Source organism: Xyrauchen texanus, chromosome 16, assembly GCF_025860055.1.
Source record: "Xyrauchen texanus isolate HMW12.3.18 chromosome 16, RBS_HiC_50CHRs, whole genome shotgun sequence".
In the NCBI taxonomy this organism is placed as follows: domain Eukaryota; kingdom Metazoa; phylum Chordata; class Actinopteri; order Cypriniformes; family Catostomidae; genus Xyrauchen; species Xyrauchen texanus.
Window position 1 is genome coordinate 7,398,418 of NC_068291.1, and position 72,089 is coordinate 7,470,506.

At 41.9% G+C, this 72,089-nt stretch overlaps 1 protein-coding gene across 2 annotated transcripts; it reads right to left on the reverse strand.

Annotated features, from left to right (window-relative positions):
* Positions 1-18,659: 18,659 nt before the first annotated feature.
* On the reverse strand, positions 18,660-49,134 carry LOC127656894 (fos-related antigen 2-like). Of its 2 annotated transcripts, XM_052145426.1 has the most exons (5): positions 48,991-49,134; positions 48,604-48,696; positions 44,247-44,501; positions 43,654-43,761; positions 18,660-21,778 (listed from the first exon to the last, which is right to left on the reverse strand). In XM_052145426.1, exons 3-5 carry the CDS (start codon positions 44,484-44,486, stop codon positions 21,236-21,238), a joined length of 891 nt encoding a protein of 296 aa, XP_052001386.1. In that variant the 5' UTR covers positions 44,487-44,501; positions 48,604-48,696; positions 48,991-49,134; the 3' UTR covers positions 18,660-21,235. The 2 variants fall into 2 exon arrangements, with proteins under 2 accessions (XP_052001386.1, XP_052001385.1); XM_052145425.1 differs by having other exon boundaries at positions 48,604-49,134.
* Between the last annotated feature and the right edge of the window lie 22,955 nt (positions 49,135-72,089).

Here is a 72,089-nt window from a genome sequence, read left to right on the forward strand (position 1 = left end):
GATTTTCGCGGTATTTCTACTCCTGATGACATCATAGTTGAGGTGCGTTCTTTTGAGTGCCTTATCCAATAGGAGTTGAGAGTTCGAGCCTTTGGAATTTCACACAGTTGTAAAGTAAGCAAGGCTTCTTGGGAGTTGTAGTCTGTTTTGTACTCCCTTTGTTTGATTTTGGCGTGGTTTTTATCAGTAAGATTTATGACTTTGTTTTTGTGGGCCTCAGTCAGGCTTTACGACTGTGTTAGGCCTGCCTTTGTCTTGTATCTGAATACCTGTGATCATTAATTTCATTGCTTTAGCCAGCTTATCTGCTTAGTGGTAGCAAACAGGGTGAAAACTTGACGTTTGTTATCCTCCACTTTTGCAGCAAGATCAGCAATCTGGCTCTTGTGGTGAGATTTAGTATCTTTCACTTCCTGGGTAAGTTCATTTACCATTTTCCCTTGTTTTTTCATTATGTCAAACAATGTATCCCAATTCCCTTGAATCAGAGTAGTGAATTGTTGAATTTCCCTTCCAGGAGTTGGTAAAATGCTGGGCAGGTTATGTTGTGCCACTGAAGGAGTTTCACCTTCAAATGAAGTGCAAAGTTGCATGTTATCCACTTGTGGTGCCCAGGTGAGAGTTTGCACAGGAGGGCTGCCAGCCAGAGCAGGAGAAGACATAAGCACAGGGGTTCCAGGATGAACAGGGCTGAGTGTAGTGGGGGTATTGTAGAAGACTGGGGCACATGAAGGAGGTGGTGCCAGAGGCATCAGAGGTCGCAGTACAGGCGGCCATATTGGAGTTGAGATATTTGGTGGAGGCTCAATTTCCACATAATTAGATCGGGATGGGGGGGTTGGGGGGTATACGCCATGTTTTTTTTGGTGTTTGTTTGAGTGCAAGAATGTTGGATGTGAAAAATACAAAATATCAGTAAATGAGATGGATAAATGACCGTGCGAGTGTCAGTATTTGTCCACAAGGTTTTTTTTTTTTTTTTGGTCAATGCATACTTTAGCTCAAAACCAATAATTAAATAAAAAACAATAAGTATTCAAAGTAGGTTACTAATAATATTAGAATAAGGTTCTAATAATTCAAGTAGTATTCACACACAGTTTGTACAACAATAAAAAATTTACAATCACAGTGTTTATAGATTTTTATTAAAAACAAAATTCACTTTTTCAACATGTCACAAGAATTTTTCAAAACTTTCAAGATCAAATGTTCAATTGAAATTCAGGCCCTGTTTGGGTGCCACTCTGTAACGGTGGTGGCCGCCCTAACATAAATACATTATTTTAAAGAGCTCTTCAGGTGCCAGACAGGATTATTCCTGTCAAAAATTTGATTAACCCAGGATTGCAAAAACAAAGAACCACCTGTTACACAATAAATCACAATAGGGGGTCACGTGATGCTTTGAGAGCGGCAAGACGTGTTTGACCGAGCTCCTCGCCGTCTAGCTTAATTTTTTTTTTAAACAGTCGTCCCACTCGTTTCAAACATTTATAGAATTGATGATTAAATGATCAGGATGTCCCTTGACACTTTTTGGTCGCAATCAGACTCGACAAACAAACAAGCTACAAGAAACACACGCCAAAATAAGAGCATGGTCGCTGAGCAAGATGGCAAAAACTCAGGCCCAGTTCAAGCTGCCTCTAGTGAGACCACGATATCGGGAGATGCAGTGAACTGTATTGTCGAAAAAGTGTCGATGGTTCTTGAAAATAAGCTGCAGGCGATACGGGATCCAATTTCTGAAATATCAGGCAAGTTGGACAACATGATCAAAAGAGTCGTGGAGGCCGAACAGAGAATATCTGACCTCGAGGATAACCAAGTTAATAGCTCAACGCGCTTTACATCTATAGAGTCATCCCTGCAAAAAACACTTGAACATGTAGAGGACCTTGAAAACAGAAGTTGGCGGCAGAATATCAGAATTGTTGGTCTCAAGGAAGGCACTGAGGGGAGCGACCCGATAGCTGTCTTTGAATCATGGATCCCGGCCACACTAAATCCGAGAGCGAGACCTGTGATCGTGCGACTACACAATTACAAAGACAAAAGAATGATTTTAGAAACAGCGAGACGTTTGAGCGACCTAAATATTGAGGGGAAGAAAGTGTCGTTTTTTCGAGATTTCTCAGCTGGCGTGCAGAAGAAGAGAACGGAGACGGCAGAAGCCTGGAGGCGACTGCGGGAAGCAGGATTCAAATATGCCTTCATCTACCCTGCCACTATAAGAGTGTTCAACGCAGCTGGTAAAGACACATACCTGTCTACGACCGCGGAGGTGAACACCTTCTTGGAATCGACTCCGCAAATATAATATCCCCCTCAGGTACATATGACGTACATAACGTGAAAAGTACTATCGCATTTTGTCTGTAAGTTATAGGACGACTGTGATAAACATTATAACCTGTTTGGCTTGGAGCAAAGTTGACACGAATATATGTTTCATGTTTCAAGCAGTTGTGGTTTACCCTCTTACTTTGTTATGCTTTTTATTTCCTCTTTGCAGTGTAAATGAGTAGTACCTATAATTCAAGCATAAGGATACGTACTTGGAATGTAAAGGGTGTCAATAATGTTGTTAAACGGAAAAAGATCCTAAATATTTTGAAAAGAGACAAAATTCATATTGCTCTACTACAATAAACCCATTTGAATGATCCGGAACACCAAAAATTTGGCAGAGACTGGGTTGGACAACTTTATTATTCATCTTACTCCTCCAAAAAGCGTGGTGTAATAATACTGATCCACAAAAATTTGCCATTTCAACTACAAACAAGGTATTCTGATAAATAAGGTAGAATGGTCATAATAAAGGGCCTATTGTATGGAGAGGAGTTTGTGATAGCAAATATATATGCCCCAAATATATATGACGAAGAGTACTTTGCTCGGGTTTATAATAATATAGCGAATCTAGACTGTAACAATGTAATCCTTGGGGGTGACTTTAACTGTTATCTTAACCCAGATTTGGATAAATCACCAGCAGTTGACACAGCCCCTAAAATTGCTAATATTATTAAAACCTCATGTCAGGAGCTTGGACTGATTGCTATATGGAGATTTTTATACCCTACTGTTAAGGCTTATACATTTTATTCCTACCCACATAAAACTGCTTCACACATTGATTACATATTCTTCTCAAATCAGATTATAAGACTGGCTGAGAAATCAAACATAGGCCCGATGACTCTATCAGACCATGCACCTGTAACCGTTACCATGTTACCACGTTACCACCTGAACCTAATTATCAATCCTGGATATGGAAACTCAGTCTCTTCCATCTCCTTGATGAGAAATTAGTTGATTATTTAAAAGAACAGACAGATTTTCAATGTAATGATACAGATGGAACGGACCCTAGAACAATATGGGATGCTTAAAAGGCTTTTCTTAGAGGAATGATAATTGCCTACATCTGTAAAAAGAAAAGGGACGCATTATCTGAGCAAATGAAACTATAAAATATAATTACCACAATAGAAAAACAGATTCACTCCTCTAAAGCTTCTTGTTGAACTTAAATCTCTGAGAGCTCAATTAAACCAATTGCTCACTAGGAAGGCAGATAGGGATATATTATTTGCAAGACAAAGATTTTTTGAAATGGGTAATAAACCTAACCGCCTACTCGCTAGGATAGTTAAAAAGATATCCATAAAAGGATATATCCCAGTGATTAAAGGTCCCTCATTTCCCTCAATTACAGAAAACAAAAAAATAAATGGGATGTTTAGACAATATTATGAAAAACTATATAGCTCAGATATAGATACACAAACTTTGCATCCCTAAAATAAACAATAAACAACAAGAACTCTTAGAAGCCCCCATTTCCCTTTTAGAAATTAAAAGTGCAATAAACTCTTTACAGTCAGGGAAATCTCCAGGGCCTGATGGGTACCCAGTGGAATTTTTTAAGGTTATGAATGATAAATTAAGTCCCTACCTCCTGAAGGCTATCAATACCTCGTTTCATGCATCTAAACTTCCTAATTATATGAATGTAGCTAATATTACTGTAATACACAAAAAGGGAAAGGATCCAGAGGAATGCAGCTCTTACAGGCCAATAAGTTTGTTAAATGTAGATTTAAAGGTTCTGGCTAAAATCTTGGCTAAACGTCTTGAGCATGTAATTCTGGACATTATAGACCCAGACCAAACAGGGTTTATAAAAGGCCGCCACTCCTATTGTAACACTAGAAGATTATTTAATATAATATGCCACCTTGACCAAAACTCCATACCTGGAATCTTACTAGCGATGGACGCCGAAAAGGCATTCGATAGGGTGGAGTGGAGGTATATGTTTGATGTTATGGCCAGATTTGGAATTGGTGAAAACTTTATAAAATGGGTCAGATTACTCTATACATCACCAAAAGCTGCCGTATTAACTAATGGCATTCTCTCGGACTCATTTGTGCTTCATAGGGGAACACATCAGGGTTGCCCTTTGTCCCCTTTATTATTCGCCACAGCGATGGATCCCTTGGCAATTTATATTCGAAATAATCAAAACTTTTCCGTTGTTAGTATCGGTAACAGAGAACAAAAGATACTGCTCTATGCAGATGTTATTTTGTTAACTATAACCAACCCACAAACATCATTACCTGAATTAACTGACTGTATTAAGCAATTTGGAGTCATTTCTGGATATAAAGTTAATTTTCACAAGTCAGAGATTATGCCATTAGGACCACTAAACATATCTGAGCCCAATTTCGTTAAGCCATTTAAATGGTCCCCTAAAGGTATTACATATTTAGGTATCCGTATTACATGCAAACTTTCACAACTTTATGACGCTAATATCAAAACATCAATACTCCAATATCAAGGAAGACCTCACAAGATGGTCAAAACTTCCAGTCTCTTTCTCAGGAAGGATAAACCTTATAAAAATGATAATCTTCCCAAAGAGTCTATACCCGCTATCCATGACTTTTTTAAATTTGACAAATGCTGATATAAAAGATATTAACAAAGCCATGTCTAAATGTATCTGGGCCGGTAAGCGATCTAAAGTTAAACTACAAACATTACAATTACCAACTGACACAGGTGGATGGTCACTTCCAAATTTTAAATATTATGGATGGGCAATACAGGCTAGGATTCTCCTAGATTGGATACACAAACCTGAAGATGCTCTGTGGGTAGATGTAGAACAACAGATTTGTAATCCAGTTTCTCTGATTAATTTATTAGACCAAAAAACCCAAATCCCTGACAAGGTAAAAGAAAACCCACTCATTATCAGAGTTGTCAAAACATGGTCACAGATTAGAAGGTCTCTCAAGTATAATCAGAGCTTGCTATCCTATCCACACTGACTGGTAACACAAATTTTCACCATACACATGGGCTCTCAATTTGGTAACTGGATTCATTTGGGAATATACAGGATATATGATCTATTCCATAAGGGTGTTTTTATGTCATTTGATGAGTTACATTTAAAGCATAATATCCCCAAAAAGGATTTCTTTAAATACTTGCTGATAAGACATTTTGTCCAGACCAGGCATGTTAGTCTTACTCTGAATAGCTCTGATTTCATTTTGGATAGATTTTTTCTTAAGGATACTGAAGTCAGACACTTCATATCCAAATTGTACTCCATGATAAGCCATCACAAAGCAGACAACCTTATTTTGTTGCAGAGGGCATGGAGTAAGAACTTGAAATTTGACATTGATGAAAATGTCTTGGAAGATATTGTCAAACTACCATTGAATGTCTCTGTATGCAACAGATTTAAAGAGATGCAATTTAATATAGTACATAGAGCTTACATATCTCCAAATAAATATAGCAAAATAAATAAAACTGTATCTCCCCAATGTCCTAAATGCAACAACAACATTGGAACATTCTTTCATTGTCTCTGGGAATGTCCATTGGCTGTTAATTTTTGGAATGGTATTTGTGATAAACTATCTATAATATGTAAACAGAAGGTTACAGCCTCCCCACTCATGTGATTGCTGGGTGTATTACCCCCCTCCTTTCTGGAATACGCAGATGTCTTTAGAACTTTACTGATGTTGGGGCGGAAATCAATTATGAATAAATGGGTTGGCACTGACCCACCCCTTATTAAGGACTGGATAATCCTGATTAAAGAAACTGTACTTGTGGAAAAGATTGGATGTATGTTAAAAAGTAAATCCAAATCATTTCAGAAGTTGTGGAAAATTCCTTTGAACTGTCTAGGCATTGATTATAAGTCTACCATGTATCCTTAAATGCTCACATGAGGATATTGTAATTCTGTATTTGACCACGCTGCCTTTTTTATTTTTTATTTTTTTTATTTTTTTGTTTTTCTTTCTCTTGAAACTGGTTATTGTTAATGCTCCACATATGTTGTTTACTCTGAAAAAACTAATACAAAAATAAATACAAAAAATAAATAAATCACAATAATAGTCTCAGAATATTTCAGTTAACAGGGGGAATTTATTCCATAATGTCCAAAACAATAGTAAAAATAACTGGGTTATAATCCAAGCAGAAAACGCATCACATTAATCCACGCTTGCAGATTCGTGTCCACTTTCATTCATAAATTGCTCAAAACAACAAAAAAAGGGGGAAAAGAGAAACAAAATCAAACATTGGATAAACACTTCGTTGGAAAAAATAGTAATAGAAAAAACACCATCCAACAACAATCTTAAGGAGCAGCAATAACCACGACAATACCCTAAGTGCACTGAATGTGCAAATGTAGAAGTTAAGTGAGTGGGTGCGAGTGTAATGGCGGCGTAGAGGTACTGACCAATTTGCTGTCATGAAGGCAGCTAAAGAGAGTGTAGAGGGTCATCGTCAGACATCAAGATATGTGGATAAGCAGCATTGACTTGTCTTCAGGACAGCTCTCCTAGAAAAACAGTCGATCTGGAAGTGCAACGCTTGAGTCAAACCTCGCGCTGCACCAGACATCACATACCGGAAGCATCTGATTGACAAGCTGCCGTCTTTTCATAAACACCTAACCTCTCTCTACTGGCAAACCTTGCATCCAAACCAACTGATGACCCCCCCTTCCAGGTGTGTCACACTTCCTTATACATTTTTCCCTCCACCTTTAATTGAATTACTCCACCCATTCACGGCAATGGAAAGTGAAAGTAAAAACGTAACCGCTGATAGTGGCACAGATTTTCTGCACTGCCACAGCATACTTCCACGTCTCCATTCTGCCTCTACATCTGACCCTTCTTACGGTTCGTGTTCGTCGGCCAGGCATATAAGTACAAGGTCCTCCCCTTTGGACTGTCCCTGTCCCCTCGCGTCTTCACGAAGATCGCAGAGGCAGCTCTTGCCACGCTAAGGGAAGTGGGCATCTACATACTCAACTACCTCGACGACTGGCTCATCCTGTCTTACTCTCGAGAGTAACTGTGCGCTCACAGGGACCAGGTGCTCAGGCACCTCAACCGTCTAGGGCTTCAGGTCAACTGGGAAAAGAGCAAGCTCGTCCCGGTTCAGAGTATCTCTTTTCTCGGCATGGAGTTAGACTCAGTCTCAATGTCGAGTGAGTGACAGAAGGGGAACGTCATGGTTACTATTGTAACCTCCATTCCCCGAGGGAAGGAATGAGACGTTGTGTCCCTCCAGCCACAGCACAAGACCTACCACTGTAAACAGCCGTACCTTATTTTCGGTTCCTCAGTGCAAAGTCCTGACTGGCACTCGCTGCCCCGCTGCCCTTTATACCCGTATGTCCGGGGCGGGGCCTACAAATTCTGTCTGCCAACTTGCATTGGCCTTTTCTCAGATTCAGAGGTACATTTGGCGTCCCAGGAAGACCCCTTGTGTCACTTAATTCGACACAACCTCTCGTTCCTTCCCTCAGGGAACGGAGGTTACAACAGTAACCATGATGTTTTAAATTTGAATTGTTCTATTTAAAAGTAGATATTTTAAGATTTCTTAAGACATATGTTTCATGTTTGTGTGATAAGTATTCACAGAGTTTCAGTTCATTTTTGTGACGTGTTTCAGAAATATGCTCACGAACACAGAGACAGCTGAAAGCTTTTTTTCCAAAATCACAAGGTTTTGTTGTTATTGTGAGTTTACACAAATAAACGTAGACCCGTTATAGTCTCTAATGATGTCTTACACTCATCTGTATGCCCCAAAATGACAGAGTATTTTCACAGAGTGAAAGTATAATACAGAGTATAATAATCCATCAAGGATTATTATAAATGGTATAAATCCAGTACCAATTCAGAAGAAAGTAAAGCCAAATAGTTTCAATAAAGCATATGTGACTATGAGAAAAGGACTCACAGCAGAGGATACATTTCTCAGTGAGGGAAATGTGGAGGTAATTATGCCTACATCCAAAAGAGTCAGGACATCCTTCAGGACTTGCCTACGACCAGCTGGATGCACAAGCTCTTGGACCTCCAGAGAAAAACACAGAGAATGGATCACCATGACAAATCACGACCCAATAAATTTATTCGCAGTTACCTGTACATTACATAATAAATGTCGAACAAATAGCCAGTAATTAATACCTAATTAATTATTAATTATTTACTTAAAGAAAAATTAAGAAGACAATATGTGTTGCAGGCTAATACTATTTCTCCAAGACTTTCTGCTATTTTACAGACTATCAGTTTACAGTAAGGCACCAGACATAATAAGACAAAAAAGTCTTTTTAAAAAACAAAACAATTGTTTTATTATTTTACAACCAAATTTAAAATTCTTAAAACCTAACAACCCTTTTGCAACTTCTTGCGTTTTGCTTAAAAAGTGTGCTTGTGGACTCTTTATTTTTATTAAATGCCACTTGTGGGTGTTTAAAGGGTAACTAAACACCTGCTCAGAGTCTGACTCCACCCACTAGAAATATTTGAAAATGCTGGAAAAGTGGGCAGACCCCGGCGGGGATAGAGGGAACGAACCGAGTGCGGGGCTGAGCAGGGGGGGGGCACCTGAGACTCGTAGTGACGGATTAATTGACAGCTGCTGTCAGACTCTATGTTATTATTATTCCTCACACGGTCGCAAGATGACATGTACATGAATCTGGCATGGTGAGCTGGAACCTGCTTACGTCAGCTGTCACCGCTTACGTCACGAAGTACCGCAACAGCCAATAGGACAATTCAACTGCAGTAGCCACCGTTCAACCTGAAGAGGGCAGCACTCAGACGTTTTTACACCATATATTGTAGAATTAAAACACTTTATACACAAATGTCAAAAAAATTACTTGAATCAATGACCAGTACTAATAAAGCCCCATGCTTACAGATCATTAACTAAAAAAAGTTGGTTTAGGGTTTAGTTACCCTTTAAGACTTTAAGGCATGATTTTCTGTAAAGCTAATTTAAAACAACATAGAGTATATATGGTGAACAGTGCTATAGAAATAAAACTGACTTGACTTTGTTTGATATTTTGTCATCTAATGAAGTGATATAGGCTAAACAAGAAACATATATGCTATAAGCATATTTAGATTTCACCCTAAATGATCAACAAACTGAGAGTTGCTGCACCTGAACACTTAATTTAGTACATCAGGCCACAATTATATATCAACAAAACAAATTATGTTACATAAAATCAGACACAAGCTTTGGACATTCCAAACAGGAAATCAGAATTTGTGAAGTCAACGCAACAGTTTACACTTTACAAACCACACGCATACCACATTTAAGTGTCTGTAGATGTTTCAAATGCCTCACCTGTGCAGATGTGGCAGGTGTGACGGTAGAGTCTGACACACACACCTGCTCCAGTCTCTTCTCTTCATGAGTGACACTACAATACCATCAACCCACTGTATATCTCCCACACAACTGTTGAACTGCCGCTTTGAGCAGGCCTCGATCGCAGTGTGTACTCCAAAGATAAGGCGGCCGAGTCTGCTGCAGTTTAAGGCCATCATAACTGCACAAATGTCAGGCTGTGCTGAATTAGAAACATTATCTGCTTGTGTTGTGGCTGTTAAACTTAACCTGCAAGCCTGGAGCAACCACGATGAAAACAGTTATAAAAAATAAAAAAACACTGTAGCTGAAAAAGTCTATTGGTGATGCTTGACTCATGCACCTGTATTTTTTTTTAATCAAAATCAGCAGATTTCGAGTGTTCTTGTCACTCAAAAGTATCAAAAACAAAACAACAAGGAGGCAAGAAATAGAGGGTAATTAGATTGGCACAAAAAAGTTATTGAATTTAAAGGAAAGTAAAAAAACTAGACGCAACACTCACTCTGAGCGAGGCGCGAATACATTCACAGTGCGGCTGTGAATGTATGCAATTAGGTGTGTGCGTGTTTGTAAATCACTGACCATGGATGGCAGGGAGAACTATTCCCGAGGGGCTTAAGGTTGCAGAGAAGCTGACACAAGTCGATTACCTGAACTGGTTACTTGACAACGGCCTACAGCTTTAGAAGATGACAACACTCTGCAGCCGGCATTAGGAAGTGCGGCGCGGAACCTCTTCACTCCAGCCAGTTAAAACTGGCCAAACACAGAGCGCGTCCCGCTCAAGTTTAGGAACGGATCTCATACACACTCAGGTAATCCGTGCACCTCTCTTTTTCCTAGATCCTCTCCACTCTCCCTGTCTCCATCTTTACCTTCCTTTTTATAATTTTCCTTAATTGTTTTTGTTTCATATATGGGCATGAATGGGGCGGATTTTATCATGCACCGCCACAAATGTGAGGAGACTTAATGATCAAAATCAAGTTTTAAGTTAAAAGAAGTAATCTGACTATACATTTTCTTTACATAAAGACTTTACTTAATTTTAGACCTACACTAAAGTTTAAAAGAAGACTCTTCTGCTCACCAAGACTGCATTTATTTGATCCAAAATACTAAAAACAGTAATATTGTGAACTCTTTTTAGAATTTAAAAGAACAGTTTTCTATTTGAATATATTGTAAAATGCATTTGTGATCAAAGTTGAATTTTCAGCATCATTACTGCAGTCTTCAGTGTCACATGATACTTCAGAAATCATTATAAGCTGCTGATTTTCAAATATGGGCATATTTAAAGTGCATTTTACTCATTTAACCTGAACACATATTTGCAAGCACAAGCTTTGTTGATGATAATGAGGCAGCATAAACACTAGTTAAAATAAAATCTAAATAATCATATTATTTTATATCATATTACATATCATATTTATATCATACAGCATACAATTTAGTTACAGAATTTAAATGTAACTAAAACTTGCTTATTAGGACATATTTCAAATTTCAATACTCTGAATCCTGGCTGGCAAGTTTGGAAACAGTCCCACTAGTAAAATATGTATATGTTTATATAAAATAGCATGTCAACTTATTAAAACTAAATGACTTACTCGTCTGATATTTTATCCTCGGCTGGATCAAGGCTCTCTTCAAAATACAAACGTTCATTAGAGTCCCGATCTTCTTCTGAGGAAAATGTTAACTCTTTGTCACTATCCAGGAGCTTTCTCACTTGTGTATCATGCTGTCTTTCAAACGTGCAGAAAAGTGAATGAACTTTGTTTTTACGGCACAGTCAGGGGGCGTTTACCATTTGCATTGATCGCCTCAGCACATTACCGTATGAATAGCGCCCTCTGCCCGTGGGTGTGATCACATTAGGGATAATTAGCTGAGCCAGGGGAAATTGTACATCCTCAGATAGCAAAAAATATCTGCACGGCTTCTTTTTGCCACCGTCCCTAAGCTGTTGTCTATAGGTGCGTCCCACTGGCGGGGATGAAACGTTTGCCGCTGAATTCGTCACTCCCATTTCTTGCGATATGCCGCCCGCGAAAAGCTGGCGGCAAGCCATTTGAACTCACGAACTCCAGGGGTGCTAGTCAGCCTCTTTACTCGCTGAGCTACCCAGGACCCGCAACGTGAATTTTTGACTTCATAACTGTCCAATCTGTAGAAGTAGCAGTGGTTTAGAATAAAGTTTAAAAGAAAAACTGTCAGTGTTTCTCACTTCATGCTCATAGTTTTGAATGAATACATCACATTCAGTCAGATACTCACAAACGGTCTAGTCACACATTTATTTCAACATATCCGAAGCTCAAATCAGGTCCGAAATTCCACCTCTGCAGATGGTCGGAACGCCACACAGCTTCTGTGCGACACTCCATTTGAAATGCATGACCTCTGGTCTGTCATCTGTCATTTGTCGGATGCAGTGAAAAGATGGCTTCAGTCCAGTAGAACGAAAGAAAATGATTGCAAAAATGAAGAGAATTTTTCAAGTTTAATTAAAATTGTGAAGAGTAAAAAGTTAAAATTTTCTTTGGAAATATAATTAAATAAAAGTTTCAGTTTAAATTGCACTCAAGAAAAGTACAAATCCCCCAAAATAATACTTAAGTATAATACTTAAGTATTTCTACTCAATTACTTTACACCCCTGTGTTCAGAATTTATGTTGGGGAAAAATTTTAAATCATGTGTTTTGAATGAGGTATTCTTCCATGGATGATCTGTCAGTCCCTAGTAATCTTTATTATGTTTTTATTTAGTTATTTATTTATTTTTTCTCGTGGTCAACATAAATCTGCAGCCCAGTAGTTCTTCTGATAGTCATAACCAACATTCCCCTTCTGTCGCACTCTCCATGTTGTGTCGGAGAAGCGACACTAGGGGTCTCTCTTGAGCGCCGATATATGCCTCTGTTCTATGAAAACAGGCCAATGAGAAGTTCGCAGACGGTATTTGCATATCCCGCCCCCGGACATACAGGCATTTAAGCTGGGCAAATACGGAAGTTCATTCTGAAAATTTCATCGGAGCAGATGGTCGTGTATGCAGTTTGCTGCGAGTTACACACCAGTTCCTGCTAATCCTCTGATGCTCTGTTGGATTTGACGGCGCACAACAGCGGCTTTCTCCTTCCTGCATGGCTGTGCATTCTTGCCCCTGAGTGCTTCGACAGCGCAGACAAACTCAGAAAGAGTTTCTTCAAAAAGAGTGATTTTTTTTTAAGAGTAATTTCCTCTAAAAAAGCAAAAAACAGTGGTGTTGAACATCCTTTTCAGGACGCATCTTTCTCAAGATGCCTTTCCGCCCCTGTGTTGTTTCTGGATGCAGTAGAGTGCTCTCTGTTTCAGACGGCCACAGGCGTTGTCTTGTGTGTTTGGGCAGCGATCACACCGAGGCTGCGCTTGTGGATGGTTCATGTTCTCACTGCGAGAACATGACCATGACAACGTTGCGGTCGCGGCTTGCTTTCAACAGAAAGCAAGCCACACCAGCCGCCCCCCACATTGCTCCTTCTTCCCATGGGATTGAGGATGATGCGGTTGGCAATGGAGGCGATTTGGGGATGGCAGCGGGTGTAGTTCTGCCGGGTACACCCCCTCGGACTACCTGCACCCCGGCACGCTCGTTGACTCCAGTCCGTGCTCGAGGTAACAGCGGCTCGCCTCACAGCCAGTCTGCCTGTCCTCTTGAGCCCGAAGTGGATGAGCTCGCCGCTGCATCGGAGAGCGCGGTGTCTGATGCGGAGGACTCCCCTGGGCTGCCGCTTTCAGGCCTGCACACGCAGATGACTGACATGCTTTCCCGGGCCGCCGCTAGCGTGGGCTTGGATTGGAACCCTCCATCCTCCCCACAGCCATCACGGCACTGCTTTCGTCCTGCATGCCATGGCCCTCCTGCAAGTCCACCAGGCCAAGGCACTCAGAAATATGCACGGGGGTGGCCCTCATCACGACACGCTGCAGGAACTGTGCTTAGCGACCGACCTCGCCCTGAGAGCGACGAAGGTCACAGCGCAGTCGCCCGGGCAGGTGATGGCCACACAAGTCTCGCTTCCTCAATGCCCCTGTCTCCCAGTTCGGCCTCTTCGGCGACACTGTCGAGGACTTCGCCCAACAGTTCTCCACGGTGAAGAAGCAGACGGAGGCCATCTCTTACATCATGCCTGGCGCAAACCTTCCGCCCCGGGCCATGCCCCATCTGCTCGCTGAGGGCGTCCCCCTGCAGCTAAGAAACACTCTGCTCCGCCTCAACCCGGCCCAGCTATAAGCCCCAGCGGGAGCACTCCGCGGGAAGCGCATGCCCCCTGTCTCACGGACACCCTTGAGGAACCGGAAGGCTCCCAGTCGCTCCGGAGACAGCCGACCCAGAGTCCAAGACGTTAGCTCCGGAGGTGGTAAGACTGCTTTGTCCCCCGGTGGAGGGCCGGGAGGAGAATCTTGTGTTTTTTCTTTTGCTGCACCCCCTAACAAGGGCTGCGGTACCCAAATTCTCAATAACAGAGCTATTTCCTTTGTCTCTGGGTCACCTGACCTGCAAATGCCGTTCTCACGGCACTTTGCTTCCAGATCTCAACAGTCCTGGCTTCCTGAACGCGTTACCCCCACCCTCAGCCCCATGACTGTTCCATGGCCGGCCGGTTCAGACGAGTCCAGAGGACGCCAACATTGGACCTCCCCTGCCGGGTGCGCGGAGCAAGGTAAATGCTTCGAGTTTGTTCTCAGCACCAAAGCCTCGGGACACACCACTGCCTCCCGACGCCATATTACCTGTTCCGCCCTGCTGCAAAGCCCCACCAGGTATGTCCAAAATACTCGCCCCCTTGGTGCCCCTAGCACGGGGTTTAGAGGCGTGCCTTTCACTGCCCAACCCGTCACGCTGGCTGCACTGGACCATTCGACTCGGTTACGCAATTCAGTTTGCCAGGCCTTCGCCCCCCTTCACGGGCGTCCGTTTTTCCGCAGTATAAGGTGAACATGCCATATCCCTGTGCAAGGAAATCGCCTCTCTTTTACTCAAAGATGCGATAGAGCCCGTCCCTCCAACTGAAATGAAGAAGGGTTTCTACAGCCCTTACTTCATTGTACCCAAGAAAGGCGGCGGCTTACGACCGATCTTGGACCTGCGAGTTTTCAACCGGGCTCTGTCCAAACTCCCGATCAAAATGCTCACCCAGAAACAGATTCTGTCTGGCGTCCGGCATCTAAAGTGGTTCACAGCAGTAGACCTGAAGGACGCGTACTTTCACGTCTCGATTCTGCCACGACACCGACCCTTTCTACGGTTCGCGTTCGATGGCCAGATATCAGTACAAAGTCCTCCCCTTCGGCCTGTCTCTGTCCCCTTGCGTCTTCACGAAAGTCGCAGAGGCAGCCCTTGCCCCGCTCCGAGAAGCCGGCATACGCATACTCTATTACCTCGATGACTGGCTCATCCTGGCCCCATCGCGAGAGTTACTATGCGGGGAAAAGAGCAAGCTCGCCCCAGTTCAGAGCATCTCTTTCACCTGCAAGCGTTCTCTGTCAGCGACACTTGCCTGGAGTTCGGTCTGGCAGACACATACGTGATCCTAAGACCGCGACCGGGCTACGTGCCCAAAGTTCCTACCACACCCTTCAGAGATCAGGTAGTGAACCTGCAAGCCCTGCCCCGGGAGGAGGCAGACCCAGCCCTTTCGTTGCTGTGTCCGGTATGTGCTTTGCATATCTATCTGGACCGCACGCAGAGCTCTAGACGTTCTGAGCAGCTCTTTGTCTGCTTCGGGGGACAGCAGAAAGGGAACGCTGTCTCCAAACAGAGGCTCGCCCACTGGGTTGTCGATGCCATTTTATTGGCTTATCACACCCAGGCCGTGTCCCCCCCTTGCGGGTTCGAGCACACTCAACCAGAAGTGTTGCGTCCTTGTGGGCACTGGCCAGGGGCACCTCCCTAGCAGACATCTGTAGAGCAGCAGGGTGGGCAACACCTAACACTTTTGCGAGATTCTACAATCTCCGAGGTGAGGCAGTATCGTCCCATGTTTTCTCAGGTCCGAGCCCGTAGAACTCGGTAACACTCTGACGAACTGGCCGGGTGAATCGCTTGCGCCTAGCACCCTTTCCCTCAACCGAGGTAAAATAGTGCGCCTTTGTTCCCAGGAGACCCCATCTCTCGGTTCCCTGTTTGATCCCTGCCATATGGCCCACATGGGTCCGCAGTTCAGCGGAGGAACTCGCCGACCCAAGCCACTACGGGTACTCAATCTACCCTGTACTGGAATAGGTGCTCCACAGGTTAAGGCCTCCTGTTCGGACTCCCCCTGTGTGTAATCTCCGCAGTACTGTCCCCTCACGAGCGGACTCCCGTGTCTCCCTTAGGCAGTTCCAGCTGCCTCGGTTGCCGTGCCCCCCTCTATGAGGCTGGATCTACCACCGCGTCAACTTTCTCACATAGGACCTAAGCGGCCATATGATGTATTCGCCACTTTTACCTCCCCTGCAGGGTATGTGTCGTCTCCGCAGGGTCTTCTCCCCCTGAAAGAATAGGAAACGTGGTAAGACCCCTTTCCCTTAATGCATGTAAGGGACCCGGCCGTAATTGCTCAATGCGAGAAACATAGAGAGAAAAGAGGCCCAGCCAGGCTTGGCTCATTCCAAGGTTGGCAAGCATCAACTTGTCCCCCTCACTAGGGTAACCAGAAGGATTCTGATGACTTTAATGGGGCATTGGGGAAGGGTACATGCAGCCTGATACAGCTGGTCACATTTGCACGTAAGAATACCTGCCCGCTCCTGTATCAGCAGTTCACGTACACGGCTCACTGCATGGCATGACTGAAGTGGGACCTCTAGTGTTGCTTCTCCGACACAACGTGGAGAGAGCGACAGAAGGGGAATGTCTAGGTTACGTATGTAACCTCCGTTCCCCGATGGAGGGAACGAGACGTTGTGTCTTCCCCGCCATGTCGCTGAGCCGAGCCACTGTTGTGGCCGGACCATTTCCGGCTCCTCAGAAAATCCTGAATGAACTCCCGTATTTGCCCCGCTGAAATGCCCGTATGTCCGGGGGCGGAATATGCAAATACAGTCTGCCAACTTCTCATTAGCCTGTTTTCATAGAACAGAGGCATATATCGGCACTCAAGAGAGACCCCTGGTGTCGCTTCTCCGACACAACGTCTCGTTCCCTGCATCGGGGAACGGAGGTTACATACGTAACCTAGACGTTTTATGTTGTTGCTCATTCCAGCTCTAAATACTGTATATTAATTCAGCAGATGTTCTAGGAGTGGATCGCTATTTACCACATAATGTGGCCACATTACTCTATGTGGTATATGTATAGAAGTATACTGAATAATAATTATCGTGGTCCATGGTTAATTTATGGTACCCCGAGTAAGGTGAAAGGCTAAACCCGTTCCTGCCCTTTTTATTGCCTTTTGCTTTTTATGCAGGGTAGTTAAGAGCAAACAAAAAAAGCAAACTATTATTATTTCTGTAACACTATACAATATCTTTACATTTGTTAAGACAATAGTTACCATGAACAAACAATGAACAATATGTTTACAGTATTTTTTAATTTCTATGTTTATTTCTACAGTTATATATGTTAATAAAATTATATAACTGTATTAAACTTATAACTAAGATTATTAAATACTGTGGTTAATGCTTTATGTATCATTTACTATGAAAATATTTTTATATTTTAATGTTAATGAACACAACCATATTGTAATGTTATAATTTTATAAAAAAGTAAAAAAAACATTCCGAGGGCAGTTTTCAGAAAATGTTTGCTTGGATATCAGATTCAGTTTTGAAACACATACATATTCCTTTTTTAATGAAGATAATTATAATTATAATTTATTGGAATGTTTTTTATAATACAATTAATACATTAATTAAACAGCATTTTATTTTAAAAATCAATCTTGGAAAAGTAAAATATTAAATATTTTGTCATTAGAACCAATTTGTAGCACTGTTTAACCACTAGGTGAAAGTATAGCTTCAGATTTGAAATCGTTTTGTTGACAGCAATTTTTGCAAGTTACTGTTGAAGTCTACACATCAAATATGCATCCACGAGACCTTTATGCAAACTCATAATTAATAAATATTCAGATCTGATCCAAAGGTCACTTGCACAGCCAATTTATAAGGTTAATTCTGTTTTAACATTTAATTTCAGTCTTACCATGTGGTTAGGACTTTCATATACTTGTTCCAACCAATCAGCATCTACTAATTGCAAGAAACTGCAGGGGCAGGTTACTCCAGTGTTTGAATTAATAATTGAGATCATACAACATAAATGTATACCTGAAACCCACTAATACAGAGTAATTTCCAGTTTTAAAAATTAAAAGTTTGTGTCTTTTACACATGGAATTGATTAAACGACTACCATAACAAAGGATAAAACCAAACCGAAGTGAAATCTTACAAATGTTGGATTGTTTAAAATGCCTCAGGGAGGGATTATCATTATTTTTAGTAGCTACATGATGAAAAAGCATATATGTCTGACTTCCCAATTACATAAATCAGCGCAGTCCTAATTTAATCTGTATATACAAACTTTTCTTCTGCTTTCATTTATTTTATTTTGTTTTCTGTGCAAGCAGTTCTACAAATTAACACCCAGCCATGGAGCTGAGAATTATTGCAACCATCATCTTTAAAGTGATTTGAGGCCACATCAATTCTGTGGATATACTCTATCTGTGGGTTGCAAGGGTGAGCATTTCTTAACTCATCATAATATGCCTTGTTTATGAGGTGCAGTAATACTGGATGTAGAAAACACATTTTAGAATTTAAAACTGAAATGTTTATTTAAAAATAAGACATTTCCACACAGACACATGAATTTGGTCAACAGCTCAATACACAACTGCAAAACAACTATTAATGTTTTAAGGATTGATTAAACTTTTACCAAAAGCTAAATCTGGCCAATGATTTTCAACCAGTACATAATCAACACAATACTTGATCAGGTAACGTGAGACAGCGGACCATCCATTCATAATAATAATTATTATTATTATGTAAAATAATGAATGCACCTTTCACCAAAATATCAGCTTTTTCATTTGAAATGTTTAGGGATATTCTTCAAGTGACAATAATTCATTGAAACTGCATAATGATCATATAGTATATTGTTAGATACAAGCATGCGTATCTAATTTGCCAAATGGGTACTGTCTCAGTTTGTCACGTCTCTCTTCAATATTTGTTTTCATGTGTCTAGAACCTATGGGTAAATTAGTCAATGTAAAAGTTGAATAATGAACAATTTTATAAATTTTGAATTCACATAAAGTGCAGCTTGCCAGTCACACAGTCTTGATACTTACAATTTAAGCAGAATTGTAGTTTTATGGGCACAGATTAACTTTTGAACAGAAAACATTTTACTGTTACTGAATATATATATATACATTCTTATTTTCCTTCATGGGTCCTATTTTTTATCAGTCCATTTTCAACAATTATTTTATGTATTTTGCAAAATTTGTGTTTTCAATATTAGCATTAACATTAACAGTTGCCATGATGGATAAAGCAAATATCAAAATTAAATGACAGCTTTAGGTCCAACATTAGGATGAATAATCTGCATCTTTGATGAAATGCAGAAATTATACAGAATGAATAACTGACATATACATCAGGTGCATTTAACCAATGTTGTGTTTTTTCTGTTGTTTTTTTTACTTAGAAGCACCACAGTGTAACAATCTAAACATACCAAAACAACTGTGCACAAGCAAAGTACAATTACCCAAAATTACCATTTTGGAATATTTTTTGTTAATTATTATTATTATAACAAGAAATTTAAATGACCAAACACTGCCTTACATATTGCTGTTTTTGTTGGTCATTTTCTGTCTATCAAAAAAAATACAGACCCATAAGCAGGACATGTGCAAAAAGCTGTAAAGACGGCTTACTCAAAATACACAGGGTTCAAAGACCGACAGTGAACAGTTTACAATACACAGTCCTCAAACTTTTTTTTTTTTTGGTATTACATTGGTTTTTCGTAACGAAAATCTCTCATACTTGATTTAACAAACTTTGGAATTGTCTCTCAGATCCTTCAACATTCCCAACATTTAAAAAGCAACAATGTCCTTCAAATAGAAGCCAGTTAAGCAGCATTTGTTTTGCTTCAATTTGCTGCATCCAGTACAACAAAATCCTACCATTCAACCTCAGTCATTAATCTCAGTTCAGTCTTATTTTCCTTAGAATGTTTTTAAAGAGTTTATTGGGAAATATTGCAATCAGTATCTTTTTTTCAGTGTTCTATGCACAACAGACTCACATTTGCATCAAACATTTAAAAATAATTTATGTTCCATCTTTAATCCAACTTTGTAAGGAATGGAATTTTATTTGATTGTAAGGTTGCTAAAAAAGTGCATATGTTCCCAAGTGCAGCAATTAAGCCAATCAGTGTTTCAGGGACAAGAGCTCTTATGGCTGGTATATGTTTCAGTTCAAACTGTACCCGGCAAAAAGGGCATATCAAGACATTTTATGTATATATTATAAAAGCAATTCATACTCATCATATTTTTTATTATTATTATTATTTGAAAACCACAGTGTTTGCCAATACAAAAGTGGTATTGCCATGTCAGGGTTAGAGGTAGAGCCTAATATGGCTAGTGTTTCCCTCATGAACATGTTTTTTATTGTCATTTGCTTTGTATTCTGTGTGCAATTGCTTCTAATAATGCTTGTATGGCTCACTTTCAAAGACAAAATTCCCTGACATTAGATTCACTCATTACTTTACATAGCAAAAGCTATGTAAATTTGACAAATAATTTTTGTGCTTGTGCCACACATATCAACAAAGTTCAGCTTTTAATTATACAATATAATTAGGGTTGTTTCAGGCTCATCCAGTGAACCATAAATAGTTTAAACAGCAGGACACAAAATACAATGGGACAATATTTACATCACAAATACAAACTTAATGATGTTTTGAGGGCATTATATACCATTGTGTCCAATGTTGGATTCTGTACCTATCAGGAATTTGATCTTTCAAGCAATTCCACCCTGTTTAGACAGATGGCCAGCAGGAAATAGTAACCAGTTGCTCTTCCTAACTAGCGACTGATGGCTTTAATACATGTTGACGGCAAAATACTTTGAGTGATATTAAAGGTAACAAATGCAATCTTTTGCTTTCATTTGTTGACTTTCGGTTTTCAGGATTTCAGTACAAAACCTCCCCAGTATTCATAGCTGAAATAGTGGGTGGAATTCAAACAAACATTAAAACAACAACACAAACTCTCTTCTGTAACATTTAAATAAAATAAAGTTAGCCCTTTGCAGAGGTGTGATCCTAACTCAAATCCCAGCTGAGTGTTCTCCGTTTCAAAACAAAGTAAAATTTTTCTTCAAAGCGCCAGCAGGGTTGGAGAATTGAGGGAATCCGAGGACTGATCGCCACTGCTACTGCTGCGCCGGTGGGCTTTGGAGCAGGACTCTGATGAGGGTGAAGGGCTCTCAGGCTCCAGCATGCTGGGGTAAGTGAAGATAAGGCTGGGGTTGCTAGGGGTGGACACTGGGGTGGAGGCAGCGACCACAGGTGTGTTGAGACTGTCTCCATCCGAACAAAATATTCCACCCATGCAGATCGGCTTAGTGACGGAATGCTGGACTTTTCCCTCCTCTTCTTCGTCATCTTCTTCCAAAGGCTCCTGCTTCACCACCACTGGGTGGAGGGTGTTCATATGGCCCCGGTGCCCCAGGCTGGGGCGCATGGTCAGAGGAAGGGGTGCGCAGTGCTGGGTGTGAGAGCTCTGGTGGTGTTCCTCAGGAGGCAGCTTGCAGACTGGATTGTGGGCCACCAACATAAACTCCAACTTGTCCTTTTCCTTCTGCAGTGTCTCGATTTCTTTTTGCAGGTCAGCCTTCTCCTCCTCTAACTTCTCAGTCTCCTACATTAAAAAAAAAAATCATAATACATTAGTCTAATATTCAGCAATCTTTTGGCAGGTGAAATGATACAAATAATGCCTATAAACAAAATAATACAAATATGCAAAATAATTATTCTGATTATAGCTTTAACATATTGAAGCATTTTTACAGTAATATTTGTGAAATACATTTGAAAAGGTTCAGAGGAAAATGTGAGCCGTGCTTGCCCATGCAAAACTTGCTGCCATAGTTTAAGGGAGTTGTGGGTGTTTGCCAGGGCATTGCTTTGTGGTTGCTAGGATGTTCATAGTGATTTTAGTGAGTTGCTATGTGCTTCCTCGGGTGTTCTGGGTAGTTGCTTACAGGCTAAACTTTTACTGTAGGGTTGAAATCTCTAACCCTACAGTAATATTGATGCTTAGTGATGTCTTAGCAAGCACCACTAGAAATGCATTAGTGAGCCTTTCTCCAAACATATGTGATTTGATTACACCTCATGAGTAATTAATTGAATGAGAAATGACAGGGTTGGCTTATAAAAGGGCTGGAATACTTTGTTCTTATTGGTTAATCATGGCATTCTGTGGTCAAATGTTTTTAATGACTGCTAAACTCTATAATTGAATTTTGCCCCATATCTCTTGTGTCACTCACATAATGAATAATTTCTAATTAAATCAACATTTTATGTCAATTTATTCATTTATTTTTTATTTGGTAAACTGTGTAATAAGCAGGATAATTCCTCAATAAATATGGAACTCAAATCAAATCACTTTATTGTCACACTACCATGTACAAAAGTGCAACAGTAACAGTGCAGCTTATTCTCAAACGTTCAACGTTCTAGTCATTGTTCATAGTTATATCCTTTGTCATTTTACCGCATTTCAGGTTTTTCCGCTTTTCTCCTGTTTCATCTGCGTGTATTTTACCGGTTGCTGCTGGCACCTAGCTAGAGTCTGTGTTTGTAGCCTGCTAGTTTTTTTGCATCGCTTATATATCTGTTTTCAGCCTTTAATCCTTAAACATCTGCCATTTTTAAGCAGGCATCGGGTCTTCCCATATTATTCTCATATTCCACCTGCATCTGCGTTCTATTTTTATCGCGATTAAACTGCGTGCATTTTTTCAGCGCGCACCCATTTTTTATCCTCTGCGGTACACAGATTATTGCATCGATCTCAAAGCACCGCTTATCAAGAACAACCACCACCACCAACAACAAACAATTTTGTTGGGGGGGTCCCTCTGTCAAGCTCCTGAATTTTGCAGACGACACCACTGTTATCGGCCTCATCCGAGATGATGATGAGTCTGCATATAGAAAGGAGGTTGAACGGCTGGCTGTCTGGTGCAGTCAAAACAACCTGGAGCTGAACACGCTCAAAATGGTGGAGATGATTGTGGACTTTAGAAGGAACACCACAACATTGTCCCCCCTCACCATTCTAAACAGCACAGTGGCAGCAGTGGAGTAATTCAGGTTCCTGGGCACTACCATCTCACAGGACCTGAAGTGGGAGATACACATTGACTCAATTGTGAAAAAGGCCCAGCAGATGTTGTACTTCCTTCGCCAGCTGAGGAAGTTCAACCTGCCACAGGTGCTGCTGAAACAGTTCTACTCAGCAGTCATTTTTGTCCTGTGCACTTCAATAACTGTCTGGTTTGGTGCAGCTACAAAATCAGACATCAGAAGGCTACAAAGGACAGTTTGTCTGCTGAGAGGATTATTGGTTGCCCCCTATAGTTCTTGAAGGGGGGCTTCAAGAACTATACACTTCCAGGATGAAGAAAAAGACTGGGAAAATCACTCTGGATCCCACTCACCCAGCCCACTACCTTTTTGAACTGTTGCCTTCTGGCCGGCGCTTCAGAGCTCTGAGCACCAGAACTGTCAGACACAGGAACAGTTTTTCCATCAGGCTATCATCTAATGAACAATTAAATTGCCCCATTGAGCAATAATTATGTGCAACACACAGTTTAAGTCTGTTTATATAATCCAACATATCCACTTCTGCCATTACTTACATTGCTCTGTACATAATATACTGTATTTTTGTTCTTTATATAACAGATTGTTATAGATTTGCACTACGTGTGTGTGTGTGTGGGGGTATGTATGATGGTGAGTGTATGTACGTATATGTATAATTATTTATTTTTATTCTTTTTTGTTTTTAATTACCTATGTCTTGCTGCTGTTTTTGGTATTGTTTGTATTGTTGTACACTGGAAGCTCCTGTCACCAAGACAAATTCCTTGTACGTGTAAGCATACTTGGCAATAAAGCTGATTCTGATTCTGATGCTGCGATACCTCCTGCCTGATGGTAGCAGTGAGAGCAGCCCATGACTCGGGTGGCTGGAGTCTCTGATGATCCTCCGAGCTTTTTTCACACACCGCCTGTTATATATGTCCTGGAGGGAAGGAAGCTCTCCTCCGATTATGTGTCTGGCAGTTCGCACCACCCTTTGCAGGGCTTTGCGGTTGTGGGCGGTGCTATTGCCGTACCAGGTGGTGATGCAGCCAGTCAGGATGCTCTCTACAGTACTGGTGTAGAACCGTGTGAGGATGTGGTGGTTCATTCCAAACTTCCTCAGCCGTCTCAGGAAGAAATGGCCCTAGTGTGGATGGACCATGTGAGTTCCTCAGAAATGTGGACACTGAGGAACTTGAAACTGCTGACTCTCTCCACCGGTGCCCCATTAATGGTGACGGGGCTGTGTTCTCTATCTTTCTTCCTGAAGCCCACTACAAGCTCCTTGGTTTTACTGACGTTGAGGGAGAGGTTGTGCTCCTGACACCAGCATGTCAGAGTGTGCACCTCCTCTCTGTAGGCTGTTTCATCATTGTCAGTAATCAGACCTACCACCGTTGTATCGTCGCCAAACTTAATGATGGCATTGGAGATATGTGTTGCCACACAGTCATGTGTGTACAGGGAATACAGGAGTGGGCTGAGAACACAGCCCTGCAGGGCTCCAGTGTTGAGGGTCAGTGATGAGGAGACGTTGCTGCCCATTCTAACCACCTGACGTCTGTCTGACAGGAAGTCCAGGATCCAGCTGCACAGCGAGCTGTTACCTCATAACCAGCAGGGGGGCGTGGGCGGGCCGTGGGGGCGTGTTTATAATTTTATTACCTTTGTTTTATAACAAATATTCAATCAACTATCATAAACTATGCATCATTTGAAAGCTAAAACACTCAAGAATCACGTTCTGAACTTGTTTTTGCAATCAATACACCAGAGAGGAAAGGGTTAAATTAAATGCTGACAGACCGACCCTGTAAATATGAACAAAATGAATGGCAATACTTATCTTTCATCTCCTATGGTTCAGATCAGTTCGGATCGAATCCAAGAAACACCAGCATACATTTCAATGTAAGGGTCTACTCTTCAAAATGCATCCCACTTTTTAATCCAAAACAACAAAAAAATAGGGAAAAAAACGAAATATCCTCCTCAGTTTTCATGAGCGCTTCCAGTTAGAGTAATCCATCATGTTCACTTTCAATGAAATATCGATTCTAATTTGTATTCCAATGTTCAAAAACCATCTCTCCCCCGTAGTTTGGACTGTTTCCGATAAAATGAGCCATTCCCTGTTTCTCTCCTTCAATCACAGGCTCTGTAATGACCAAAATATGAAGGGAGCGCAACAACAGGCTGCGGGACCTGTCACTCTCGCACCTCGGTTTTTGACTGGATAAAAGCCACCCAATGTCTGGTCAGCAAAATTTTGATGGATGGGAGTATTAACCAACTAAAACACGATTGCAGTGATTGACAGTTTGCTTAGTTTACCTCAGAAGATCTGTCTAATACATAGGTCTAATACAAGTGCGTCCACTCGTGCGCTCTTCGTCATTTTATGCACAGCGCGCACAGTTTTTACCATTGTTTTGCTACACGGAGCTTGTTTCAACGCGCGGATTTATTCTAACATTATATCTAACAATCTACATCATGGATCGTCGACTGAAGAGGAGTTTTTGTGGTGTTGAGAGTGTTTTGGAGGAGGTAATGAGGAGTAGCGACGAAGAACAGCAGAAAGACGCAGAAACAGACATCTTAGACAGAGAGAGCACGGTGTCGAGTGTCGATTCGGCTGAAGAGGAGATGTTTCTCCATGGACTCGATCCCGTATTAGATCGGTAAGTTGAAACGCATCGTCTTGAGTTTTTATGTTTATGAAGTATTGGCAGTTTTTCTGTTCATATCATGTTTTTGATTATAAAATGACTAGCAAAGACACGAGGCTACACGAGTAGCTAGGTGATAGCTGTATATTATACATAAAGACATAATATTTATATCACACACACACATTATATTTATGATGCATATAATATAACAAAAATGGAAGGAAAGGATTACAAGAATCCTTTGAAGATGGTGAAGATGGTTTTGATTATAAAATTACAGTGGAGAAGACTAGCAAGATATGAGATTACAGTTCTAGGTGTATATGAATAAATGTTTTGTTTGTTCCTGCTATAGTGAGCTATCATATGCATTTATTCTATTTGGACTTTGTTTGTTCTGCTTGCTTTTGTTCTGCTTGTTTGCTCTCTCTTTCTCTCTTTCTCTCTTTTTGCAGTGGGTGTCTTCTGATTCGGCGCCATTGGAGCAAACGTAAGTACTCACACATGCATACAGTGTTGTAATTTTATTTGTTCTGCTTACACACTTTATCTTTCCTGTCTTTCAGTGGCTTTGGTTTCCAGTTGGTAACAAACCTTGTTAGTGACTGCCTTGTATCAACATAAATACTGTAAATACTGTAATTGTTTTTTTTTCTTTAGTAATTGGATATTTATTATAATTATCAGTTTATTGTAATTTATTTGAGTAAAAAACACTGTTGCAATTACAAATGTTGTTTTCTTTTTATATAATTTATTAATTAGTTGTAAAACGATCACTTTTGAAATGCATACAATGAAGTGAGTTTTTTTTGTTTCACTGTTTTTGCTATCAGAATTGTTCAAAATAAAGAGTATTTTGTTAAAATGTTGTGCTGAAATAATTTTTTCTTGTGTGGTTTGATGAGCAGAACAGGTCTGAATTGATATACATGTATGTAGAATGTAGTGTTTACTCCTTATGTCATTTGGTTAACAGATGTCCATTTGGAGTCTCCAAATGGCCTTTTGGAAAGGACGCCTAGACTTTCCCTGAATAAAAGCTTACAGAAACTACATTTTTGGGAGTATCATCTTCAAATTTGAATCAGAACATGGTCAGACATTCAGTTTTATCTTTATGGTGTTTTCAGGCCTTTAACATAAAAGTCTGATACATTTTTCCCTAAATGAAGTTCATTCATAGAAATCGTGAGTCACTTTCATGTAAATTTTACCTTGTTTTACTCTGTTCCTATGCTACTTTTGAATTAATATGACTCTTGGGTAACAAAGTTTCAAGTGTCTAGTTTAAAAAAATATCAGAGTTATGAATGTGGACCATATGGTTTAGGAGCTACAGACATTTCTATTTGGGTATGTCATTTTCAGAAAATTCTCAAAAATAGGGGTGCTGGTTAAGAGGTTAAGAGTTTCTCATCAAGCTTGGAGGGCACTATGGTGTTGAATGCTGAGCTGTAGTCTACAATCAGCATTCTCACATAAGTGTTCCTTTTTTCAAGGTGGGAGAGAGCAGTGTGTATTGTAGATGCAATGGCATCATCAGTGGGCAAACTGCAATGGGTCCAGAGAGGTGGGCAGCACAGAGCAGATGTGATCTCTGATTAATCTCTCAAAGTATTTGCTGATGATGGAGGTCAGAGCAACAGGACGACAGTCATTTAGGCAAGTGATTTTGGCTTGCTTCGGTACAGGCACAATGGTTGACGTTTTGAAGAATGTGGGGACTACAAACAGGGAGAGGAACAGGTTGAAAATGTCAACCCCCAGCACCACCAAGATGCCACTGTTGGGCCCTTGAGCAAGGCACTTAACTCCAGGTTGCTCCGGGGGTCCGTCCCTGTAATAAGTGCACTGTAAGTCGCTTTGGATAAAAGCGTCTGCCAATGCGTAAATGTAAATGTCATGCACGCGCTGATGACGCGGCCCAGGACCCGCAGCTTTACGGATGTTCACCCATTGGAAGGATCGGGTTACATCTGCAACAGAGACGGAGAGTGAACCAACCTCTGTAGCATCTCTCCACGAGGGCGGTGTTATTGTCCTCGAAACGAGCATAAAATGTATTAAGCTCATCCGGGAGAGAGGCAGCGGTGTTCACATTGTTTTTATTGTTGAGTTTTTATTCCCTTTGTGGTCCGTAATAATGTTAATTCCCTGCCACATACTTCTAGAGTCTGTGGTGTTGAACTGTCCTTCAATTTTGTGCCTGTACTGGCATTTGGCTGCTTTCTGGCTTGTTTATGCTCCTCCGCGTTCCCGGAATTAAAAACATTACCATTAAACCAGGGTTTCTGGTTGGGGTAGATCCGTATTATTTTGGTTGGCACAACATCCTCTACGCACTTCCTGATGAAACACGTTACGCTATCAGCGTAAACCTCGATGTCGTTATCAGAGGCGGACCGGAACATCTCCCAGTCCGCGTGATCAAAACAGTCTTGTAGCGCAGAGTCTGATTGGTCCGACCAGCACTGGATCGTTCTGAGGGTGGGTGCTTCCCGTTTCAGTTTCTGCCTGTAAGCGGGCAGAAGCAGAACAGAAGAGTGGTCTGATTTGCCAAATAGTGGGCGGGGAGTGATTTGTAGCCATCCCAGAAAGGAGACTAGCAATGGTCCAAAACCCGGTCCCCTCGTGTGTTGAAGCTGATGTGTTGGTGGTGTTTTGGTGGTGAATTGGCTTTGTTAAAGTCCCCGGTAACAATGAACTCGGCCTCAGGGTGCGCGGTTTCCTGCTCATTATGCTCCCATTCAGTGTTCCTTGAGTGCCCGGTCTGTGTCGGCTTGTGAGGGGATGTACACGGCAGTGATAATGACCGCTGTGAATTACACTGCAGTGATAAATTCCCTCGGTAGCCAGAAAGATCGACACAGAAGCATGAAATATTCCAGATCAGGAGAGCAGAAAGACTTGATAAAATGTACGTTCCTCTGATCACACCATGATTTGTTGATCATAAAACATACACCACCACCTCTGCTTTTACCTGAGAAGTCTTTCGCTCTATCTGCTTGGTGCACGGAGAACCGCGTGGGTTCGATGGCCGAGTCTGGAATCTCTGCAGACAACCAGGTTTCTGTAAGGCAGATAATGCAGCAATCCCTCTGTGGCAGGGCGGAGGGCAGGGCCGGGTCGTGATTCTACACACCCGGTCCCTTATCAGGCTAATCAAGCCTCTGAGAGGGATAAAGGCCGACTGCGGAGGATTGTGCGGGAGAGAGAGATTGTTTACAGACATCTCCGTCATGTGTGTTTGTGTCTTTTGTTTAAGTTTATAATTAAAATATTATTTATATTGTCAAGCCGGTTCTCACCTCCTCCTTGCCCATTGAACTGCGTTACACTGGTGCCGAAATCCAGGAAAGAGGAGTGGCCGAGGAACAAGCTACGGCGTATCGGAGAACTGGCGAGTAAGTGTTTTATTTTCATCTCTCTCTCCTCTCTCTCTCTCACTGCCGCTCAGCATTGGCCTTTTCCCCTCTCGTTTAAATTTTACAGTGTTTTTATGGGGAGTAATACACTGTTACATGAAGTACCCCCCATTTCTATTATTTCTGTTTCCCTCCCCTTGTCCCCTCCCTCATCCAGGTGGACAGGGATGACCTGCCGGCAGATGGGGCTTCGGTCACGCCCTCCCCCAGGGAAGGGGGGGGGTGTACGTCATGCCGGGGGCTCCCCTGCCTGAGAGAACAAGGGAGGAACGTGGCAGGGCGGAGGGTGGGGCCGGGTCGTGATTCTACACACCCGGTCCCTTATCAGGCTTATCAAGCCTCCGAGAAGGATAAAGGCCAACTGCGGAGGATTGTGCGGGAGAGAGAGATTGTTTACGGACATGTCCGTCATGTGTGTTTGTGTCTTTTGCTAAAGTTTATAATTAAAATATTATTTATATTGTCAAGCCGGTTCTTGCCTCCTCCTTGCCCATTGAACTACATTACACCCTTGTCTCTCGTTGGAAAGAGATCCGCGCTCTCAACTCGCAGAGCTTGTTGTCCAGAGACTGAACATTTGCCAGTAGTATACTGGGTAGCGGGGTCGATTTGCATTTTGAGTACTCTTATGAGTTCGCCGGCTCATCAGTCGTACTCTGATGAGTACGCCGGCTTTTTTTCCCCTTTTCCTTCTGCGTTTCCATGGCCTGACAGCCCAGACAAAGGGCTCCGCTGGCATGTTTGTTAACAGCGGGAATTTGAAGTCCGGTTTTCGGTGTGTAATTGCGTCGTATACAATAAGACAGACAACATCCAAGACAAAATAAAAAAAAAATGTAAACAAAACAAACAATAAACTGCAGTGATGTGTCGGAGCTCGCAACGCAGCAGCCATACTCGGTGCCATCTTGAGTCCAACTGTATCTAGTGCAGTCAATATGACAAAATAAACACAGACAGGGTGATCAGGACCCCGATACAAAGAGTGTACATCATCTCTTACATATCCCACTATAAACTAGCCTAATCCTATACCTATATTGTGTCTTCTAAACATTTTGTAGAAATTCTTGTAGCAAATAATCATGAATTAATCATGAATACTGGATAATCAAAAAGCCACACCTGTTGGTGCACCTAAAAATTATCGACCCCAAAAACTTATCCTGATTTCAACTCTCAGGGCAGTTTATAACCATCAATGGCACACCCAGCCAACAACATAGGCAATTCTTTTTCAATCTTACTTGAGCTGTTGACATTCCTCTGTTAATAGGGGTGCATGACACAACAACATGACACTACTTAAATATACATCTTTTCAAACTGCTGTAGCTTGTAGCGAGAGCGTAAAACACTTACACGACAATGTGACTAGACACCTTTGACTCATTAATATGTCTATGAGGAAGAAGGAAATTAAAATTAAAATAAACACTGCAATTACAAAAAAAGAAACAAAAATATAGAGTACTTTGAATGAAAGGGACTAGTTATTGTTGGACAAGATACAGTTCCTTATTTTGTGAGGTATGAAGCAGTAGGGGGAGGGGAAGAGGGAAGATAGCAGCATTCAGGGTTTGATGGTTAGCTGCGGTTTCCTCCGCGAACATTATCAGATGTTTGCCTTCCTCCAACCCCCTGTAGCACATTCCTTCCTCATGTTTCAGGTCTGACAGCCTGACAGATGCCATTATAAAGCTAAGTAGTTCAATTACAGCCTGCATTGTCTGCGACTTGGGGCATTACCACATCTGCCAGACAAGAGTGGTTTTCTGTGGCTGTAAAAACAAGGCTTTTTAGGGTCCAGCTCTTAACCACTGGGAATTGTGTGACAATGAGTCCTGAGGAAATTGAGGACTTTTCAACTCTGTTCCAAAACCTAGTGAGCTGCCTATGTAGGACATAATAGGTGTGCTTTAAAAGGTAGGCAACATGATTATGCTGCATTCCTAGATAACTTCTTTTGGCCAAAATTTGTGTGTGTGCTATGTATTTTCCATGATTCTTAAGAGTATCGAGTTGTTAGCTTTGCAACATGCTAATGTCAAATAATTTTGAAATCTAATGTGAGTCCAGTCTCTCGTGTGCTTCACTTGAAGAGTATTTGCTGCCTATGCAGAACATTCCAAAACTAACACTTATGTGGTTCAATTTTAGTTAGGATTCTGCCTTTGAAAACAGCCACCAATGTAGGCAGTAGACAGCAAGGCATCTCACTAGGTTTTAAAACAGAGCCTTCATGTTCTGGATTTGGTAGTTTTAAGGGCTGCTTGTATAGTATATTTTTCAATATTCTAGTATGTTTCTTATATATCAAAATACTTATATGAGTTTCCTGGCCTTTGTGTGACCCAGGAGAGAGCATATGAGGTTACTAAAATTGTTGTTGCTGCAGAGGCCACAAAGAGCACCCAGCTGTAACAAAATAATGAGACTAAGGACCTTGAAGATAGACTAAAGCCAAGTTTCTACCAGTAAAAAGATATCAAAAGGCTCTGTGAGATAATGGTGGCAAATAGTATCCATTGGTTACAAAAATAACAAAAGGGCACAGAAATGAGGTAATGCCAGATAACAAACTGTATAGAAGAGGAGGTTTTGGACTAAGACAGTCAGAACGGACAGCTGGCCGGTCTCATGTTTGTTGGTGTTCAATAAACTACAATTTTGGCATCTGGAACTCAAGACTCCGAGAGTTTTCTTACAACTTAGAGAGATTCATCGCGATATTCCACGACATATCTTTGGCGCTCAACTCGTGGGGCTGGCATTGAGGTCAAGGGGCAGAGGTCGCTGGTGGGACGGCTTTCACGAATCGCACAGAAACACCGGCGCCAGAAACTGAGGTAAGCATCTTTGCTTAAGGTGTTTTTGTGTGATCTGTGGTAGCGAGTCCCGGTAAGTGGCTTCCCTAAGACTTTTGCCAGTCCGGACATAGAATAATTTGAACTAATTGGCTAAAATAGAGGCGAGTTCCAGATTTCAAAAATAGGAGGGTGGGATTGTTTAAAGAGAGTTTAAGAAAGTTTATTTGAAGAAGGTAGAAAAAGCCTGGGGGTGAGTCGAGAAGCGACGCGCGTGAAAATTCCCGGTTAGGTGCATTTATTCAAGGTTTTGCCAGAAGAGTGGCTGAAAATCCTGTACAGGTGAAAATCCTAACACGGGTGGAGAAGTGAAAATTTGCGCAAAATTCCTCCAGGTGTTAGATTAAGTTATTTATTGCAGTGTTTGACGGAACCCGGACTGTGCAGAAAACGGGGAATTGTTGAACTATGTGTGCATGTTTGAGATAATGAATAATGTGCATGACTAACTATGTTGTTGGTGCATGTGTGCTTGCGGTACTAAATGCGCTGTTGTTGTGTTTATTCAAATGCATGATTGCAATGTTGATGATGTATTGTGTGCAAAGGCAGAATAATACAGAGAATCAGGTGCACTAAGCAGGAAATGCTAAATGAGAGTAAAAGTGGAAAACTAATTGAAACAGTGAATTGAATAAAACAATTGTTGAAAAAGTACAAAGACGCAAAATGGCACCTGCTTCTCTGATAACTCCCTGCCTTGCTCTCACTCACTGGTCAGCTGAACGGACAGCTCTGTGAGTGAGGGGAAGGGGAGATTCAGAAGAGAAAAAAAAATAGAATAATTGGGAAAAAGATAAAGAAAAGGCTAAATGTTTTCCATTACAGTGAACAAGACTAGAGAAAAATGCAGAGACAAGCAAGTTTTGTAAAGCTGGAGATCAATGCAGATCTGAAGAGTGGGAGAGAGAATTGGAGAATAAACTGATAGTGTCAAAGGGAAGCGATCATTTTTGGAAAGAATCAGAGTACATAGATTACGCAGGGCAGAAGAGAAAATTAACTGTAAAAAAGGAGTTAATGAGAACCTTAACTGAAGTGGTGAATTTAGGAGAAATAGAACAAGAATGGCCGTTTGTTGACTGGAAAGAAATTGCAGCAGGTAACATTTCTCTCTCATACAGTACGCTAGAGACTGAGTGCTGTGAAGAGCTGTAGGGGAGGGGCTAAGCAGAGACTGAGTGCTGTGAAGAGCTGTAGGGGAGGGGCTGAGCAGAGACTGAGTGCTGTGAAGAGCTGTAGGGGAGGGGCTGCTAGAGCGAGAAATGGGAGCTGTAAAGGGAGGGCTGTGAGCATGCACAGAAACAGAGAGACTTTTTTTTCCTTGTCTCAGTTTTCCTCATGAAACAGAAATCATAATGTGGAAAGAAGCTGTTACTGAATTTGAGAGGAGACTAACTGAGAGAAGAAAAGATATAGAATTAAAAAGATGAATAATACAAACACAGGGAATGAGTGATCATTTCTGGAGTTATGAACAAATTAAATACAGTCAAAAATGTTAAGGTGATATTTAAAAGGGAGAGTAAAGGAGAATTAGCACCAATGTAGAAATTGTCTTGAACAGAGACCCAAAATGGATGTGACAGCTGTGGGTGGAAGTACATGAGTTTTAATATAAAAATAATTAACAGATATAGCGATCAACCACTGTAAATAATGAGTGTTTTTTTTATGGAAATAAAAGGAGAGAGAGGGATAAAAAGAGGAGAGCAAAAGGAGGGGCAGAAGTAATAGGTTTGTTTTAGTATAGTATTGTTTGAGAGCTCTGTATGTATAAAGGCCTTGTGTTTGTAAAAAGTGTGAAAGTTTCTGTGTTTGTGAGAGTATCTGTGTTTGAAAGTATGGGAAGTATGACTGAAGTGTGATTGCGTATGGATGTGTATGTTATATGAGCCCAATAAATATCAGTCAAGATAGAGAGGTTGATCCTTTGCTGCATAACTAATGAGGAGTATGTATGAAATTTACGTAAAAGAAAATCTATTTAGACTATTTTCATCAATATAAGAGGCAGAAGAGATCTGATGATTAAAATCAAAGAGGGCACTTAATAAATATTATGATTGTAGAATGAAAACCAATGATAAAAAATATATGCGTATGTCTGTGTAAGTGTGTGTGTGTGTGTGTGTGTACGTATAAGGATAACTATAATACAGTATAAACAAACAAATAGCTTTAAAACAAAAATGTGCATGAAATCAAAAAGTTAACCCTTAGCGGACTGGACAATGTTTATTCTTGGGCTGTTCTTTTCATGCCATGAAGGAAGCCTGATGTAAGATTAACTAATGCAGGAGCAGCTGTTGAATGGACATGTGTCAGATCATAACTCCTTTTATATCAAAGTGATGAGTAAGAATATTTAGATTATAAAAAAGTGATAACTTTAAAGTGATTGAATTGCATTTGGGAAATCACATTATCTGGACAAACAATAAAGCTTTGAATCTAGTGTATTGCGCTAAACTAAAGTCAAATAAGTAATTGTATTTTAAACCAAGGTTGTATTTAAGATAAGTGTTGTTATATTAAAGCAAATGGCAAAAGAGGACCAAAGATATGATAAAATAAGAAAATTATATTTTGTATCTTATGCAGTTAAACCTTAAATGTGAAAACTTCACATTCATGTGTCCATTTTATGTTCTGTCTGGTCCAGTTTTTGAGAGAATACTATTTTAACATTATTAAATTAAACACAAGAAAGTTGTTTTTGAATTTTCTATGATTTTAAAAGTGTCTGGAGAACAATTTAAATGTGAGTGCAGCGTTATCGGTGTAAACTTAATCAACCAACAAAAGATAGGCAGAGATTTTTTTATTTTTGTTAGGGACTGTCTGATGAGGGCATTGAGGATGGCTTTGAGGGGAAACAGGCCTCTCTTGATGTCTTCAGACAGACAGAAAGGGGCCCCGACTTTAGAAAAAGATAGAAAGCAGACAGATAGCTATTTTATTTTTATTTTATTTATTTTTTGTTTGGTATACACAGAATAGGTCTTGGTTGATCGTGGATACACTGAGAAGCTGCATTTGAGACTAAAATTAAAGGAACATAAATTTAAGAATGATTTGGATCATTTAAAAATTAGTCTTTGGGGCGGGTGAAGCTCATGGAGAAAGGTTAAGATTAAATTGAACATCATAACTTCCTCATATATGAATGTTAATAACTTCATATTCATGTGTCTATTCTGTGTTTCATTTGTTATTATTATGTGTGTTGTTTCACTAACTCATTCTGGAACTAGTTTCTCCCCATTGCAGACGGCTGAGAAAGATGATTTTATAGAAGTTACTAATGCTGCAGGAGGAAATCAGGACACAAAGAAGACTGAAAATGATGTGACTGATCTGATATATCCTCCTAAGCTCATTGCTGCTGGTAATCATTATTGATTTGCCATTTATAATGTGGATTAAAATTTCTCTGGAAAAGTTTATTTCAGTCTTATACGATCACTTTATGATTTTCCAGAATACCATCAATGGGGTTTAATGCCCGTGTCTAAATTGTTCTGAGGGTCTAAATTTAAATCCAGCAGCTAACCACTGATTTATTGATTTGAAGAGTAAATATTACAAACATGTGGCAAAGTTATAGAGTTACCTATTGGATTGGTTACTCCCCCAAATTTTCCAGAGAGTACCCTCATAATAAAGAAAAGAAAAAAAAAAGGAGCTTAGTGTGTGCTACAAAGTGCTGATTGAGTGTCTATTTCTATTACTACTATTTTAGTTTGCCATAGTTAATACATGAAAGTGTAATTTTAGAGGTATAATAGTGATAACTGTTAAAAGATGATGAAACATTTGGATTAAAATAAATAAATAAATAAATAAATAATGTAAGAGTCATGAGAAATTAAAAGTACGTAGTGTATCTTACTGAGCAATTATTTCAAAACACAAGAAAAGAGATATGTTTTTAGATATGTTTGTCTTTAAGACTTTATTATGTTTAATCTTTTACTTTTCTGTTAGTTTAAAAACTTGATTTATATTATTTTATTAGATAGAATGGAAGTTCCTTCACCTGAGAAAGTGTAAGAAATGGAGAAAGTAGTAATAACAAATTATTACTTAACAATAAAAAGGGATTATAATATATTAATAATAAGATAGGTGTTGTAAATGTAAAGCTCTGCATGAACAGAAGGCTAAAAATAAGTTGAATTGATTATATAGTGAATGTCAAAAAATACATTGTGTTCTGTTTTATTAAAGATTAGAAGGTTATTTGTATGTTGTTTGAATGGACAGAAGATTAGAGTAGTTTTTTGTTGGTGTGCAATGAGAAAGTTTGAAAGCAGTTACTATAATCAGTTATTATAAATATCACTTTCTACTGTTGAAGAATAAATTAAATATATTATTGTGAGATTGTAAAATGAAAAAATAAGAAATAACTGTAATGAGATTAGAAACAGTGTGAGGGAGAGGAATGCCCCCTTCTTACTCTCAGTCTAAAATTGATAAGTGTCTGCTTGAAACAGAAACACAAGAGCAGATTTTGAAGAAATATCCATAAGTTGTTTTATTTCATTTTATTTTGATTTTATTTTATTTTTTATATGTAAAATGATGCGCTTTGACAATAATGTTAGATAGAGTGATATGAAGGAGTTCAAACAGCTCTCCTCATCAATGATTCAAGATTTTATATATTCAGAGGGCAATCTAAAGTTAAGGGTTTATACTGAAAACAACAGATTAAGTTGAAAATTCATCTGAAAGAATAAATGTAGGTTCAAAAACTATCTAGAGACTATTATTGAATTAAGGTGATGTTTTTAATTAAGCTTCCTAGAAGCTTGATAGGCTTTGTTCTGATGTTAGTCCCCACATAGTTTTTTTGTGTAACATTTGCTGAAGTAGCAGAAATAAAACCTGAATGGAAATTAATTATCTATAAATGAGTTCAATTTTAGCATATTTTACTTTTACTTTGGACAATTTTAATAGATTGATGAATTTTTAATAATGCTTTTTTGAATTTAACCATGTTTTGAATTGTCTCCATATTTAAGCATTTGTAGATGTTCCATTGGCTGTGTCGGTTCTCTGGTGATACTCCCGGAAAAAGAAAATATCTGTTTACTGATACCAAATTATTAAGGATTGAGGACTGAGCAGTATCAAGACCAGTGGCAAGAGGTGACGATCCAATGACGGGTAAGACTTGACAATGGCGTCACCGCCCAAGAAGGTTTGAAAGGGTTTTAAGGAAGTGGATGAATGCTCTTAGATTAGAAGCATCAAAAGGGGAGGTCTAGAAGAGACCTGCCCCAAAAAAAAAATAAAAAAATAAATAAATAAAATATTGAAAGTTCCACTGAACCCGACTGCATTTTAAGCATTCTGTCACTGTGTTATCAGGGGATCATACCCTGTGTAGAGGATTATTTATAGATTGATTTTGGTGGTAAGGTTTTGAGAACCATTGCAGAAAAAGGAGTGCTTGACTTTTTATAGAAGTATTAAACAAACATGGGGAATGTTTGTATGATAATGAATTTAGACTGGAAGATGATATATTACTTTTACTTATGCTTTAATTGAACTCATGTACATTTTAAAAGTAATGAGGAATGGAAAAGATACATGGTGGTGACTAAAGATTAAGATTGCTTGTCTTGTTTGTTTGTAACAATATAAATGGAATTAATTAAGAAATAGGGTGCAAGGTTGGCTACAATTGGTATAATAATTGAAACAACAATTTGTGAGAGGGGAATAATATAATATTGTGTGTTACCACTGATTAAATAAAAAACCAGATGAAGCACTGATCAATGTAAATGGCCCAATGCAACAGAAAGACCAAACTGGGAGGAAATTGATTCCTCCAATGATATGTTATATATTTGATAATTCTTTTATTGATTTAATACTCTGAATTACTCTGATATAGTCTGAAACTATGAAAAACAGCTTAGCTTGCAGGGAAAATTAATTAATGTGATACAGACATTGAGAGTCCTTAGGAAACAGGAGGAAATGAAATGTATGTGATAAGTGAATGAGTAGGGAGTTTTAAGATAAGGAACACCTGTGGTAGTTTACCTCCTCTGTGGAGAATTATAGCCCAGGCATGAAAACTGGTCAGGGGTAAAAAAGGTGAGAAGAATACGGCAGCAAAAAAATCCAATCCAATCGACTTTATATACTGTATATAGCACATTTTAATTTTTCTCATTAATTTCACATTTGCTGCACAAAGAATAAATTGAAAATATAGTAACACATAAAACATACAAAATATGGGGGCCATTTTAATGTGTGGAGGCAAGTATTTACACAAAACACATTATTTTTTCTTTTTCGCCTGAACCAGAATCTCAAGGGCCCGTAAAAACCATCCTCACAAGGGAGCATTTCTGCTCCAACAAATTGAATTATTAATGCAGAACGGATAATTGTTAATTTATCATTAGCCTACTGCTTCGCTAAAAATGGAAATTCAGCATTTAAAGCATGCCATAAGTTAGGGCTGGGCAATTGCCAAAGAAATCTGAATTTTGGGGCTAAATGGCGATGGTATAATCTCAGTATTTAACTTTTTTTTTTCTTTTCTTTTTTTTTTTTAATCTGTATTTAATTTAAACAAAAAAAAAGTTATTTCATATCCTGGTAAATATTGTCCTACAAACAATGTTCATATTGAAGGCTATGAAAACAAACAGTGAATGCAACCTTTCAGTCTATCCAAAAAAGGGGTCAAATCACATTACACTCTAACATTGCAAACATTACGATCTAAAAACAAAATAATGCTTTTTAAAGAAGTAGTAAAATTTACTAAACTTAAAATGAAAATAAAAACAAAACTGATATCATAAAAATACACTTGTAGGTTTGAAATTCTCTAGCACATTTATGTTCACCATCAACAACAATATTCAACAACAAATATATTAGCAAAATCTATTTATTATTTAGTGTTAATGTATATTTTAGTCAGAATTATTGCGCTCCTATTCTATTGCGCTCCGTCTGTTCAGCGCGCATGCTCGTTCACGGAAGTTTAGCCTGCTGAAGGCTCGTCCACTCATGACCTCAAAATGGAAATATTTGCATAACTTTCTAACATTTACAGATGGAGAATATGTCTGTGGAATCAAGTAAGTTATGCACTGAGGAAATTATTGGAAGTCACTTCGTTAAATATTATTAATAGAGGTATATTTGTTTCCACCAATCGCTGCACAAGTTAAGGTCACGTACTGTATGAAAGCACGTTAGTGCGAGCCCTCCCGGAACCCATAGAGAATGCAAATAACATTGTAAGCTAACTTACCTCAGGCTTGCTTTTCGACGTGCAGAACTGTCTTTGTTCGGCAGTGTGTCCAGTTATCAGACTTGCGGTGTGGTGTCCAGTTGTCAGATTCGCGGTGTGACTTTGAAAAAAATTCTGCCGTACTCTCTGACTCGGATTGGCTGTCAGTCGGCATTAGGAATGATGATTGGTATTTAAAGCCGCGAAGTTTATGGTAACTATAGAGATATAGAAGGTACTCTGACTCGGATTGGCTGTCAGGTTTCGGCATTAGGAATGATGATTGTTTTTTAAAGCCGCGAAGTTTATGGTAACTATAGATACATCACACACACCCCAACACCCACCCCCCCCCGTTTTGTTTTTAAAACGGCGAAATTCGCCGAAAGGTGAGGAGTTTTCATGCCTGATAGCCTTTTTGTGAATGACCCTTTCTGTGAATGACCATGAAAAATGTTGTGTATAGATACTAAAGGGATGATCTAATGTTTTTAATTGGAACAAAGTCAGGCTATGTCTGGCTCCTGCCTGGAGGAGGCAGAGGACCCATGTGTTATTTAGTGCTAGAAATGAGATGCAACAAATGTGTGTGTAGCAAATGACTCTAATAAGGGAAATCATTTAATATATTAATCAAATGAATGCAGAAAGTAATGATTGTTAGTTAATATAAAACATGTAACCATATGAGGTGATTACAGTGTTCTTTATGCATATAAAATGAAATAGTCATGCTGTTGCCATCATTGAAGCAAGTTAGGACAGGATGACCCGCTGAAGGAGAGAAGGTGGAAAACAATTGCGGCCTACAATACCAATGAATAAGAAAGACATATTAATATGGATGTTATTACTGACATACTTGGGACAAGTGTTGCCCCCAATGACGGGGCCTACCAGAGAAACGTCCCAAGAAGGACCAGGATCACCAGATGAACAATTCTAAGAAAGCATACTGCCGAATGGGTTCCCTACAATCAGCCTTGGATATCTTGATTGGCCTTTCCAATGAAGCTGACCTGAAACTAAATAATCCAGAAAGTGAATTCAGAAAGTACAGAGCACTTGACGGACTGTATTGAAGAAACTATGAATATGGACTTCCCAACGATGAATACGAGGCAAGATTCAGACAAAGAAGAGCAGCAAGCACAAAAACAAGAACCCGAGGAAGAAGAAGATCAGCAGGAAACGGCTACAGAATCTGAAGAAAGTGCAGAGGAGATAGAACAACGACAAACGAACATAGGGGAAGAGCACACTGAGGAAGAGGCAGAAGGACTTGCCGCAGTAGAGCAGGAAAGCATAGAAAGTGAGACGGAAGGACATGTCACAGAGGAAAGGAACCAAGAAGGTGAAGAAGGAGAAAGACAAGAAGAAAGTTATCATCCTCCTGAAACAGATACAGAAACAACTGAAGGACATGAAGCAGGCCAACAAGCGCAGTCATTCAATGAAGAGTTGTGGCACATGGAGAAAGAATGGAAGCTCAAGGAGGTATTAGTGTTGATGATGCTGTTACTAACATATTTGGGACAGGTATTGCCTCCTATATAGGGCCTACCGGACAGGCGTCAAGGAAGGCCCAGACTCTCCAGGTGAAGGACTGTCACAACGACTATGGTATGATGAATTTCCTACAATTGACATCTCAGACCTTCAATATTATTCCCCCGAATGAGCAGAGACTAGATAACATAGCACGAGAAATCAGAAAGTATCGAACGCATGGATCACTAAACAAAGGTGAACCCGAAAAGCAAAGAATCTAAGCAATTTGGCTAAGCAGAACAAACCGAAGAATCGGCCTCAAAAGACACCTGTCAAAATAATCACCGAAAGACTGAAAAAGCAAATAAATTTAGAAAATGATATGGAACCCATAGTCAGCAGGAACAGGGAAACTATTACAATATGTAAATCAAAATGACTGGTATAAATGGGCCAGATATACAGCTAAGCAAGCAAAAATGACAAACTGTGTAATGTGCTCGCCCACTCCATTGAAAAAATTTGTAGTAGTCCCAAATCAGTACGATTATAAGCATTGCGCTGAGTATTATGCCAAAAAATTGTGGTAAAACAGGGAGAACAGTGTTCTGCCCAGCAGAATGTTTGGCATTCTTTTGTCATCCGGAATATGATAAATATTATAAGATGATAGGGTGGGGAGATGAATGCAAAAAATTAGACGTACGTGTGGATAATGAGAAAAAAGAAAGCCCATTATCATATAAAATAAATTGTCAACTGGTGTATGAATGCTTTAACAAAACTAAAGGAAAAACGAATGTAGGACAATTTAAGGGCAATTGTGCAGTAATATGGCATACAGATGATGAAATGTTTTTTAATAATAATGCGATTAGGTTTAGATTGCTGTACATACATACCAAATAATAAATCTCCAGAAGGAGCTTTTACCCAGGCCATGAAGAAACTGCATGACCTGCGAAAGGAAGTTAAATCTAATGCAGGGAGAGATCAGCTGTTTGGGCAATGGTTTGATGATCTTTTTGGGTCATGGAAGATTTGGCTAATGAAAATAGGTATAATAGTAGTTATAGGACTGACCCTATTTGCATTATTGTTATGTTGTATTATACCCATTCTGAGATCAATTATGACTAGAACGGAGGCTAAGCAAATGGTAACCGTATCAATGATGCCAACGCAAACAAGTGTAGCAACCAGACAATATACCATTGGGCCAGGATTGGATGAACTTGATGAGATTTACTGAGAAGCAATCAAGAAACAACAATGGGGGAATTTTATTTTACACTTTTCTCATGTTTTTGATAGTAAGGGAGACAGCAAGACTATTGTACTTTCATTTTACATAACAGAATAGATAGCAACTCAAGAAAGGAGTTAGAGGGTGTTTTGTTTATTATTTTTGACATATTCCCCTATTACTCTCAATGTAACCAATTACTTATAATGATTAATGAAGTATATATTTATTAAAATGTATCTAATCAAGTAGAAGTAGTATTGATGATGATTATGTTTAAGCATAATATGGATGTGAAGTATTTGCCAAAAGAAGACATGTGAGGAACATATGTGAAGAAAGGAGCGGCGAGCACCTCAGTGCTTGGCTGCAAGAGCAAATAGACTCAACTGGTGGTTTAAAAACCCGCTGTCTGCTCCAACACACCACCAGATAGCGCTCCAGGCTACCAGAATTGTCTGTGAGTTCCTCTGGCAACGAAGGATGCATATTACTGTTACTTTTACTAGTGTTTTGTTGAGCATGTGTATATGTATATGTGTATATATATATATATATATATATATCTTCTACTTAATGGATAATCAATTGTACTCTACATCACGCAAGGCTTTACAGTTGCATGCACATGCTTATTACAAATGAGTTGATTTTTGTCACCCACCCCCAGGAACAGTGCTAGCTAGAGGACTGGGATCTTTTACTCCTTCCTAGCCAAGTGTGGATGGAGAGGTTTGGTCCCAAGTTCTGCAGAGTGCAGCCCCATAAAGATGGCATTGGATAGTGGACTGAGTGGCCTACTTTGGCTACATGATGGAATGGGACAGGCTGGCTTGTGACTGCACTCTGGTTTGAGGGAAATAGAGTGTGAGACTTTTTTAAGTCTCAGAGGTGGGAATATATAGTATATTTTTCAATATTCTAGTATGTTTCTTATATATCAAAATACTTATATGAGTTTCCTGGCCTTTGTGTGACCCAGGAGAGAGCATATGAGGTTACTTTGTTGTTAAATTTGTTGTTAAATGTAAAATTGTTGTTGCTGCAGAGGCCACAAAGAGCACCCAGCTGTAACAAAATAATGAGACTAAGGACCTTGAAGATAGACTAAAGCCAAGTTTCTACCAGTAAAAAGATATCAAAAGGCTCTGTGAGATAATGGTGGCAAATAGTATCCATTGGTTACAAAAATAACAAAGGGGCACAGAAATGAGGTAATGCAAGATAACAAACTGTATAGAAGAGGAGGTTTTGGACTAAGACAGTCAGAACGGACAGCTGGCCGGTCTCATGTTTGTTGGTGTTCAATAAACTACAATTTTGGCATCTGGAACTCAAGACTCCGAGAGTTTTCTTACAACTTAGAGAGATTCATCGCGATATTCCACGACACTTGGAGAAGAAAACTCACCTCTTGCAGCATATCAGTCAGTTCTCTCCTGCGGTTCCGGCATTTTGCTGCAGCAAGTTTGTTTCTTTCTCGCCTAACTCTACGCTTCTCCTCGTCTTCTGGGGTGAGCTGTACACAAAATGAGCACAAAGTGAGCACTCATTCAAGGAGCGAATGACAACCTACTGTTTGTCATGGATCAATGTTATAAGTAAAAAAAATTTAATTAATAAAAATCAATCCTCAAATCCAAAATACAAAGCAACATGGATTTAACATGTTAACGATATGCTTGTTTGTGCTATAAAGTGGCCACAAAATGTATTTGGCCACATAAGCCATGCTTTAAAATGAATTAATTATAAGGCGATTTTTGTGAAAGTATCTATTCCTTTATCGTTTAAAACGTCAATCTGTTTTTTTGGGAGAAATGTTGCACTTGAAAAGTGTACTTGTATCTTTATTTTAAATAATTTGAATATATGACATTCATACATTTTTAACTAAGGATTGAGTGTCCAAATACTTTTTAAGGCCAGTGAATACAGATTAAAACTGGTATTGTTGGTTTGGTGTAATTTTAATGCCTCAAAGGTAAATAGCACAACACTAACCTGCTCATCTCTCTTGCGTCTTCCACGGGCATCGCCGATTGACCGTATGACCCCGGGCCGTGTGAGGGCTGTATGGCTGAGGAGGCCTGGGCCACTCGACACAGACAGGCCATACGGGTGAGGCCGAGAGTATGGATTAGACATGGAGGTGATTACTGTAGGCTGAACCATCCACTGCAAGTCCTGACTGGTAGTTATGGCATTAATGGTTGGAATAAAGGCACTGCTAGAGCCAGGCATGTCTACTCTATACTTCTGTGGGGAAAAAGAAAGGTGCAAGGGATGAAAAATGTATTATGGTAAAGACGCAGATTTTGCATTAGACATCAAGTAACGACTCAAAAAAGAACCAAAATTGTTTATCATACAAAAGTAAACAAAATTGTCCTTAAAAATCCAAACACTGAAATGTATTAATGTTTCTTAATGTATTAATGGCAATTTTTTTTATCTTTTTCTCCCAATTTAGAATGCCCAATTCCCACTACTTAGTAGGTCCTCATGGTGGCATGGTTACTCACCTCAATCCAGGTGGCAGAGGACAAGTTTCAGTTGCCACCGATTCTGAGACCGTCAATCCACACATCTTATCACGTGGCTAGTCGTGCATGACGCTGTCGAGACTCCGCATGTGGAGGCTCATGCTACTGTCCGTGATCCATGCACAACTTACCACACACCCCATTAAGAGCGAGAACCACTAATCATGACCACAAGGAGGTTACCATGTGACTCTACTCTCCCTAGCAACCGGGCCAATTTGGTTGCTTAGGAGACCTGGCAGGAGTCACACAGTATTCGGACTCGCGACTCCAGGGCTGGTAGTCAGCATCAATACTCACTGAGCTACCCAGGCCCTGTATTAATGGTAATTTATTAATATTGCCACGAAAACCTTTTGGAAAAACTCAACTGGCTTGAAGTTATAGTTTCAGCATTTTGTTTAACAAACTGTGTTTATCCTTGTTACAGGTTAACCTTAATTTAATGTAGTCTGGGTTCCATTTTCTTTGTACCTTGCAAAGTTTTGTTCATGGTTTTCAAGAACGAGGGCATGTCACATAACCTGTTCATATTTGCATTGGCCTAATTTTGCTTGCTTTAATTAAGTGACTGAATAATTTGTGCAGAAATAGTTCGACAGCCTTTGAAATTAACAACAAAAGACATGGGAAGCATTTTCTTATCCCTTTTAAAATTTTATAATGACCTTTTTTTTTTTTGCTTTCCTACAATGCACAATTACATGGTTAATTGCATTTTATTATTTGCAGGTATAATCATTTTCCCCTATTGTTCGTCACTCTTTAAGAACAGACATGCAACCCATTTGTAGATATTGACCCACCAGTTAAAAATTAGTGGCCTATAATATTATTTAGTGCTTGACCTGTACACATATTTAGGAAGAAACATTTATTGGAAGACTTTACTTTTACTATGAATTAAACATAGTATACAGCAGTCACCTAGCCACCCATATTTTAGTCGTTTTACAAATTTCCATCATAGCAGACTAATGAATCATTCCACGTGCTTCATCGCACTGTGCACTCTTGACTGCTTGACCCTCAAGCGACAGGGTGACGCACACTCTGAATCATGGGAAAGCCCACAACCCTCCCTGACAGAAGCCTTCCAGGATTAGATAATAGCCCCTGTGATGCAATGGGCAACGTCGAGTCGATACTGTGTGGGAATACAACAGAAGAGGACAATGTGCATAATGCTAATTAAAAGAATATTTTGTTGCTTATAGCATAACCAATATAAAATTGAATGATCGATAGCCTTTTTTTTCAAAATATTTAATATAAAAAGTGAATAAAAGTTTTGCATCGTGTCTTGTAGGCTTTGGCTGGTGCTGGATAGGCTCCAGCATATAAGATATAAGATTTATTAGCATTACTAAAAAAACTGCTTAAACCATCTCAAGTATAATTTGACATTAAATTCCTTTTTTTATGCTGTGTGAATTTATTTTCATCCAGCCAGCCGAGCAGCATGTAACTGTATTACATAGTTATTTAGCATTTACCTGCTGAACACAATTATATTACAAATAATATATTTTAATATTAACAACTCTATTAATTATATCATCATCACTAATTACCAATAATTAATTACTATGTTACATATTTTTGTCAGATCAATACTGAGTAAACATTTAAATTAATGATCCCGTGCCAACACATTCCATCCACCAAATTCCAGTCCATTCACACATTCCTGGTGGGATTTTAACGGGAAACTGATTTTATGTGACGGAAAGTGTTTCCCGCAAATCATTTGAAGGCGAATGAATTTTTTTGAGAACCTGTGTTGTAGATAACAATATCAGCAATCATTACCATGGACATTAATAACTATTCTGATTTTATAAAATAAAAGTCGACGGTCAAAGTTGTTTTTTCTTTTTCAGCCAGTTTTACTATACGGCACCGAATAGATTCCACAGCTCAGTATTGCAAAATACTTCCAGGAACTGTCGCGCTTGCTACTCATTAAATCAATCTCACCAAGGACTGGGAAGATCAACATTCAAACACTGCATGTTAGTATGAAGAACTGCTGTGTTGCGAAATTATGGGTTGCTCTTCTTTTGAAATCGACATGAATTTTCCCCTCCAATGTATTTTCCTCTGAAGGAGTCAAAACAGCACATGCACGTCTAGAAGAGGCCATTCATTCCATGGGTTTAGTAAAACAGCAACTCTACAAGAAGATGATGTTCAGGAATTTCTGACAGGATTGTTGAACACACCAGATGAGATTAAAATACCAGAGTCTGGTGAAGAAGTTACTAAACTGACTCACAAGCTTCCATTTATTCACACTGAGATTCAGACTGGGAAATATGCTGCACAATAATGTCTAAAACACTCAATAAAGAAGAGCTTTTTGAGTTACGTTTTGCCTTTTCGTTTCGTCTTTTCATAAAGCCTTTAACACATTTAAAGAGTAATTGATTAAACCACATGATATAACCCCTTAAAGTGTTTTCATCATGTGTTTCTTTAACCATCAATCTTATAAAATTTATAACTATGAATTTTTTTTAAGTCTGCAAGTTTTTATTTTCCATGCAAACAGGTGCATGTATCAAATACTAGCCCATGAGTCTTTTTAGGACATTTTAAAAGTATTCATTGAAGGACAATTGTTTTACTAGTAAATGACAATTAGTGGAAAATCGAGGAGACCCCAAGGCTCAACACTTGGTACACTGCCCATGACATTTCATTGCCTGCTCTAGTCCATCCATAAACTGCATAAACCCAAGGTTGTGTTAAGCCTCTTCTTTTTCTAAGTAAAAAAAAAAAAAAAAAACACCTTTTGGTCACTCTATTTCACTTTTCGCACATATAGCATATTACATTTCACGGTTATATTCGTTAAAACTAACAATCCATCTATAACTAAAGGAAAGATTTTTTTTTTTTCAGATAAACAAACGATAACTGCACATGTTCTGAGGTCTAATAAAGTGTTATAGCAATGTGAAAGGCCCGGAAGTGTGACATACTGTGGCCACTATGTGCGCACTCTCCGTGGGTTTATTTCATATTACGCACACCAACCACGCCACTGCACTAGACATATCTGTTGAGATGCCTAATTCCACTGAAACAGCATATTGTGAGTGCCAACATGTGCATCTCAACTAAATGATACATTGCAAAAGGGGAAATATCCCCTCTTGAATTCATTCATTATTAAGAACCAGACAGATTCCTCAGAGAGGATTTTAGGCATTGAGCGGAGATGCAGAACCCATATATAGCCTACGCGACCTTCGTGCACTATTTTTAGGAAATAAAGATCAGAAACTATTTCGAGAGATAGAAATATAGAAAGATGGTGATAAATAAAATAAAAACAAGCTGTTGCCTATCATTACTCTTCATGTGAAGGCGCGTTGCGCGTCTGTTCCCATCCAGTATATCCAAGCTTTGGAGAACAGGCCAGGCATTCAGAGACTATTTATGTAGTTCAATTTACATGAAAAAAGATAAAACAACATCTACTAAACCCCACAGCCAGTTCTCAACCCAGACAGAAAGTTTGCTCACATTTTCGACACTGTGCATGTACATTTTGAGTAACACTTAGTCATATTGTTATTACACACTGCAATTGTTACTGTAATTAATTAGGCTATAGTAATACAAAAACACAAGTAGCCTACTGTAATGTAAGGTGGAAATAGCTGCGGACAAGTGCACTGCTGACTATGGGATATTATTACATGGTAGTTCGGAGTTAATTATGATAATAGAATATCTAACATGAGGAGTGTAAACATGTAAAGCGTGATCGGGATTTCAGCACACATGGGACAAAAGTAGGCTACCTGATAGTTGGAGGCAGGGATGGGGCTGGTGTTCGGGTGCGCCGGTGAGCTGCTGCTGCCGCGGGAGGATGTGTCGTATGTCACGGTGTAATCCTGGTACATGATCCAGGGAAAGAGGAGGAAATTTCTGAGTGTTGATAACGAATTTCCACACGATCAGAGTGTCTTCAGTGACAAAGTATGTTAAATCCAGGTATTTTGTAATATTCTATGAACAGTGGTGCAAAAGTTCTCAAACGTCTCTTTAATAGTCCAATAAACATATGTTCCTGATGTAAAAAGAATGCTTAGCTAACAATCATAGCTAAGCTGAGGTGTTCTACAAGAACAAGATAAAAATGACCAAAAAACAAATAAAAATAATAAAACAATCAGCGAAGCACCTACTTTTCTTCAGTGAACTCAGTGCTCTCGCAGGTTTAGTCCTGTCCCAATAGCTGTGACTCACGTCTATGATGATTGTACCGCGCTTGACTTTGTTGAACTGATTTGGCGACAAAGTGAACTTCAGTGCTATTTCTGCAGATCACGTCGTTAGATGACTCACTTCAGTGGCACTACTCTTCTTCGCAGCTCCGCTTATCAACGCCAACCTGCGTGTACGCGTCACAGCCTTGATATGTTGTATAACAAAAATAGGGGTGTTGAATAAGTAGGCCTACGTTTAAGCAATTATCCGAGACTTGAATGTCAAGTGAAGCGTACAAGCATGAATCGGACATATTAGTGTATTACAAATCATGTACATCAAAGGAGGGATTATTGTAAACTTTTTAAATTGAGTTTAAAAAGTGTTGTTCTTTCACACCAACCCCTATCTCTTAGTTGGTTTCGACCATTGACGCATGTTTCCAAAAATGGGCAGTTGCGTCAGAGCACACGCGCATGGGTGTCCTTAGGAAAGGCAAGGTAAAAACGCGTCAGGGATTCCCTCCCCTCTTTTCCCACCTTTAACTTTCACTGGGTGGTCTGTGGATACATGCTCTCGGGTCCTGAGTGCACGGAACACAACGAGTGTGTGGAGGTGCTAGTGGTTTTAATAGAAAGCGGCTTTTAGCGGATGTAGCCGTTACTGCCCTTTTTCCATTTGCTAGGCTACTTGTGCAGTCTCTATTACATTTTGGATACTGATACAGTGTTTTTTTTATTGATTTATTATGATTTCTTTGTAGAACAATTCTAACGTTTACTAGAACTTTTGTTAATCTGCGTTTTATAAAACATATTTTGACTCCACGCTGCGTTAAAATAATCATTATGGCCCAGTGAACAGATAGATGTCGCCAGTGGTACAATAAAGTTTATTAGGGGAGGGGAAGTATTAGACATTGGACATCGTGGAGTTCAGACCATGGTGTATGTATATATGCATATGCATACGAGAGCAATTAATATGCATTAATGCAATTAAATTAAGAAAAAAATAGGCTACCATGCAGGGCCGTTTCTATGCATAGGCGAAAGCGGAGACCTTTGCCGTACAACGACCCTTCTTCCAGGTATAGGCTAACAACGATATAATCAAATACATAACCGCTTTATTTGCACAGCATATAGCCTTTATAGCTGTCAAGATGTGTGGGTGTGTTCTATAGGCTACTTGTCTGCCATCTGATCAGATATCTCTGAGCATTATGGAAAGAACATGAACAGGGGTGACGTGCGTTCCCGGTTATCGTGCACGTCACTCGTTGTCTGGCACAGTTCTAATCTCTCATTAAGATGAAAAACAGAATTATAGAAGTTCGTAAAGCGAAATATCGCCGAGATTTTCTATGTCATAAAATCAATCACTGCCATAAATGTCTAATGTGAGTGAAAAGACGCGGCTGCTGTAATCGTAGCTATTTTGGGCAAAAGCGTGCTATACATTAGCCTACAGTAGATAAACTGTACCATTGTATTTAAGTGGTCCTCAAGGTACTCCAAAGAATACAATTTTAAATGTCTAAAACACATGGTATTATTATGTTAAATGTACATTAATAAATAAATCATTCTATGACACTAACATTAAAAATGTGCTTTTGTTACATTAATGGGTTATTTCTACCAGATTGCCTTTTTTTTGTGGAACCCAGTGAAGTCAGGTTGAAATAGTCACAACATGAAGCCCATGGAACATGGTGCATATCCTTAGTACCATGTAAAAAATACAATGAAATATATACATGTGTGGCTTAAATGGAATTGCTTATGTTGTATCAATCATCATTTTGTAAGTCGCTTTATATAAAAGCATTGGCTAAATGAGTAAATGTAAATGTCAAATACTTTATGGGGCCACTGTATAACTTTTCACTATGTATATATTTTGTATCACTTGTCAATTGTATTTGTAAGCAAAGCTAAATGGATGAGGAGACAGGGTTTGCTGCTGTTTTATATCCACTCTACATCACAAGGGAAAAATGGTGGATGAACCATCACCAGTTTGTCTGTCATTGGTGTAACCAAACAAAAACTATGACCACCCTAACATTTTCCTTCACAGACATTTCATTACTTGAAATGGCATTGTATTCTTTAAATTCCAGAAAGATTGATCAATACCATAAATAAGGCACAATAGAGATGGTATGTTCACCATGCTTGTCTTTCAACACAAAGATATTACTTGTTGAAGCAGAGATCCATTCTGCATTATGTGTGGATTTGTCGGCACTGGAAGGCTAATTATGGTCATTAAATGTCCTGTCTGGGAGTTTCAGATGGTGGCAATTGAGCAAATGCCGTGTGGATTACTGATTAGTGCAAACACCTGGGCCCGTATTCCTAAAGAATCTAAGAATCCTTTTAGAAAACTCTTAATTTAGCTTAAAAACTTTTACGTAGGAGTCTTAGCTTAAGAGTGATTTGGGACTGATCTGAGAGCAACTCTGAGTAAAGAAAAGACAAAAAATTTCATCTTAGTGAGGAGGCGGGGCTGACCCCGTTGCTATGTGTGACACAATCTTTTGAAGACTCTGATTGGTTGGTTGTCCAAGAAGGGAAAAAAAATAGTTATTTTAAGTATAGGGTCTATTCTAAGCCTTCACTTTGAAATTAAATGCGTATTTTTTCCTATTTGACCATTCTCTCATACACACACTATATATGTGTAGATAAATCCTTTTCTTTAATTATTTACCATGCTGTTAATTTCCTAAGTTATTTGATTGGCTTAGAATGATAAAAATTGTTCCACTCTTTCCAATTACACTGATTGCTGGTATGTCTATTTAAGTGGTGGTTTGAATGTTGGTTTTAATGTAACAAACATGGAATGAAAACCAAGAAGGACGAGAAAGCCCAACTGGACAGAGGAACAGTGTTTACTGTTAGCCTAGTTAGTGGAAGAACACAAGGCCATCCTTAAAGGAAAATTCGGGCCGGGTGTCACAGCACGGGGCAAGAAGCAGACGTGGGAGCGTATAGCACAAACTATTAACGGTTCATTCCCCCTGCTTGTGCGCACCAGTGAAGACTGCGAGAAACGTTGGTACGTGCTGCAATCAAAAGCCAGAGAGGAAATTGCAGCACACAAGCGGGAGTCATCACGCACAGGTGAGTGATATAACACTTTTTTTTTAAACCGCTGGCAAACTTATCTCAAACAATTATATCAGGGCTTAAAGTATTCCGGCCGGGGGCCGGATTTCCGGCTTGAGGGCAGGTCCGGCCTCCGGCGCAGGCAAAATTTATTAATCAGGCTGCAAATTACAGTCGGACGCACTTTCGGCGCGGACGCGCTTGGAAAAAACGAGTGCGCCGCTTCCATTATGAGCGCGCATACCGCGCGGCTGCATTTGAAACTGCAACTTGAATGCGGTTTAATATTTTCGAGTCAATTGATTTCACCTACCAATCATATGAGAGGAGCGCAGCTCTAACTAACGTCACAAGCCTATCAGAAGCAGAGCAGGGCGGGTCCTGGCAACAGTGTGATTGAGATCCATACCTCACGTTAGCGTCGTCGGTGAAAGCATGGAGCGCAGAACTCCAGAAACAACATTAGGTGACTTAATGTCATCATGGATGAAAAGAAAGGAGATGTGAGTTGGTTGATTTCGTAAATTAGCTCAGGTCAGCATAATCATATTTTCTGTCAACACCTTTTGATGTTAGCCTTACGTTGACTGAGCTAACATTAACATACACTGCTGCTAGGTAACTTCAGACTGTTAGTTAAATATTTAATGTAGAACATTCTGTGTAGCTTACTAAAAAAAACATAATGTGTAGACCTACCATGAAAACGAGTCCACTTTAAACCGCTTTATTTTCTGTCAGCAATGTATGACAAGTAACCTTGCAGTGTGTACGCACCTTTAGTGCTGTCAACGTTAACGTATGCGATTTCTTTTTTTTTTTGTCCAGCTTTAATGTTTTAAAATATTTAAAACAATTAACGCTGCATCCGTTCTTTGTCATTCTTTAGCTCTTATTAGTTATTAGTTTGTCCACCAAATGCTTTAAACCATTAATGTGCGACAAGACAAAAGAGAACGCACTTCAGTAAATGTCCTCCTCTCACACACACACACACACACACACACACACACGAGGCACAAAAAGTCGCGAACCAGTATCGAATTCTCTTTCGCGCTTGAACGAACAATAACACACACATTTATGCCAAAATGTCCGTTTTGTCGAGTATCCTCACAAGAATCAATCATTATTAACTTTAAATGAGTTAAATAAAATCTTAAATGGAAGTAAAGAGTAGTGAGAGAATGAGACGCGTGAGATCCTGTCACCAGCTGTAGATCTTAAAGTGACAGTAGCCACTAATTCTGTCTGTCAGTAAAGTTAACCAAAGAACAAAGGGAACAGAGAAAACTACTAACTACTCTTTGACTCGGTGGCGGCGTTTCACAAAAACCTAGAGTATGGCATTCCCTCTGGCATACATAGAACAACGACATTACCGAACGATATACCTCACATTATACCAAACAATATGCACTATTAACTTGTAACGCGTTGTGTCAGGACTGAGGAGGGAAAGAAAATAGGGATAGCTCACAGCTGAAGTTATTAGGCCAGACAGAATCACGGAGGCGATTGGCATCACAACAACTCGCGTTTTATTCCGCAGTCGAACTCGGGGCAACTGTCTTTCCACAGCGTTATCAAACAAACAAAACCAGATAAAATAAAATGAGCACCAAACAGAGATTACCCGCATACATGGGGATTCGAGCGCACGGTACATACAATACCATACAGAGTGCAGAAAGTTCAACAGGGTGCGCGCAGCTCTTAAAGGGGCCACACCTTATTTCCACTCGTTACAAACTCTAATACACTATTAATTAAAACTCACAGTGAACAGCATTAAATATAAAAACACATGTCTTACCTTTTTGTTGCAGTGCAGTTTTTATTGCATAAGTGGGTAGCGGCGAGGTCGGAGCAGTGCGAAGTCGGTGACAAGCTCATCAAGATCAAAACATTTCACCAACTCTTTCTCCACAGAGATGAGCATTAAGTGGCTTAGTCTCTCATCACCCATTGTTGTCCTCAGATAAGTTTTTACTTGTTTAAGGACAGAAAAAAAACGTTCGTTCGAAGCTGTTGTGATCGGTAGGGTCAGCACGATTTGAAATAGTTTTATTAACTCACTGTAGGCCACAGGTAGAGACTGCAACTGAATTAAATCTGACAAGATAGTGTTGTCATTGGTTGGTTTCTCATCACATTTTTAAAAAATCCTCGCAGAGCTGGCCTGGGACTCAAGGATGACCTCATCAACATGTGCAGCGTAGCAATCAGCAAATGCAGCAATTTTCACTGAATTCATATACAAATTTGGTGAGCTTTTGTCGAAGCCCTCTAGCGAGTGTAAAAGGGCATCATTGTCGCTGAACCGGCGACAGAATTCGGCAACAAAACAATCAATAATAGAGAAGTACACTCTTTTCACACTGTCTGCTCCCATGGTCTCTCTGGATCCAGTGGTTGATTCAATGAGATGCCCACTCAAAAGTGATGACACTTTCTGTAGTCTTGCAGGTCGGGACTTGGATACTGTGGCTGCATACTCAGGTGCGATGCCTAGTGTGACAGCAAAGCTTTTTGCTTTTTCAACCACAGCCTCCCATTCATTGTCGGATCTGATGGTGTGAAGGTGCTCTTTGGTGCTTCTGATCAGAGCCACTGCTTTAAGGACAACAAGGCATGACTGCTGCAGCTGTTCAGACAGACCAAATGTGATAGCCAATACCTTTTCAACAATGTGAAGATTGACAATAAAAATGTATGACTCCAATTTTGCCTTAAGTCCAGCAGCCTCGACTGACCCATCCTTGTGGGCTGCAGCAGTTGCATCCAAAACAGCCATAACTGCCTCATAGCGCATTACTAGTTTTTGTACCGCTCTGTACCAATACAGCCACCGAGTTATGCATGTCCGTTCCAGCTGTAGCACTTTTTGTCCAAGGTGCTTTTGCGCTTCAATGAACATTACATGCCTTGTGTTACTATTTGCGATGAAAGTGTATAATGTTTGCAGCACATCAAAAAAGTCTGACAGTTCGGGAATATTCCTAATAGTGTTCACAAGAACTAAATTCAATCTGTGGGCATAGCAATGAGTATAAGCTGCATGAGGCACTTTCTCCTTAATCTTAGCCTGAACTCCATTGACTGATCCCCGCATAACACTGGCACCATCGTAACATTGTCCAATGCAAAATTGCATGTCTATACCAAACTCAGTTAGCTTGTCAACAATAAACGTATAAAGTGAATCTGCAGAAAGGTCTTGCATATGAAAAGCTCCTAGAGCACGCTCTTTTATTACACCAGAGTGTACGTATCGCAAAAGAACTGCAAGCTGCTCCTTTTTGAAAGATCTTTGGTTTCATCCACTAACAGTGCAAAAAACTTGGCCTCTTTGACTTCTTCGACAATTGTCTTAACAATTTTGTTCCCAAACACTGTGATGAGATCATTCTGACTCTCCTTTGATGTATAATGTCCGTATGTTCGCTCCATTCTTGCTCTCATTGCACTGTCAATTTCTCCAAAAACATCAATTAGTTCACAAAAGTTTCCTCGGTTGTTTGACTCTTTCGTCTCATCATGCCCACGGAAGGGCAGACCTTGACGTCCCAGGTAACCTGTTGCACGTAGCAAAGTTTTCACTTGAGCTCGATTTTCATTCACCTCGGCAGATCTGTTGTTTGTAATGGCTGTTGCTATTGATGGCTTTTACCTGCACATACATCCTTGTAATCTGCCCATGCCTTCACTGCATATCTGTGTCGAGGCCGCTCGGTGTGTTCCCTTAACTGTGAATGCATGTTCTTCCAGCAGGTAAAACCTCTCTCTATGAATGGCCGAGCTCCACTTCTTTCTCCTGGCCCAAGTGACAAACCGGCAAAATGTCGACAGGCATAGCAAAAAACAGCATTGTCTGAAATGGAATATTCTATCCATTCATGAATTTTGTAAAGCTGTGACGAAAATCGTCTCCCATTTCGGATTGGAAAGTTTAAAAGCTGCGGTTGCCTCTGTGCTTCATTTTTAGTTTTGCTAATATCTTCCACAGTGTTGCAGCTAATGCTGGCTGGTGGCATCTCTGATATAGGATTTGCATCAGAAACTGAAGGCCCAGATGACGTTTCGCTGACACTGACAGCACTACAGTCCTCGTTTTTTTTATTTAATTTCTTCAATAAAAAAACATCCAAGGAGGATTGAATCGGCCTGTTTCTTTTCATGTTTACTCCGTATGACTGACAGGCTAATCAAAAAGACGCGCGATTAAGTGATGCAATAGCTGCGGCTGCGCACACTCACTCCACAATTTAAAAAAATAATAATAATACTTTTGCAATAATCTAAACATATATCATACATTTATGTGTTGATTTAAAATATGCTATTGTGTTTTAGACGTTGTTAAAATAATAATAAAAATACGTTGTTTTTTTTCTGATCCAATCAGAGAAGTCGGCGTTAATCATAAGAGCAGCGCTCATCGTGAGTGGTCACTTATCACGTGTTTTGCCTTCGGATTTATTATCAAATGAATAAATGAATCCATTTTTTTAAGCAACTTTATTGCACTGAAGTAGGAGTAAGGTATGAAGTATAGCAATAGTAGGAAAAGTCACAAAGTCTCATGTCGTTTGGATGAAAGGAATTTATTTATCATAAATAAGCCCAGATTTTACAGTGGGAAACCGTGTTGAATTGCTCCAGCATCATATAATGTAAACTGCATTTATGACAAACAAAGAACTACACAGATATATAACATCAACGATTTATCAATAAATGCACGCACGTTGGTTGTCATCTGCTTTTGTTCTGACGCTGACGCTGCGGAGATAATACTGGGAGGAGCCGGTTTCATATGACTTTTAATAGTGACTGACTGAGCGATCACGAAACGCGGGGGGGGGGTGGAAGGGTGGAAATTTAGGGGGTTAAAAAGCCCTCCTAAAATCTTTAACGAGCATCATCATCAGCTGATGTTTTATCTAAACTCTGACTGCTAGGGTATGGCAATGGCCATACTCTGCCATACGCAAACGCCGCCCCTGCTTTGACTAAAGAACGCTTGTAGCTTTAATAAGGATTAATCGAATTTAATTTATAATTTATGCATTGCGGACTATTTTATAACCCTAAAATTTAGTATACTAAAGAAAATATCAGTGATACTGGCCTTCATTAATAAAAAGATGCCATTAAGATACAGCCGTAATACTTAAAAATAAATGGTTCCATTTGAAGATAAGTCCGTCTCTGCAAAACAACCCCCACCCCCAAAAAAGGTTCAGGCTCAGCGATTTTTTTCACTTTAAGCCCTGTTATATGTATACTGTACATGTGGTCCATTGTATTGTTTTCTAGGGGGGGGCACCTGCTAAACAGCTGTCTCAAGTAGCCCAAACCGTGTTCAACATCTTTGATCACTCTGAAACCAGTATTACCGGTTTGAAGGAGGGCATAGACAGCTCAATGATTCAGCTGGTAGAACTACAAAAATTGTAATTTTAATAAACCAACAGCCAAGCAACACAATATAAAGACACATTTTTATTTAACATAGCCAAGGCCATTTCACATATTTATATCTGGCATTCTTTGAACTGAAAAAAAATAAATAAATAATAATTGGCCTAAATTTATTTAAAATAACAGAGATTATATGTTTTCTGCTCTCAGTAGCACTGAGCCTTCAGCAGAGGAATGGGGACCGTCGACATCGCAGATGTACGACCCTCAGCCCGAAGCGCCTCATTCCCTGCCTTCTGCTGCAGCTGCTCCAACACCATCCCTAATAGAGACAAAAGTGGATATGGAGATGGATGTCCTAAAGCAGCAGAAAATAGTACTCCATCTACAGGAGGAGTACTACAAACAAAAAATTGTGCTACTCAAAAATAAAACGTATAACAAATAATATTTTTTGTGTGTCTTCATAATATCTTTCTAATGAAAATGTTGGCTAAGGTGCTGTTTATTCACGATTTTTATATTACATTCACTGTTACTTACATGAAATGCAAATTAGTAAACTGGGCTCTGTAAGGATTCCCACTTTGGGACAGATCTCTCCCTTGTGGAGGGTATTCTTCATCATTCTCTTCATCAGCCCAGTTGTCCGTGGGAGGGTCTGCAATTTGTGTAGCTTTACAGATGTTATGAAGCACTGCACAGGCTGTTATCATTTTGCAGACCTTTCCTGGTGCCAGTCACACCTCTCCATGTAAAATGTGAAAGCGCCTCAACTACGGCTCGTGTTTTCTTGTGAGCTCTGTGAGTTAATGAAATTGAACAGAATTCAGTTGATATTTTCAAAATATAATGGTAGGTTATTTATGGGAAGTAGTGTAGCCAACAAATACTAAGCTGCTGCAACACAATTGTTGTTGTTTAAATTTGAAGTCCACACACATTAAATGTATGTTGTCACTGTTACCTGTTGTAATTTAGCTGTGACCCCTGCTCAGGACGGCGGTAAGGTGTGAGGAGCCATGGTTTACATAACCACTGTCCCCTAACAAGTGGCAATTTGCTGGAATACGACGTCCTTCAAACAGATGTCTCGGGCCACTCTCCGCCAGTATCCTGGCATCATGTGTTGCGCCGGGCCATTTTGCAACAATGTTTAAAATCTTATAATCTGCACTGAAAACAACTTGAACGTTTATGCTGTTTCTATTAACATAAACGTCCTCTTCTTTCGACGGTGCGATAATTCGGATGTGGGTTCCATCTACTACTCCGACAACACCAGGGAAGCCTGCTATATTGACAAATGCAGTTTTTTGAGCCTGCAAGGTGGGAATGTCCAGTGGAAACAAAATGAACTGCGACACAATAAGAGGTTCTGAAAGTGCTGTAATTGTTTGTGTGATCACTCTGCTTACAGAAGGTTGTGACAGACCCAAATCATCACTGCTGCATTGTTGCATTTTCCCAGTTGCCAAATATCGTAATGTAGTGATTACTTTCATTTCTGCCTTTATGGCATTCCTGCGCTGTGACGTTGACGTTAGCGCATCTCTAATAAGATCAGTCACAAACATGATCCCTGCACGATCTAATCTATAGCGTCTTAACAACTCACTGTCATCCATTGTCTGCAACACATTTCTTCTCTCTCTTCGTCTTTCTGCCATTTTCTCCTCTGCTAAAGAAACTCTTAAGCCTCTTAAAAGTCCTCGTCCGTGCTCCTAACAATTTTGACCTTAAGACCTCTTTTAAGGGTTAAGATACTCTCTGAATTACTTTTTTCTTTACTAGGATTTTTTCTTTAATTTTAGGAGTAAACGCCCACATTTCTAAGAATTTTCTTAGAATTTTGTCACTAGGAGCTACTTTTTGCATTAAGATTCTTTATGAATACGGGCCCTGATCTGGATTAGCGATCCAATGATCTCTTTAAAATTTTATTTGCAGGTTTCCTTGGTAACTAATGTAGAGCAGTCTGAAAGAGAACAGAGCCACAATTTGAACATTCCAGGCCTGGAGGGAATATGAAACTCAGAGGATAGAAAAATAATTCATGCTGGAACATTTCCAGTGATTAAGTCAATCGCATTATAGAAAAGTAGGAAGCATGGCCCTGGTTTGTCTATACACTCCCTGGTGTATGAAATACTTGATCAAGCAGTGAATTCAACAGAAAATAATTACTTGGAGTAATTCTCCAAGCAAATCAAATTTTTTTTTTAATTCAAACACCTCCCATTATGGCAACCCTTTGCCCATTCATGCTTTTGTTACTAAAGACGAATGACTCCCACATACAGTACCATAATAAAATGATCAAAATATTCACTTAATAAATGGTTAGGATCCTTTAGTATAACCAATAAGCCTACGTCAATAATGCAAAATGCGCAAACCGACTTTTAGACTTCAGCATCAATTTCATATGCCATCGTCATTTAGCGGTTAAACCTTCAGAATACATATCTGGAATTATGAAAGGCAAGCATACCAAAGAACGATATTCCATCAACAAAAGTAAGTGACACTTGAGGGTGAGGAAATGAGTTAATGGGATTATTCACCTAAAAAATAAAATTCTGTCATCATTTACACACCTTCGGAGATGTTAGGACTAGGCAGTCAAGCCTCAATCACCATTCATTACAACTTGTGTACACGATTACAGCATTTTCCTTTTTGGGTGATCTATGCCTTTAAGGTGACAGTGAACAGAGAATCTCCATATGACATATGGAGGCAGGTATGACAGAGCCCTGAATAAAAACTTAATCGGCATTGGGATTCTTGATCAGAGTATTCCAAAAATGGTTAACTAATATTTGGAAAGAAGTCTCTATCATCATTTTACAGAAACCCTTTAGAAGGTAAACATGGAAAGCTGTATCTTCATAAATAACAAGAGCTGCTGAATACAATGAATGTTATGTGAAAGTTTTCATAGCCATGCAATCACACATCTATTTCCTTGTGTCACGAATGACGGTGAAACAGATAACACGGGGCAGACAACACAGGAACGTGACATAGCCCCCCCTCAAAAGGACCGGATTCCAGACGGTCCTAACAAGAATAGAAAAAATAAACAAATGTTCAAGGAGAGGGGGGCTAGACAAGGGGGAAAACAGACAGACCAAAGGGGCCACAAGGGACACAAAGACAGACTAAGGAGGCACAAGGGACACAGAGACAGACCAAGGAGGCACAAGGGACACAGAGACAGACCAAGGAGGCACAAGGGACAATTAGGCAGTCCATGGGGGCTAAAGGGGCAATTAGGCAGTCCACGGGGGCACAAGGGGCAATTAGGCAGTCCACGGGGGCACAAAGAGCAGACAGGTAGACCAGGGAGGCCGAGAGGGCAGTCAAGCAGTCTCTGGGGGTGTGTGAAGGGAACCGGGTCAGGTGGCCTGGGGGGCGTCCACAGGGTAGGGATAGGCTTAGGAGGCCAGGGAGGTATCGACCGGGCAGGGACAGGTTTAGGTGGTCTGGGAGATGGCCGTAGAGCAGGGGCTGGTTCAGGGGGCCTGGGAGGAGGTCATCGGACAGGGACAGGTCCCGGAGGCGGAGCTGAGAGGGGCTCTGGAGACGAAGCTGAGGGAGGCTCTGGCGGCTCAGGAGGCGGAGCTGAGGGAGGCTCTGGAAGCTCAGGAGGCGGAGCTGAGGGGGCCTCTGGAGGCTCCGGGGGCGGAGCTGAGGAAGGCGGAGCCGAGGATGGCTCGGGAGGCTCAGAAGGCGGAGCCGAGAGAGATCCAGGAGGTGGAGCCAAGGGGGGCGGAACCAAGGAAAGCTCTGGGGGATCAGGAGGCGGAGTCGAGGGAGGCTCAGGAGGTGGAGCCGAGGGAGGCTCAGGAGACGGAGCCGAGGGAGGCCCCAGGGGCCGGGCCGAGGCAGGCTCAGGAGGCAGAGCCGAGGAAGGCCCAGGAGGTGGAGCCGAGGAAGGCTCAGGCGGCGGAGCCGAGGAAGGCGGCGCCGTAAGAGGCTCTAGAGGCGGAGACCTGGAAGGCTCTGGAGGCGGAGCTGAGGGAGGTCCCGGAAGCTGGGCCGAGGCAGGCCCAGGAGGTGGAGCCGAGGAAGGTTCAGGAGGTGGAGCCGAGGAAGGTGGCGCCGTAAGAGGCTTTAGGGGCGAAGGCCTGGAAGGCTCTGGAGGCAGAGCCGAGGGAGGTGGCGCCGTGGGAGGTTTCAGAGGCTCTGGAGTCTCTAGGAGCAGAGCCGTAGGAGGCCCTGGAAGGCTCGAGGGACTTGGGAGGCGGAGCCCTAGGAGGCTCGAGAGGCGCTGGCTCTTGTATGGTCCTGGCTACTGGCACTGGCCCTTTTACGGTCATGGCTACTGGCGTTGGCCCTGGGACGGTCATGGCTGCTGGCACTGGCTCTTGGACGGTCCTGGCTACTGGCGCTGGCCCTTGGACGGTCATGGCTACTGGCGTTGGCCCTGGGACGGTCATGGCTGCTGGCGCTGGCTCTTGGACGGTCATGGCTGCTGGTGCTGGCTCAGGGACGGTCGAGGCTACAGGCGCTGGCTCAGGGACGGTCGAGGCTACAGGCGCTGGCTCTGGGACGGTTGAGGCTACAGGCGCTGGCTCGCTGACCGTGGCAGGCGTGGGCGTTGGCTTGCTGACCGTGGCAGGCGTGGGCGCTGGCTCGCTGACCGTGGCAGGCGTGGGCGCTGGCTCGCTGACCGTGGGATGATGGTAACCCGACCCAGTAGATGGTCTTCAGGGCGTCGTCGTCGAACCCGTTGTTGATGGCGACCGTGGAGAAAAGTCGTGAGTACTCGCGGATGGGAAAATTTGCCCGGGCCAGTTCAAGGAAAACCGCTGCTAGATCCATTAAAGGGTCGGTCTTTCTGTCACGAATGACGGTGAAGGTAGACACAGGACGAGGATCTAAACGCAGCAAGGTTTATTAAAAATAAAAGGCAACACAAAAGGACACGAACAAAGGAAACATCCACGATGGGAAAAGGTAAACAAAACACGAAAGGCAAACCAAGGGTTAACATAACACGGAAGGCATACACGGGGATAACTGTGGCGAAAACAACGACGGAAACATGGGAAACAGGCATCTACATACAACAAAGACCGACAGGGGAAAGGAGAAACAAACAGGGTTAAATACACAAACACAATGAAGACTAAACGAGACACAGGTGAGAACAATGAAGAGTGCAGGCAGTGAGAGAGGCCAGGAATTGTGGGAATTGTGGTTTATACACAGACAGTGAAACACGGGGCGGACAACAAGGAAAACGTGACATGGAATGTGACGTGCTGAGTGAAACAGAAAACACGGACCGGACCACAAGGAACGTGACATGGAATGTGAGAAGTGGCGTGTGAAACGGACAACACGGGACAGACAACACAGGAACGTGACACCTTGCCTATGTGCTTATGAGGGTGACCTTCAATATTTACTCATAATATTTCCAGCACCTTATGTATATCAAATGGACTGGCTCTATTTCTTCAAATATGCAAGGTACAGTATAAATGATCTGTTTCCAAAATCATTACTGAACAACTCTATCTTTATAATACTGTAACTGGAGTATATCTCATGAAAAAAAAATTACTGATTCCAAATTAAAATAAATTATATTTTGCATAAAGAAAATATAATTTTCTCCTAAATATCTATCCAGAGGTTGTATTTACGAGTTTTTCCTCTAATTTCAAATTTTCTTAACGATACTTCTCATTAGATTCTCAGTACTGTATCTCAACCATTTGTTTTTATTAAATAAGCTTTTTGTTATGTATACCTTGTCCTGTCTCACTGTTGCCCTTTGTTTGTCATTTTTGTCACTTTTGTAGTTCCTTAGTTTTCACTTTTGTCACCCTTATAGCTCCATAGTCGTCTTATTAGCCCTCGTGTTCGCTGTTCATTGTTTTCACCTGCCCTCGTTAGTTTCCCATTGGTTTCTGTTTATCACCTTGTCATCTTGTTTGAGTTCTGTTTGTTCATTGGCTCCCGTTTTCCCATGTCCGTGTATTTAAACCCTGGTTCTTTGTTTAGTGACTGTCGATTGTTGAATGTTGTTAAGCCTGGTATGTGTTCCCTGCCCGAGTCCTCCGTTTTGTTTCATCGTGTTTAAGTTTCCTGTTTTCCCATTGTGGTTGTTTCTTTTGTGTTTATTCGTTTGTTTATTTAATAAAGTTAAGTTGCATTTGGATCCACTCTCCTCGTCTGCCTTCGCTGCCTCATTCGTTACAGAACAATCGACCACACACATGGATCCAGCAGCCTATTCGGCGAATTACCGGCTCCTTTGCCTCAAACAGGGGGACCGCCCTTTGGAGGACCACGTCCAGGATTTTCTGGAGCTGGCACACCTCTCTGACTTCCCCGACCACGCCCTGGTGGCATTCTTCCGGGTAAACTTGAACGAGTCTCTGAGGGAGCGGTTGCCGCCGGCGACTCGTTGCTGGACGCTCCTAGGTTTCGTGGAGGAGACCCTGCGGGTCAGCGGACTGCCGCTCACTGTGGGCGTTCTGGAGGATGACGCTCCTCCCACGAAGATGCTCCCCCTGTCCGCCATGGTTCGTCTCTCCACGCCCGTCCTGACCTACACGCTGCCATCCTCGTCCGTTTCAGAGCCGGTGTGCCCCGCATCCGCGATCCTCGAGCCTGCACAGCCCACTTCGTCTGCCCGGAGGAGGAGGAGAAGACGGGCTTCCGCCCCCCGGTCCACGCCTGCCCCGATCTGCGAGCCAGAGCCCACGCCTGCCACTGTGAGCGAGCCTGAGCCCTCGTCACCCCGGTCAGCGAGCCAGAACCCGCGTCACCCACGGTCAACCAGCCAGAGCCATTAACCCCCGATGTCAGTGAGCCAGCGCCTGTAGCCTCGACCGTCCCTGAACCAGCACCTGTAGCCTCGACCGTCCCTGAGCCAGCGCCTGTAGCCTCAACCGTCCCTGAGCCAGCGCCTGTAGCCTCGACCGTCCCAGAGCCAGCGCCTGTAGCCTCGACCGTCCCTGAGCCAGCGCCTGTAGCCTCGACCGTCCCTGAGCCAGCGCCTGTAGCCTCGACCGTCCCTGAGCCAGCGCCTGTAGCATGACCGTCCAAGAACCTGCGCCAGTAGCCATGACCGTCCAAGAGCCAGTGCCAGTAGCCATGACCGTCCAAGAGTCAGCGCCTCCCGAGCCTCCCCGGGCTCCTCCTCCCGAGCCTCCCCGGGCTCCTCCTACCGAGCCTTCCAGAGCTCCGCCTTCCGAGCTTTCCAGAGCTCCTCCTTCCGAGCCTTCCAGAGCTCCTCCTTCCGAGCCTTCCAGAGCTCCACTTTCCGAGCCTTCCAGAGCTCCGCCTTCCGATCCTTCCCTGCGGGTCAGCGGACTGCCGCTCACTGTGGGCGTTCTGGAGGATGACGCTCCTCCCACGAAGATGCTCCCCCTGTCCGCCATGGTTCGTCTCTCCACGCCCGTCCTGACCTACACGCTGCCATCCTCGTCCGTTTCAGAGCCGGTGTGCCCCGCATCCGCGATCCTCGAGCCTGCACGGCCCACTTCGTCTGCCCAGAGGAGGAGGAGAAGACGGGCTTCCGCCCCCCCGGTCCACGCCTGCCCCGGTCTGCGAGCCAGAGCCCACGCCTGCCCCGGTCTGCGAGCCTGAGCCCACGCCTGCCACTGTGAGCGAGCCTGAGCCCTCGTCACCAGGGTCAGCGAGCCAGAACCCACGTCACCCACGGTCAACCAGCCAGAGCCATTAACCCCCGATGTCAGTGAGCCAGCGCCTGTAGCCTCGACCGTCCCTGAACCAGCACCTGTAGCCTCGACCGTCCCTGAGCCAGCGCCTGTAGCCTCGACCGTCCCTGAGCCAGCGCCTGTAGCCTCGACCGTCCCAGAGCCAGCGCCTGTAGCCTTGACCGTCCCTGAGCCAGCGCCTGTAGCCTCGACCGTCCCTGAGCCAGCGCCTGTAGCATGACCGTCCAAGAACCTGCGCCAGTAGCCATGACCGTCCAAAAGCCAGTGCCAGTAGCCATGACCGTCCAAGAGTCAGCGCCTCCCGAGCCTCCCCGGGCTCCTCCTCCCGAGCCTCCCCGGGCTCCTCCTACCGAGCCTTCCAGAGCTCCGCCTTCCGAGCTTTCCAGAGCTCCGCCTTCCGAGCTTTCCAGAGCTCCTCCTTCCGAGCCTTCCAGAGCTCCTCCTTCCGAGCCTTCCAGAGCTCCACTTTCCGACCCTTCCAGAGCTCCGCCTTCCGAGCCTTCCCTGCAGGTCAGCGGACTGCCGCTCACTGTGGGCGTTCTGGAGGATGACGCTCCTCCCACGAAGATGCCCCCCCGTCCGCCACGGTTCGTCTCTCCACACCCGTCCTGACCTACACGCTGCCAACCTCGTCCGTTTCAGAGCCGGTGTGCCCCGCATCCGCCATCCTCGAGCCTGCACGGCCCACTTCGTCTGCCCAGGAGGAGGAGGAGAAGACGGGCTTCCGCCCCCCGGTCCACGCCTGCCCCGGTCTGCGAGCCAGAGCCCACGCCTGACCCGGTCTGCGAGCCTGAGCCCACGCCTGCCACTGTAAGCTAGCCTGAGCCCTCGTCACCCTGGTCAGCGAGCCAGAACCCGCGTCACCCACGGTCAACCAGCCAGAGCCATTAACCCCTGATGTCAGTGAGCCAGCGCCTGTAGCCTCGACCATCCCTGAACCAGCACCTGTAGCCTCGACCGTCCCTGAGCCAGCGCATGTAGCCTCGACAGTCCCTGAGCCAGCGCCTGTAGCCTCGACCGTCCCTGAGCCAGCGCCTGTAGCCTCGACCGTCCCTGAGCCAGCACCTGTAGCCTCGACCGTCCAAAAGCCAGTGCCAGTAGCCATGACCGTCCAAGAGTCAGCGCCTCCCGAGCCTCCCTGGGCTCCTCCTCCCGAGCCTCCCCGGGCTCCTCCTACCGAGCCTTCCAGAGCTCCGCCTTCCGAGCTTTCCAGAGCTCCGCCTTCCAAGCTTTCCAGAGCTCCTCCTTCCGAGCCTTCCAGAGCTCCGCTTTCCGAGCCTTCCAGAGCTCCGCCTTCCGAGCCTTCCAGAGGTCCGCCTTCCGAGCCTTCCAGAGCTCCGCCTTCCGAGCTTTCCAGGGCTCCGCCTTCCCAGCTTCCTAGAACTCTGCCTTCCGAGCTTCCTGAGCTTTCCATAGCTCCACCTCCCGAGCCTTCCAGAGCTCCACCTCTCCAGCCTCTCGAGTTTCTCAGAGCTCCGCCTCCTGATCCTTCCAGGGCTCCGCCTCTCAAGCTTCTCGAGCCTCCCAGGGCTCCGCCTCGCAAGCCTCTCGAGCCTTCTAGGGCTCCGCCTCTCGAGTCTCTCGAGCCTCCCAGGGCTCCGCCCCTCAAGCCTCTCGAGCCTTCCAGGGCTCCGCCCCTCGAGCCTCTCGATCCTTCCAGGGCTCCGCCCCTCGAGTATCTCGAGCCTCCCAGGGCTCTGCCTCTTGAGTCTCTCGAGCCTTCCAGGGCTCCGCCCCTCACGTCTCTCGAGTCTTCCAGGGCTCCACCCCTCGAGCCTCTTGAGCCTTCCAGGGCTCCGCCCCTCGCGTCTCTCGAGTCTTCCAGGGCTCCGTCTCCAGAACCTCCCAGGCCTCCTACGGCTCCGCCTCCCGAGCCTCCTACGGCTCCGCCTCCCGAGCCTCCTACGGCTCCACCTCCCGAGCCTCCTATGACTCCGCCTCCTACGGCTCCGCCCCCAGAGCCTCCTATGGCTCTGCCCCCAGAGACTCCAGAGCCTACCGGGTCTTCGCCTCCGAAACCTCCCACGGTGCCACCTCCCTCGGCTCCGCCTCCAGAGCCTTCCAGGTCTCCGCCCCTAAAGCCTCCTACGGCACCACCTTCCTCGGCGCCACCTCCATCGGCTCCGCCTCCAGAGCCTTCCAGGCCTCCGCCTTTAAAGCCTCCTACGGCGCCACCTTCCTCGGTTCCATCTCTCGAGCCTCCCAAGGCTCCACCTCCCGAGCCTCCCACGGCTCTGCCTCCCGAGCCTCCCACGGCTCTGCCTCCTGAGCCTCCCACGGCTCTGCCTCTTGAGCCTCCCACCGCTCCGCCCCCTGAGCCTCCAGAGCTTTCCATGGTTCCGCCTCCCTCGGCTCCGGCTCCACCTCCTGAGCCTCCAGAGCTTTCCTTGGCTCCGCCTCCTGAGCCTCCAGAGCCTCCCTCAGCTTCGTCTCCAGAGCCCCTCTCCGCTCCGCCTCCAGGACCTGTCCCTGTCCTGAGGCTGCCTCCGAGGAGGGGGGGCTCTGTTATGTATACCTTGTCCTGTCTCACTGTTGCCCTTTGTTTGTCATTTTTGTCACGTTTGTAGTTCCTTAGTTTTCACTTTTGTTACCCTTATAGCTCCATAGTCGTCTTGTTAGCCCTCGTGTTCGCTGTTCATTGTTTTCACCTGCCCTCGTTAGTTTCCCATTGGTTTCCGTTTATCACCTTGTCATCTTGTTTGAGTTCTGTTTGTTCATTGGCTCCCGTTTTCCCATGTCCGTGTATTTAAACCCTGGTTCTTTGTTTAGTGACTGTCGATTGTTGAATGTTGTTAAGCCTGGTATGTGTTCCCTGCCCGAGTCCTCCGTTTTGTTTCATCGTGTTTAAGTTTCCTGTTTTCCCATTGTGGTTGTTTCTTTTGTGTCTATTCATTTGTTTATTTAATAAAGTTAAGTTGCATTTGGATCCACTCTCCTCGTCTGCCTTCGCTGCCTCATTCGTTACACTTTTATTAAAGGTAGTAACATCAAATACTAAAATGAAATAGGTAATAATTACTATATAAATAATATATCATAGCTTGCATTTTGTGAATGAGAATTGGGGGAGGAATGTGCTAAATTGTAATAAAATTATGTTGCAATTAAAAAAATAAATAATCATAATGGTCCAAATAGGAAAATTTAATTTTATTATACCTGTCCTTTGAATATGGGGAGAAATATGACCCAAATATGTTCAAAAATCCTGAAATTGTCCGGCGTCTCATGCGTCAAACGCCTGTGTATGCACCAGTCCCGGTTCTAGAATCAAATCACTGAGGGTGCTTATGAAAATAGTGAGGGTGCTCACTAATTTGTAAATAAATATGTAGGAAATGGCTCCTTATCTTCAACAGTCTGAAAATAGTACCACTAAACAGTGTATTATCCACTGGGAAGTTTAAAACATTTTTTTTTTTACATATCACCAGAAACGCATCACCCGAGATTCAGCAAACATAAAAACAATAATTTCCAAAAATTACCCAACACCATTTCAGAAATAATACACTGGGTGCAAACTTCCATGCACTGACTTGGAATAACTATGTTATTGCATAAAACTATGAAAATGAAGACAGATTTTTCGATTTGTCTTTTGATGTTGGCTATTACAACTAACGTGCTGAAATTTGAAAAAGAGTAAAGACCTTGCTAGCTTTTATAGCTGGAATCTTCAAAGGAGGAGACATCAAAATGTGTACAGTTTATGGAAAATACTGAGTTATGTGGAAGGATGCAAAGTATGGCTGTCAATAGGAACATGGCATGGACTAGGGGACACATCACCTAAATTGAAGAGAAATAAAAATTAATTGTTAGTTCTCCATGAAATAGTATTACATGTTACATAAATAACTGGCAAAATATTGATGGCAAAGAAATTTACATTCATAGAACAATTAACATTTGTCATATAAGTCAACAACAAAAAGCTTTTTCTTAACATCATTCAGAACAGCTGCAGCCTCCTAGATGCATTGCTAAATCTTCTCAGTAGTTTCTCCTTCCATTCTCCAGTGAACTTATGTGTGAGGTCCCTCTCAACGGCAAGTTGAATCAGATTTGCTTTTCTTTTGTGAAGCATACTCCTTCTGTGTTCACTGAACACATTCTTTAGTGTTGAAAATGAACTCACACATGTAGTAGTTGATGCTCCAAAAGTTAAACCAAGCTTCAGTGTTTGCAACACAGAAGGCATGGATGTAGAGCATCTTTATCTTTGCAAAATGCCAGCAGTTGTCCAGTTTTCATCTGATTTGGCAATTTCATCTTGCAAAAACTGCTGAGCCACAGAAAAATGTGCTTCCTTAAACTCCATCCCTGTTAAGTCCAACAGTGGTTTCACTTTGTCTCCATCCATAAAATCTTCACTCCTTGGATGTAGAGCACTCAGGGCCTGTATAAACTTGCTATTTCTCTCACTAAATCTGGTGGACATCCAACTACTGCATCCAGGATACAAAAATATAGTCTTTTACATTCTGTCTTTTCTCCTTCCACTCTGACCAAACTTTGTCCAAATGTTGTATCCACCACATAGTCTTTCCATTTTGTACTCACTTCTCTTTGTCGTTTCTGTGCAGGGACTGCAGGGGGTTCTGCAGTCTCCCTCTGTTTGTTACATTTCTGCCAAAGTACGTCAAACTGACTCTCACATCGCAGTTCCACCACACACTAGAGTGCACTCTGAATCACACTGATACCAGTGTATAGGTTGGTGGTGTGTGCTTGGAGAAGAGTGTTAGGAGAATCCAGTAAGCTCAAAACTTTATGTGCTATACAGGTTTTAAAGTATAAACTGGGCTGTGTGATGGACTTCAATAGCCCTGTGGCCTCAAGTTTCACTTCAGTGCTGCTGGTTTGGTTGCCATCAATCTGCTGGAGCAGGGAAAGAATGCTGTTAAAGGACTTCTTGATCACAGTGACTGTGGCCAGGTGTCTAGACCAGCGGTGTTCTAGTAACTGCTTCAACCTCTGTCTAGTGTATACTGGACACTGTATGTTTTCTGAAGTACTTATAAAGAGAGCTGCATACATTGAAAAAGTTTGCTAGTGCGCTTTCAGAAGACATGGCATGCACTATAACCAGGTGGAGTTGGTGGTTGAAACAATGCACATATGGCACTTCTCTCTGTATTTCCTCATGCAAGAGTTTCTGTACCCCCCCTTGTATTCCTGACATGACACTTGCCCCATCATAGCACTGGCTAAGAATTTTGTGAGTCCTCAATCCATTATCTTTAAGTTGTGTTAAGACCATGTTGGTCAGAGACATGGCATCACAGTGCTGAGTCGCTGCCATTGAAATAAGCCTCTCTTTCACACAGTTAGTCTTGTCCACATAACGCAGCACAGTTAAAATGTTCTCACATCCAGTGGGGTCTTTGGTGCCATCCACCTTTAATATGTACCACTCATCTGCAATTTCTCTGACTATCTGACTATTTATAAACTAAAAACTCATCTGACTATCTCTTCCGTTATAATTTTGCTCATGTTTTCAATAATTTCATTCTGGATATTATTTGAGGTGTATGTGGATGGTATTGTGCTGAAAATCTTTGCAAGCTCCTTATCTTTTGTGTAGTCCATCATAGCTAAAAACATTCCACAGCCTTCCTCACCCCTTGCATCTATTGCATCTACAGATCCACGAAAAGGCAGCTGGTTCACAGCCATGAATTCGATTATGTCCACAATAGTTGGTAGATAGGTATGTTTCCCCGTCTGTCGCTCACTTCGACGTTGTGTCGAAGAAGCAACACTAGGGATCTCTCTTGAGTGCCGAATATGCCTCTGATCTATGAAAAAAGACCAATGAGAAGTTGGCAGACAGTATTTGCATACCCCGCCCCGGACTTACGGGTATAAAGGCGAGGAAATAAGTCGAGGACATTCAGAAATTTTCTTCGGAGCCGATGGTAGTGCATGCAGTCTGCTGCGAGTCACACCTGTTCCTGCTTTGTTCCTCTGACGCTCTGCATGCTGTTGGATCGACGGCACATTACAGCGGCTATTCTCCTTCCTTGCACGGCAGTGCAGTTTGCCCCTGGGTGCTTCGACAGTGCAGAGAAACTCTAAAAGAGTAGTTTAAAAGAGTGATTTTCTTGATAAAAGAGTATATTTCCCTAAAAGAGCTATACACAATGGCCCTTTTCAGGATGCGTCTTTTTAAAGATGCCCTTCCGACCCTGTGTTGTTCCTGGATGCGGTAGAGTGCTCTCCGCTTCAGACGGCCACAGGCGTTGTTTTGTGAGTCTGGGAAGCGATCACACCGAGGCTGCGTTTGTGGATGGCTCATGCTCTCACTGCGAGGGCATAACCATGGCAACGTTGCCGTCACGGCTTGCTTTCAACAGAAAGCACGCCACTCCAGCCGCCCCTCGCATTACTCCTTCTTCCCATGTCATTGAGCCTGCCTATCATCTGGAGCTCAAGGTGGATGAGCTCGCCGCTGCATCGGAGAGTGCGGCATCTGACGCTGATGACTCCCCTGGGCTGCCACCTTCGGGCCAGCACACCCAGGCTGAGGCTGATGCGCAGATGACCAACATACTTTCCCGGGCCACTGCCAGCATGTGGCTGGATTGGAACCCTCCATCCTCCCCACAGCCATCGCGGTTGGATGACTGGTTCCTGGGGTCTGGGACCACAGACTGAGCCCCCCCGGTCCTGTTTTTCATGGAGGTGCTGATGTCATCATGGAGAGCACCCCTCTTCACCCGTCACAAAGTCACTCGCTTATCCACTCTCGCTACCCTCGACGGCGGAGCGGCCCACGGGTACATGGTGATTCCCCAGGTGGATAGGGCT

Excerpts from the sequence above, each read along its gene's own strand:
- LOC127656894 (XM_052145425.1), bottom strand. The coding sequence starts at position 48,705 with ATGTACCAGGATTACACCGTGACATACGACACATCCTCCCGCGGCAGC. Across the intron at positions 43,762-44,246 it reads GACGCAAGAGAGATGAGCAG|CTCACCCCAGAAGACGAGGA; the intron begins GTTAGTGTTGTG and ends TTTTGTGTACAG. Across the intron at positions 21,779-43,653 it reads TGACTGATATGCTGCAAGAG|GAGACTGAGAAGTTAGAGGA; the intron begins GTGAGTTTTCTT and ends TTTTTAATGTAG.